The sequence below is a fragment of the Pleurodeles waltl genome, chromosome 9, assembly GCF_031143425.1.
Source record: "Pleurodeles waltl isolate 20211129_DDA chromosome 9, aPleWal1.hap1.20221129, whole genome shotgun sequence".
NCBI lineage: Eukaryota > Metazoa > Chordata > Amphibia > Caudata > Salamandridae > Pleurodeles > Pleurodeles waltl.
In genome coordinates this window covers 80,957,983-81,029,876 of record NC_090448.1, presented here as the reverse complement: position 1 = coordinate 81,029,876, position 71,894 = coordinate 80,957,983, and positions in this window count along the sequence as shown.

Here is a 71,894-nt window from a genome sequence, read left to right as displayed (position 1 = left end):
CTCTAGCTCAGCCGGCACCTAGGGAAACCTACCAAACCTGTGCATTTTTGAAAACTAGAGACCTAGGGGAATCCAAGATGGGGTGACTTGTGTGGATCTGACCAGGTTCTGTTACCCAGAATCCTTTGCAGACCTCAAAATTTGGCTAAAAAAAAACATGTTCCTCACATTTCTGTTTCAGAAAGTTCTGGAATCTGAGAAGAGCCACAAATTTCATTCCACCCAGCGTTCCCTCAAGTCTCCAGATAAAAATGATACCTCACTTGTATGGGTAGGCCTAGCGCCCGCGACAGGAAATGCCCCAAAGCGCAACGTGGACGCATCCAATTTTTTGAAAGAAAACAGCTGTTTTTTGCAAAGTGCCTACCTGTAGATTTTGGGCTCTAGCTCAGCCGGCACCTAGGGAAACCTACCAAACCTGTGCATTTTTGAAAACTAGAGACCTAGGGGAATCCAAGATGGGGTGACTTGTGTGGATCTGACCAGGTTCTGATTCCCAGAATCATTTGCAAACCTCAAAATTTGGCTAAAAAAAACCATGTTCCTCACATTTCTGTTTCAGAAAGTTCTGGAATCTGAGAAGAGCCACAAATTTCCTTCCACCCAGCGTTCCCTCAAGTCTCCAGATAAAAATGATACCTCACTTGTATGGGTAGGCCTAGCGCCCGCGACAGGAAATGCCCCAAAGCGCGAAGTGGACACATCCAATTTTTTGAAAGAAAACAGAGGGGTTTTTTGCAAAGTGCCTACCTGTAGATTTTGGCCTCTAGTTCAGCCGGCACCTAGGGAAACCTACCAAACCTGTGCATTTTTAAAAACTAGAGACCTAGGGGAATCCAAGATGGGGTGACTTGTGGGGCTCTGACCAGGTTCTGTTACCCAGAATCTGTTGCAAACCTCAAAATTTGGCTAAAAAACACATGTTCCTCACATTTCTGTGGCAGAAAGTTCTGGAATCTGAGAAGAGCCACAAATTTCCTTCCACTCAGCTTTCCTCCAAGTCTCCAGATAAAAATGATACCTCACTTGTGTGGGTAGGCCTAGCGCCCTGGACAGGAAATGCCCCAAAGCGCAATGTGGACGCATCCAATTTTTTGAAAGAAAACAGAGGTATTTTTTGCAAAGTGCCAACCTGTAGATTTTGGCCTCTAGCTCAGCCGGCACCTAGGGAAACCTACCAAACCTGTGCATTTTTTATAACTAGAGACGTAGGAGAATCCAAGATGGGGTGACTTGTGGGGCCCTGACCAAGTTCTGTCACCCAGAATCCTTTGCAAACCTCAACATTTTGCTAAAGAAACACATGTTCCTCACATTTCTGTGGCAGAAAGTTCTAGAATCTGAGAGGAGCCAAAAATGTCCTTCCACCCAGCGTTCCCCCAAGTCTCCCGATAAAAATGATACCTCACTTGTGTGGGTAGGCCAAGCGCCCGCGACAGGAAATGCCCCAAAGCGCAACGTGGACACATCCAATTTTTTGAAAGAAAACAGAGGTGTTTTTTGCAAAGTGCCTACCTGTAGATTGTGGCCTCTAGCTCAGCCGGCACCTAGGGAAACCTACCAAACCTGTGCATTTTTGAAAACTAGAGACCTAGGGGAATCCAAGATGGGGTGACTTGTGGGTCTCTGACCAGGTTCTGTTACCGAGAATCCTTTGCAGACCTCAAAATTTGGCTAAAAAACACATGTTCCTCCCATATCTGTGGCAGAAAGTTCTGGAATCTGAGAGGAGCCTCAAATTTCCTTGCACACAGCTGTCCCCCAAGTCTCCGATAAAAATGATACCTCACTTGTGTGGGTAGGACTAGCGCCCGCGACAGGAAATGCCCCAAAGCGCAACGTGGACACATCCAATTTTTTGAAAGAAAACAGAGGTGTTTTTTGCAAAGTGCCTACCTGTAGATTTTGGCCTCTAGCTCAGCCGGCACCTAGGGAAACCCACCAAACCTGTGCATTTTTGAAAACTAGAGACCTAGGGGAATCCAAGATGGGGTGACTTGTGGGGCTCTGACCAGGTTCTGTTACCCAGAATCCTTTGCAGACCTCAAAATTTGGCTAAAAAAACACATGTTCCTCACATTTCTGTGGCAGAAAGTTCTAGAATCTGAGAAGAGCCACAAATTTCCTTCCACCCAGCGTTCCCCCAAGTCTCCCGTAAAAATAATACCTCACTTGTGTGGGTAGGCCTAGCGCCCGCGACAGAAAATGCCCCAAAGCGCAACGTGGACACATCCAATTTTTTGAAAGAAAACAGAGGTGTTTTTTGCAAAGTGCCTACCTGTAGATTTTGGCCTCTAGCTCAGCCGGCACCTAGGGAAACCTACCAAACCTGTGCATTTTTAAAAACTAGAGACCTAGGGGAATCCAAGATGGGGTGACTTGTGGGGCTCTGACCAGGTTCTGTTACCCAGAATCCATTGCAAACCTCAAAATTTGGCTAAAAAAACACATGTTCCTCACATTTCTGTGGCAGAAAGTTCTGGAATCTGAGAGGAGCCACAAATTTCCTTCCACCCAGCTTTTCCCCAAGTCTCCAGATAAAAATGATACCTCACTTGCGTGGGTAGGCCTAGCGCCCGCGACAGGAAATGCCCCAAAGCGCAATGTGGACGCATCCAATTTTTTGAAAGAAAACAGAGGTATTTTTTGCAAAGTGCCAACCTGTAGATTTTGGCCTCTAGCTCAGCCGGCACCTAGGGAAACCTACCAAACCTGTGCATTTTTGAAAACTAGAGACGTAGGGGAATCCAAGATGGGGTGACTTATGGGGCTCTGACCAGGTTCTGTCACCCAGAATCCTTTGAAACCTCAAAATTTGGCTAAAGAAACACATGTTCCTCACATTTCTGTGGCAGAAAGTTCTAGAATCTGAGAGGAGCCACAAATTTCCTTCCACCCAGCGTTCCCCCAAGTCTCCCGTAAAAATAATACCTCACTTGTGTGGGTAGGCCTAGCGCCCGCGACAGAAAATGCCCCAAAGCGCAACGTGGACACATCCAATTTTTTGAAAGAAAACAGAGCTGTTTTTTGCAAAGTGCCTACCTGTAGATTTTGGGCTCTAGCTCAGCCGGCACCTAGGGAAACCTACCAAACCTGTGCATTTTTGAAAACTAGAGACCTAGGGGAATCCAAGATGGGGTGACTTGTGGGGCTCTGACCAGGTTCTGTTACCCAGAATCCTTTGCAAACCTCAAAATTTGGCTAAAAAAACACATGTTCCTCACATTTCTGTGGCAGAAACTACTGGAATCTGAGAGGAGCCACAAATTTCCTTCCACCCTGCGTTCCCCCAAGTCTCCCGATAAAAAATGATACCTCACTTGTGTGGGTAGGCCTAGCGCCCGCGACAGGAAATGCCCCAAAGCGCAACGTGGACACATCCAATTTTTTGAAAGAAAACAGAGGGGTTTTTTGCAAAGTGCCTACCTGTAGATTTTGGCCTCTAGCTCAGCCGGCACCTAGGGAAACCTACCAAACCTGTGCATTTTTTAAAACTAGAGACCTAGGGGAATCCAAGATGGGGTGACTTGTGTGGCTCTGACCAGGTTCTGTTACCCAGAATCCGTTGCAAACCTCAAAATTTGGCTAAAAAAACACATGTTCCTCACATTTCTGTGGCAGAAAGTTCTGGAATCTGAGAAGAGCCACAAATTTCCTTCCACCCAGCTTTCCTCCAAGTCTCCAGATAAAAATGATACCTCACTTGTGTGGGTAGGCCTAGCGCCCGGGACAGGAAATGCCCCAAAGCGCAATGTGGACGCATCCAATTTTTTGAAAGAAAACAGAGGTATTTTTTGCAAAGTGCCAACCTGTAGATTTTGGCCTCTAGCTCAGCCGGCACCTAGGGAAACCTACCAAACCTGTGCATTTTTGAAAACTAGAGACGTAGGAGAATCCAAGATGGGGTGACTTGTGGGGCTCTGACCAGGTTCTGTCACCCAGAATCCTTTGCAAACCTCAACATTTTGCTAAAGAAACACATGTTCCTCACATTTCTGTGGCAGAAAGTTCTAGAATCTGAGAGGAGCCAAAAATGTCCTTCCACCCAGCGTTCCCCCAAGTCTCCCGATAAAAATGATACCTCACTTGTGTGGGTAGGCCTAGCGCCCGCGACAGTAAATGCCCCAAAGCGCAACGTGGACACATCCAATTTTTTGAAAGAAAACAGAGGTGTTTTTTGCAAAGTGCCTACCTGTAGATTTTGGCCTCTAGCTCAGCCGGCACCTAGGGAAACCTACCAAACCTGTGCATTTTTGAAAACTAGAGACCTAGGGGAATCCAAGATGGGGTGACTTGTGTGGATCTGACCAGGTTCTGTTACCCAGAATCCTTTGCAGACCTCAAAATTTGGCTAAAAAAAAACATGTTCCTCACATTTCTGTTTCAGAAAGTTCTGGAATCTGAGAAGAGCCACACATTTCATTCCACCCAGCGTTCCCTCAAGTCTCCAGATAAAAATGATACCTCACTTGTATGGGTAGGCCTAGCGCCCGCGACAGGAAATGCCCCAAAGCGCAACGTGGACGCATCCAATTTTTTGAAAGAAAACAGCTGTTTTTTGCAAAGTGCCTACCTGTAGATTTTGGGCTCTAGCTCAGCCGGCACCTAGGGAAACCTACCAAACCTGTGCATTTTTGAAAACTAGAGACCTAGGGGAATCCAAGATGGGGTGACTTGTGTGGATCTGACCAGGTTCTGATTCCCAGAATCATTTGCAAACCTCAAAATTTGGCTAAAAAAAAACATGTTCCTCACATTTCTGTTTCAGAAAGTTCTGGAATCTGAGAAGAGCCACAAATTTCCTTCCACCCAGCGTTCCCTCAAGTCTCCAGATAAAAATGATACCTCACTTGTATGGGTAGGCCTAGCGCCCGCAACAGGAAATGCCCCAAAGCGCAACGTGGACACATCCAATTTTTTGAAAGAAAACAGAGCTGTTTTTTGCAAAGTGCCTACCTGTAGATTTTGGGCTCTAGCTCAGCCGGCACCTAGGGAAACCTACCAAACCTGTGCATTTTTGAAAACTAGAGACCTAGGGGAATCCAAGATGGGGTGACTTGTGGGTCTCTGACCAGGTTCTGTTACCGAGAATCCTTTGCAAACCTCAACATTTTGCTAAAGAAACACATGTTCCTCACATTTCTGTGGCAGAAAGTTCTAGAATCTGAGAGGAGCCAAAAATGTCCTTCCACCCAGCGTTCCCCCAAGTCTCCCGATAAAAATGATACCTCACTTGTGTGGGTAGGCCTAGCGCCCGCGACAGGAAATGCCCCAAAGCGCAACGTGGACACATCCAATTTTTTGAAAGAAAACAGAGGTGTTTTTTGCAAAGTGCCTACCTGTAGATTTTGGCCTCTAGCTCAGCCGGCACCTAGGGAAACCTACCAAACCTGTGCATTTTTGAAAACTAGAGACCTAGGGGAATCCAAAATGGGGTGACTTGTGGGTCTCTGACCAGGTTCTGTTACCGAGAATCCTTTGCAGACCTCAAAATTTGGCTAAAAAACACATGTTCCTCACATATCTGTGGCAGAAAGTTCTGGAATCTGAGAGGAGCCTCAAATTTCCTTGCACCCAGCTTTCCCCCAAGTCTCCGATAAAAATGATACCTCACTTGTGTGGGTAGGACTAGCGCCCGCGACAGGAAATGCCCCAAAGCGCAACGTGGACACATCCAATTTTTTGAAAGAAAACAGAGGTGTTTTTTGCAAAGTGCCTACCTGTAGATTTTGGCCTCTAGCTCAGCCGGCACTTAGGGAAACCCACCAAACCTGTGCATTTTTTAAAACTAGAGACCTAGGGGAATCCAAGATGGGGTGACTTGTGGGGCTCTGACCAGGTTCTGTTACCCAGAATCCTTTGCAGACCTCAAAATTTGGCTAAAAAAACACATGTTCCTCACATTTCTGTGGCAGAAAGTTCTAGAATCTGAGAAGAGCCACAAATTTCCTTCCACCCAGCGTTCCCCCAAGTCTCCCGTAAAAATAATACCTCACTTGTGTGGGTAGGCCTAGCGCCCGCGACAGAAAATGCCCCAAAGCGCAACGTGGACACATCCAATTTTTTGAAAGAAAACAGAGGTGTTTTTTGCAAAGTGCCTACCTGTAGATTTTGGCCTCTAGCTCAGCCGGCACCTAGGGAAACCTACCAAACCTGTGCATTTTTAAAAACTAGAGACCTAGGGGAATCCAAGATGGGGTGACTTGTGGGGCTCTGACCAGGTTCTGTTACCCAGAATCCATTGCAAACCTCAAAATTTGGCTAAAAAAACACATGTTCCTCACATTTCTGTGGCAGAAAGTTCTGAAATCTGAGAGGAGCCACAAATTTCCTTCCACCCAGCTTTCCCCCAAGTCTCCAGATAAAAATGATACCTCACTTGCGTGGGTAGGCCTAGCGCCCGCGACAGGAAATGCCCCAAAGCGCAATGTGGACGCATCCAATTTTTTGAAAGAAAACAGAGGTATTTTTTGCAAAGTGCCAACCTGTAGATTTTGGCATCTAGCTCAGCCGGCACCTAGGGAAACCTACCAAACCTGTGCATTTTTGAAAACTAGAGACGTAGGGGAATCCAAGATGGGGTGACTTATGGGGCTCTGACCAGGTTCTGTCACCCAGAATCCTTTGAAACCTCAAAATTTGGCTAAAGAAACACATGTTCCTCACATTTCTGTGGCAGAAAGTTCTAGAATCTGAGAGGAGCCACAAATTTCCTTCCACCCAGCGTTCCCCCAAGTCTCCCGTAAAAATAATACCTCACTTGTGTGGGTAGGCCTAGCGCCCGCGACAGAAAATGCCCCAAAGCGCAACGTGGACACATCCAATTTTTTGAAAGAAAACAGAGCTGTTTTTTGCAAAGTGCCTACCTGTAGATTTTGGGCTCTAGCTCAGCCGGCACCTAGGGAAACCTACCAAACCTGTGCATTTTTGAAAACTAGAGACCTAGGGGAATCCAAGATGGGGTGACTTGTGGGGCTCTGACCAGGTTCTGTTACCCAGAATCCTTTGCAAACCTCAAAATTTGGCTAAAAAAACACATGTTCCTCACATTTCTGTGGCAGAAACTACTGGAATCTGAGAGGAGCCACAAATTTCCTTCCACCCTGCGTTCCCCCAAGTCTCCCGATAAAAAATGATACCTCACTTGTGTGGGTAGGCCTAGCGCCCGCGACAGGAAATGCCCCAAAGCGCAACGTGGACACATCCAATTTTTTGAAAGAAAACAGAGGGGTTTTTTGCAAAGTGCCTACCTGTAGATTTTGGCCTCTAGCTCAGCCGGCACCTAGGGAAACCTACCAAACCTGTGCATTTTTTAAAACTAGAGACGTAGGAGAATCCAAGATGGGGTGACTTGTGGGGCTCTGACCAAGTTCTGTCACCCAGAATCCTTTGCAAACCTCAACATTTTGCTAAAGAAACACATGTTCCTCACATTTCTGTGGCAGAAAGTTCTAGAATCTGAGAGGAGCCAAAAATTTCCTTCCACCCAGCGTTCCCCCAAGTCTCCCGATAAAAATGATACCTCACTTGTGTGGGTAGGCCTAGCGCCCGCGACAGGAAATGCCCCAAAGCGCAACGTGGACACATCCAATTTTTTGAAAGAAAACAGAGGTGTTTTTTGCAAAGTGCCTACCTGTAGATTTTGGCCTCTAGCTCAGCCGGCACCTAGGGAAACCTACCAAACCTGTGAATTTTTGAAAACTAGAGACCTAGGGGAATCCAAGATGGGGTGACTTGTGGGTCTCTGACCAGGCTCTGTTACCGAGAATCCTTTGCAGACCTCAAAATTTGGCTAAAAAACACATGTTCCTCACATATCTGTGGCAGAAAGTTCTGGAATCTGAGAGGAGCCTCAAATTTCCTTGCACCCAGCTTTCCCCCAAGTCTCCCGATAAAAATGATACCTCACTTGTGTGGGTAGGCCTAGCGCCCGCGACAGGAAATGCCCCAAAGCGCAACGTGGACACATCCAATTTTTTGAAAGAAAACAGAGGTGTTTTTTGCAAAGTGCCTACCTGTAGATTTTGGCCTCTAGCTCAGCCGGCACCTAGGGAAACCCACCAAACCTGTGCATTTTTGAAAACTAGAGACCTAGGGGAATCCAAGATGGGGTGACTTGTGGGGCTCTGACCAGGTTCTGTTACCCAGAATCCTTTGCAGACCTCAAAATTTGGCTAAAAAAACACATGTTCCTCACATTTCTGTGGCAGAAAGTTCTAGAATCTGAGAAGAGCCACAAATTTCCTTCCAACCAGCGTTCCCCCAAGTCTCCCGTAAAAAAAATACCTCACTTGTGTGGGTAGGCCTAGCGCCCGCGACAGTAAATGCCCCAAAGCGCAACGTGGACACATCCAAGTTTTTGAAAGAAAACAGAGGTGTTTTTTGCAAAGTGCCTACCTGTAGATTTTGGCCTCTAGCTCAGCCGGCACCTAGGGAAACCTACCAAACCTGTGCATTTTTAAAAACTAGAGACCTAGGGGAATCCAAGATGGGGTGACTTGTGGGGCTCTGACCAGGTTCTGTTACCCAGAATCCATTGCAAACCTCAAAATTTGGCTAAAAAAACACATGTTCCTCACATTTCTGTAGCAGAAAGTTCTGGAATCTGAGAGGAGCCACAAATTTCCTTCCACCCAGCTTTCCCCCAAGTCTCCAGATAAAAATGATACCTCACTTGCGTGGGTAGGCCTAGCGCCCGCGACAGGAAATGCCCCAAAGCGCAATGTGGACGCATCCAATTTTTTGAAAGAAAACAGAGGTATTTTTTGCAAAGTGCCAACCTGTAGATTTTGGCCTCTAGCTCAGCCGGCACCTAGGGAAACCTACCAAACCTGTGCATTTTTGAAAACTAGAGACGTAGGGGAATCCAAGATGGGGTGACTTGTGGGGCTCTGACCAGGTTCTGTCACCCAGAATCCTTTGAAACCTCAAAATTTGGCTAAAGAAACACATGTTCCTCACATTTCTGTGGCAGAAAGTTCTAGAATCTGAGAGGAGCCACACATTTCCTTCCACCCAGCGTTCCCCCAAGTCTCCCGTAAAAATAATACCTCACTTGTGTGGGTAGGCCTAGCGCCCGCGACAGAAAATGCCCCAAAGCGCAACGTGGACACATCCAATTTTTTTAAAGAAAACAGAGGTGTTTTTTGCAAAGTACCTACCTGTAGATTTTGGCCTCTAGCTCAGCCGGCACCTAGGGAAACCTACCAAACCTGTGCATTTTTAAAAACTAGAGACCTAGGGGAATCCAAGATGGGGTGACTTGTGGGGCTTTGACCAGGTTCTGTTACCCAGAATCCATTTCAAACCTCAAAATTTGGCTAAAAAAACACATGTTCCTCACATTTCTGTGGCAGAAAGTTCTGGAATCTGAGAGGAGCCACAAATTTCCTTCCACCCAGCTTTCCCCCAAGTCTCCAGAGAAAAATGATACCTCACTTGCGTGGGTAGGCCTAGCGCCCGCGACAGGAAATGCCCCAAAGCGCAATGTGGACGCATCCAATTTTTTGAAAGAAAACAGAGGTATTTTTTGCAAAGTGCCAACCTGTAGATTTTGGCCTCTAGCTCAGCCGGCACCTAGGGAAACCTACCAAACCTGTGCATTTTTGAAAACTAGAGACGTAGGGGAATCCAAGATGGGGTGACTTGTGGGGCTCTGACCAGGTTCTGTCACCCAGAATCCTTTGAAACCTCAAAATTTGGCTAAAGAAACACATGTTCCTCACATTTCTGTGGCAGAAAGTTCTAGAATCTGAGAGGAGCCACAAATTTCCTTTCACCCAGCGTTCCCCCAACTCTCCCGATAAAAATGATACCTCACTTGTGTGGGTAGGCCTAGCGCCCGCGACAGGAAATGCCCCAAAGCGCAACGTGGACACATCCAATTTTTTGAAAGAAAACAGAGGTGTTTTTTGCAAAGTGCCTACCTGTAGATTTTGGCCTCTAGCTCAGCCGGCATCTAGGGAAACCTACCAAACCTGTGCATTTTTGAAAACTAGAGACCTAGGGGAATCCAAGATGGGGTGACTTGTGTGGATCTGACCAGGTTCTGATTCCCAGAATCATTTGCAGACCTCAAAATTTTGCTAAAAAAACACATGTTCCTCACATTTCTGTGGCAGAAAGTTCTGGAATCTGAGAAGAGCCACAAATTTCCTTGCACCCAGCGTTCCCCCAAGTCTCCCGATATAAATGATACCTCACTTGTGTGGGTAGGCCTAGCGCCCGCGACAGGAAACGCCCCAAAGCGCAACGTGGACACATCCAATTTTTTGAAAGAAAACAGAGGTGTTTTTTGCAAAGTGCCTACCTGTAGATTTTGGCCTCTAGCTCAGCCGGCACCTAGGGAAACCTACCAAACCTGTGCATTTTTAAAAACTAGAGACCTAGGGGAATCCAAGATGGGGTGACTTGTGGGGCTCTGACCAGGTTCTGTTACCCAGAATCCTTTGCAAACCTCAAAATTTGGCTAAAGAAACACATGTTCCTCACATTTCTGTGGCAGAAAGTTCTAGAATCTGAGGGGAGCCACAAATTTCCTTCCACCCAGCGTTCCCCCAAGTCTCCCGATAAAAATGATACCTCACTTGTGTGGGTAGGCCTAGCGCCCGCGACAGGAAATGCCCCAAAGCGCAACGTGGACACATCCAATTTTTTGAAAGAAAACAGAGGTATTTTTTGCAAAGTGCCAACCTGTAGATTTTGGCCTCTAGCTCAGCCGGCACCTTGGGAAACCTACCAAACCTGTGCATTTTTGAAAACTAGAGACGTAGGGGAATCCAAGATGGGGTGACTTGTGGGGCTCTGACCAGGTTCTGTCACCCAGAATCCTTTGAAACCTCAAAATTTGGCTAAAGAAACACATGTTCCTCACATTTCTGTGGCAGAAAGTTCTAGAATCTGAGAGGAGCCACAAATTTCCTTCCACCCAGCGTTCCCCCAAGTCTCCCGTAAAAATAATACCTCACTTGTGTGGGTAGGCCTAGCGCCCGCGACAGAAAATGCCCCAAAGCGCAACGTGGACACATCCAATTTTTTTAAAGAAAACAGAGGTGTTTTTTGCAAAGTACCTACCTGTAGATTTTGGCCTCTAGCTCAGCCGGCACCTAGGGAAACCTACCAAACCTGTGCATTTTTAAAAACTAGAGACCTAGGGGAATCCAAGATGGGGTGACTTGTGGGGCTCTGACCAGGTTCTGTTACCCAGAATCCATTTCAAACCTCAAAATTTGGCTAAAAAAACACATGTTCCTCACATTTCTGTGGCAGAAAGTTCTGGAATCTGAGAGGAGCCACAAATTTCCTTCCACCCAGCTTTCCCCCAAGTCTCCAGAGAAAAATGATACCTCACTTGTGTGGGTAGGCCTAGCGCCTGCGACAGGAAATGCCCCAAAGCGCAACGTGGACACATCCAATTTTTTGAAAGAAAACAGAGGTGTTTTTTGCAAAGTGCCTACCTGTAGATTTTGGCCTCTAGCTCAGCCGGCATCTAGGGAAACCTACCAAACCTGTGCATTTTTGAAAACTAGAGACCTAGGGGAATCCAAGATGGGGTGACTTGTGTGGATCTGACCAGGTTCTGATTCCCAGAATCATTTGCAGACCTCAAAATTTTGCTAAAAAAACACATGTTCCTCACATTTCTGTGGCAGAAAGTTCTGGAATCTGAGAAGAGCCACAAATTTCCTTGCACCCAGCGTTCCCCCAAGTCTCCCGATATAAATGATACCTCACTTGTGTGGGTAGGCCTAGCGCCCGCGACAGGAAACGCCCCAAAGCGCAACGTGGACACATCCAATTTTTTGAAAGAAAACAGAGGTGTTTTTTGCAAAGTGCCTACCTGTAGATTTTGGCCTCTAGCTCAGCCGGCACCTAGGGAAACCTACCAAACCTGTGCATTTTTAAAAACTAGAGACCTAGGGGAATCCAAGATGGGGTGACTTGTGGGGCTCTGACCAGGTTCTGTTACCCAGAATCCTTTGCAAACCTCAAAATTTGGCTAAAGAAACACATGTTCCTCACATTTCTGTGGCAGAAAGTTCTAGAATCTGAGGGGAGCCACAAATTTCCTTCCACCCAGCGTTCCCCCAAGTCTCCCGATAAAAATGATACCTCACTTGTGTGGGTAGGCCTAGCGCCCGCGACAGGAAATGCCCCAAAGCGCAACGTGGACACATCCAATTTTTTGAAAGAAAACAGAGGTGTTTTTTGCAAAGTGCCTACCTGTAGATTTTGGCCTCTAGCTCAGCCGGCACCTAGGGAAACCAACCAAACCTGTGCATTTTTAAAAACTAGAGACCTAGGGGAATCCAAGATGGGGTGACTTGTGGGGCTCTGACCAGGTTCTGTTACCCAGAATCCATTGCAAACCTCAAAATTTGGCTAAAAAAACACATGTTCCTCACATTTCTGTGGCAGAAAGTTCTGGAATCTGAGAGGAGCCACAAATTTCCTTCCACCCTGCGTTCCCCCAAGTCTCCCGATAAAAAATGATACCTCACTTGTGTGGGTAGGCCTAGCGCCCGCGACAGGAAATGCCCCAAAGCGCAACGTGGACACATCCAATTTTTTGAAAGAAAACAGAGGGTTTTTTTGCAAAGTGCCTACCTGTAGATTTTGGCCTCTAGTTCAGCCGGCACCTAGGGAAACCTACCAAACCTGTGCATTTTTAAAAACTAGAGACCTAGGGGAATCCAAGATGGGGTGACTTGTGGGGCTCTGACCAGGTTCTGTTACCCAGAATCCGTTGCAAACCTCAAAATTTGGCTAAAAAACACATGTTCCTCACATTTCTGTGGCAGAAAGTTCTGGAATCTGAGAAGAGCCACAAATTTCCTTCCACTCAGCTTTCCTTCAAGTCTCCAGATAAAAATGATACCTCACTTGTGTGGGTAGGCCTAGCGCCCTGGACAGGAAATGCCCCAAAGCGCAATGTGGACGCATCCAATTTTTTGAAAGAAAACAGAGGTATTTTTTGCAAAGTGCCAACCTGTAGATTTTGGCCTCTAGCTCAGCCAGCACCTAGGGAATCCTACCAAACCTGTGCATTTTTTATAACTAGAGACGTAGGAGAATCCAAGATGGGGTGACTTGTGGGTCTCTGACCAAGTTCTGTCACCCAGAATCCTTTGCAAACCTCAACATTTTGCTAAAGAAACACATGTTCCTCACATTTCTGTGGCAGAAAGTTCTAGAATCTGAGAGGAGCCAAAAATGTCCTTCCACCCAGCGTTCCCCCAAGTCTCCCGATAAAAATGATACCTCACTTGTGTGGGTAGGCCTAGCGCCCGCGACAGGAAATGCCCCAAAGCGCAACGTGGACACATCCAATTTTTTGAAAGAAAACAGAGGTGTTTTTTGCAAAGTGCCTACCTGTAGATTTTGGCCTCTAGCTCAGCCGGCACCTAGGGAAACCTACCAAACCTGTGCATTTTTGAAAACTAGAGACCTAGGGGAATCCAAAATGGGGTGACTTGTGGGTCTCTGACCAGGTTCTGTTACCGAGAATCCTTTGCAGACCTCAAAATTTGGCTAAAAAACACATGTTCCTCACATATCTGTGGCAGAAAGTTCTGGAATCTGAGAGGAGCCTCAAATTTCCTTGCACCCAGCTTTCCCCCAAGTCTCCGATAAAAATGATACCTCACTTGTGTGGGTAGGACTAGCGCCCGCGACAGGAAATGCCCCAAAGCGCAACGTGGACACATCCAATTTTTTGAAAGAAAACAGAGGTGTTTTTTGCAAAGTGCCTACCTGTAGATTTTGGCCTCTAGCTCAGCCGGCACTTAGGGAAACCCACCAAACCTGTGCATTTTTTAAAACTAGAGACCTAGGGGAATCCAAGATGGGGTGACTTGTGGGGCTCTGACCAGGTTCTGTTACCCAGAATCCTTTGCAGACCTCAAAATTTGGCTAAAAAAACACATGTTCCTCACATTTCTGTGGCAGAAAGTTCTAGAATCTGAGAAGAGCCACAAATTTCCTTCCACCCAGCGTTCCCCCAAGTCTCCCGTAAAAATAATACCTCACTTGTGTGGGTAGGCCTAGCGCCCGCGACAGAAAATGCCCCAAAGCGCAACGTGGACACATCCAATTTTTTGAAAGAAAACAGAGGTGTTTTTTGCAAAGTGCCTACCTGTAGATTTTGGCCTCTAGCTCAGCCGGCACCTAGGGAAACCTACCAAACCTGTGCATTTTTAAAAACTAGAGACCTAGGGGAATCCAAGATGGGGTGACTTGTGGGGCTCTGACCAGGTTCTGTTACCCAGAATCATTTGCAGACCTCAAAATTTTGCTAAAAAAACACATGTTCCTCACATTTCTGTGGCAGAAAGTTCTGAAATCTGAGAGGAGCCACAAATTTCCTTCCACCCAGCTTTCCCCCAAGTCTCCACATAAAAATGATACCTCACTTGCGTGGGTAGGCCTAGCGCCCGCGACAGGAAATGCCCCAAAGCGCAATGTGGACGCATCCAATTTTTTGAAAGAAAACAGAGGTATTTTTTGCAAAGTGCCAACCTGTAGATTTTGGCATCTAGCTCAGCCGGCACCTAGGGAAACCTACCAAACCTGTGCATTTTTGAAAACTAGAGACGTAGGGGAATCCAAGATGGGGTGACTTATGGGGCTCTGACCAGGTTCTGTCACCCAGAATCCTTTGAAACCTCAAAATTTGGCTAAAGAAACACATGTTCCTCACATTTCTGTGGCAGAAAGTTCTAGAATCTGAGAGGAGCCACAAATTTCCTTCCACCCAGCGTTCCCCCAAGTCTCCCGTAAAAATAATACCTCACTTGTGTGGGTAGGCCTAGCGCCCGCGACAGAAAATGCCCCAAAGCGCAACGTGGACACATCCAATTTTTTGAAAGAAAACAGAGCTGTTTTTTGCAAAGTGCCTACCTGTAGATTTTGGGCTCTAGCTCAGCCGGCACCTAGGGAAACCTACCAAACCTGTGCATTTTTGAAAACTAGAGACCTAGGGGAATCCAAGATGGGGTGACTTGTGGGGCTCTGACCAGGTTCTGTTACCCAGAATCCTTTGCAAACCTCAAAATTTGGCTAAAAAAACACATGTTCCTCACATTTCTGTGGCAGAAACTACTGGAATCTGAGAGGAGCCACAAATTTCCTTCCACCCTGCGTTCCCCCAAGTCTCCCGATAAAAAATGATACCTCACTTGTGTGGGTAGGCCTAGCGCCCGCGACAGGAAATGCCCCAAAGCGCAACGTGGACACATCCAATTTTTTGAAAGAAAACAGAGGGGTTTTTTGCAAAGTGCCTACCTGTAGATTTTGGCCTCTAGCTCAGCCGGCACCTAGGGAAACCTACCAAACCTGTGCATTTTTTAAAACTAGAGACGTAGGAGAATCCAAGATGGGGTGACTTGTGGGGCTCTGACCAAGTTCTGTCACCCAGAATCCTTTGCAAACCTCAACATTTTGCTAAAGAAACACATGTTCCTCACATTTCTGTGGCAGAAAGTTCTAGAATCTGAGAGGAGCCAAAAATTTCCTTCCACCCAGCGTTCCCCCAAGTCTCCCGATAAAAATGATACCTCACTTGTGTGGGTAGGCCTAGCGCCCGCGACAGGAAATGCCCCAAAGCGCAACGTGGACACATCCAATTTTTTGAAAGAAAACAGAGGTGTTTTTTGCAAAGTGCCTACCTGTAGATTTTGGCCTCTAGCTCAGCCGGCACCTAGGGAAACCTACCAAACCTGTGAATTTTTGAAAACTAGAGACCTAGGGGAATCCAAGATGGGGTGACTTGTGGGTCTCTGACCAGGCTCTGTTACCGAGAATCCTTTGCAGACCTCAAAATTTGGCTAAAAAACACATGTTCCTCACATATCTGTGGCAGAAAGTTCTGGAATCTGAGAGGAGCCTCAAATTTCCTTGCACCCAGCTTTCCCCCAAGTCTCCCGATAAAAATGATACCTCACTTGTGTGGGTAGGCCTAGCGCCCGCGACAGGAAATGCCCCAAAGCGCAACGTGGACACATCCAATTTTTTGAAAGAAAACAGAGGTGTTTTTTGCAAAGTGCCTACCTGTAGATTTTGGCCTCTAGCTCAGCCGGCACCTAGGGAAACCCACCAAACCTGTGCATTTTTGAAAACTAGAGACCTAGGGGAATCCAAGATGGGGTGACTTGTGGGGCTCTGACCAGGTTCTGTTACCCAGAATCCTTTGCAGACCTCAAAATTTGGCTAAAAAAACACATGTTCCTCACATTTCTGTGGCAGAAAGTTCTAGAATCTGAGAAGAGCCACAAATTTCCTTCCAACCAGCGTTCCCCCAAGTCTCCCGTAAAAATAATACCTCACTTGTGTGGGTAGGCCTAGCGCCCGCGACAGAAAATGCCCCAAAGCGCAACGTGGACACATCCAAGTTTTTGAAAGAAAACAGAGGTGTTTTTTGCAAAGTGCCTACCTGTAGATTTTGGCCTCTAGCTCAGCCGGCACCTAGGGAAACCTACCAAACCTGTGCATTTTTAAAAACTAGAGACCTAGGGGAATTCAAGATGGGGTGACTTGTGGGGCTCTGACCAGGTTCTGTTACCCAGAATCCATTGCAAACCTCAAAATTTGGCTAAAAAAACACATGTTCCTCACATTTCTGTAGCAGAAAGTTCTGGAATATGAGAGGAGCCACAAATTTCCTTCCACCCAGCTTTCCCCCAAGTCTCCAGATAAAAATGATACCTCACTTGCGTGGGTAGGCCTAGCGCCCGCGACAGGAAATGCCCCAAAGCGCAATGTGGACGCATCCAATTTTTTGAAAGAAAACAGAGGTATTTTTTGCAAAGTGCCAACCTGTAGATTTTGGCCTCTAGCTCAGCCGGCACCTAGGGAAACCTACCAAACCTGTGCATTTTTGAAAACTAGAGACGTAGGGGAATCCAAGATGGGGTGACTTGTGGGGCTCTGACCAGGTTCTGTCACCCAGAATCCTTTGAAACCTCAAAATTTGGCTAAAGAAACACATGTTCCTCACATTTCTGTGGCAGAAAGTTCTAGAATCTGAGAGGAGCCACAAATTTCCTTCCACCCAGCGTTCCCCCAAGTCTCCCGTAAAAATAATACCTCACTTGTGTGGGTAGGCCTAGCGCCCGCGACAGAAAATGCCCCAAAGCGCAACGTGGACACATCCAATTTTTTTAAAGAAAACAGAGGTGTTTTTTGCAAAGTACCTACCTGTAGATTTTGGCCTCTAGCTCAGCCGGCACCTAGGGAAACCTACCAAACCTGTGCATTTTTAAAAACTAGAGACCTAGGGGAATCCAAGATGGGGTGACTTGTGGGGCTTTGACCAGGTTCTGTTACCCAGAATCCATTTCAAACCTCAAAATTTGGCTAAAAAAACACATGTTCCTCACATTTCTGTGGCAGAAAGTTCTGGAATCTGAGAGGAGCCACAAATTTCCTTCCACCCAGCTTTCCCCCAAGTCTCCAGAGAAAAATGATACCTCACTTGCGTGGGTAGGCCTAGCGCCCGCGACAGGAAATGCCCCAAAGCGCAATGTGGACGCATCCAATTTTTTGAAAGAAAACAGAGGTATTTTTTGCAAAGTGCCAACCTGTAGATTTTGGCCTCTAGCTCAGCCGGCACCTAGGGAAACCTACCAAACCTGTGCATTTTTGAAAACTAGAGACGTAGGGGAATCCAAGATGGGGTGACTTGTGGGGCTCTGACCAGGTTCTGTCACCCAGAATCCTTTGAAACCTCAAAATTTGGCTAAAGAAACACATGTTCCTCACATTTCTGTGGCAGAAAGTTCTAGAATCTGAGAGGAGCCACAAATTTCCTTTCACCCAGCGTTCCCCCAACTCTCCCGATAAAAATGATACCTCACTTGTGTGGGTAGGCCTAGCGCCCGCGACAGGAAATGCCCCAAAGCGCAACGTGGACACATCCAATTTTTTGAAAGAAAACAGAGGTGTTTTTTGCAAAGTGCCTACCTGTAGATTTTGGCCTCTAGCTCAGCCGGCATCTAGGGAAACCTACCAAACCTGTGCATTTTTGAAAACTAGAGACCTAGGGGAATCCAAGATGGGGTGACTTGTGTGGATCTGACCAGGTTCTGATTCCCAGAATCATTTGCAGACCTCAAAATTTTGCTAAAAAAACACATGTTCCTCACATTTCTGTGGCAGAAAGTTCTGGAATCTGAGAAGAGCCACAAATTTCCTTGCACCCAGCGTTCCCCCAAGTCTCCCGATATAAATGATACCTCACTTGTGTGGGTAGGCCTAGCGCCCGCGACAGGAAACGCCCCAAAGCGCAACGTGGACACATCCAATTTTTTGAAAGAAAACAGAGGTGTTTTTTGCAAAGTGCCTACCTGTAGATTTTGGCCTCTAGCTCAGCCGGCACCTAGGGAAACCTACCAAACCTGTGCATTTTTAAAAACTAGAGACCTAGGGGAATCCAAGATGGGGTGACTTGTGGGGCTCTGACCAGGTTCTGTTACCCAGAATCCTTTGCAAACCTCAAAATTTGGCTAAAGAAACACATGTTCCTCACATTTCTGTGGCAGAAAGTTCTAGAATCTGAGGGGAGCCACAAATTTCCTTCCACCCAGCGTTCCCCCAAGTCTCCCGATAAAAATGATACCTCACTTGTGTGGGTAGGCCTAGCGCCCGCGACAGGAAATGCCCCAAAGCGCAACGTGGACACATCCAATTTTTTGAAAGAAAACAGAGGTATTTTTTGCAAAGTGCCAACCTGTAGATTTTGGCCTCTAGCTCAGCCGGCACCTTGGGAAACCTACCAAACCTGTGCATTTTTGAAAACTAGAGACGTAGGGGAATCCAAGATGGGGTGACTTGTGGGGCTCTGACCAGGTTCTGTCACCCAGAATCCTTTGAAACCTCAAAATTTGGCTAAAGAAACACATGTTCCTCACATTTCTGTGGCAGAAAGTTCTAGAATCTGAGAGGAGCCACAAATTTCCTTCCACCCAGCGTTCCCCCAAGTCTCCCGTAAAAATAATACCTCACTTGTGTGGGTAGGCCTAGCGCCCGCGACAGAAAATGCCCCAAAGCGCAACGTGGACACATCCAATTTTTTTAAAGAAAACAGAGGTGTTTTTTGCAAAGTACCTACCTGTAGATTTTGGCCTCTAGCTCAGCCGGCACCTAGGGAAACCTACCAAACCTGTGCATTTTTAAAAACTAGAGACCTAGGGGAATCCAAGATGGGGTGACTTGTGGGGCTCTGACCAGGTTCTGTTACCCAGAATCCATTTCAAACCTCAAAATTTGGCTAAAAAAACACATGTTCCTCACATTTCTGTGGCAGAAAGTTCTGGAATCTGAGAGGAGCCACAAATTTCCTTCCACCCAGCTTTCCCCCAAGTCTCCAGAGAAAAATGATACCTCACTTGTGTGGGTAGGCCTAGCGCCTGCGACAGGAAATGCCCCAAAGCGCAACGTGGACACATCCAATTTTTTGAAAGAAAACAGAGGTGTTTTTTGCAAAGTGCCTACCTGTAGATTTTGGCCTCTAGCTCAGCCGGCATCTAGGGAAACCTACCAAACCTGTGCATTTTTGAAAACTAGAGACCTAGGGGAATCCAAGATGGGGTGACTTGTGTGGATCTGACCAGGTTCTGATTCCCAGAATCATTTGCAGACCTCAAAATTTTGCTAAAAAAACACATGTTCCTCACATTTCTGTGGCAGAAAGTTCTGGAATCTGAGAAGAGCCACAAATTTCCTTGCACCCAGCGTTCCCCCAAGTCTCCCGATATAAATGATACCTCACTTGTGTGGGTAGGCCTAGCGCCCGCGACAGGAAACGCCCCAAAGCGCAACGTGGACACATCCAATTTTTTGAAAGAAAACAGAGGTGTTTTTTGCAAAGTGCCTACCTGTAGATTTTGGCCTCTAGCTCAGCCGGCACCTAGGGAAACCTACCAAACCTGTGCATTTTTAAAAACTAGAGACCTAGGGGAATCCAAGATGGGGTGACTTGTGGGGCTCTGACCAGGTTCTGTTACCCAGAATCCTTTGCAAACCTCAAAATTTGGCTAAAGAAACACATGTTCCTCACATTTCTGTGGCAGAAAGTTCTAGAATCTGAGGGGAGCCACAAATTTCCTTCCACCCAGCGTTCCCCCAAGTCTCCCGATAAAAATGATACCTCACTTGTGTGGGTAGGCCTAGCGCCCGCGACAGGAAATGCCCCAAAGCGCAACGTGGACACATCCAATTTTTTGAAAGAAAACAGAGGTGTTTTTTGCAAAGTGCCTACCTGTAGATTTTGGCCTCTAGCTCAGCCGGCACCTAGGGAAACCTACCAAACCTGTGCATTTTTAAAAACTAGAGACCTAGGGGAATCCAAGATGGGGTGACTTGTGGGGCTCTGACCAGGTTCTGTTACCCAGAATCCATTGCAAACCTCAAAATTTGGCTAAAAAAACACATGTTCCTCACATTTCTGTGGCAAAAAGTTCTGGAATCTGAGAGGAGCCACAAATTTCCTTCCACCCTGCGTTCCCCCAAGTCTCCCGATAAAAAATGATACCTCACTTGTGTGGGTAGGCCTAGCGCCCGCGACAGGAAATGCCCCAAAGCGCAACGTGGACACATCCAATTTTTTGAAAGAAAACAGAGGGTTTTTTTGCAAAGTGCCTACCTGTAGATTTTGGCCTCTAGTTCAGCCGGCACCTAGGGAAACCTACCAAACCTGTGCATTTTTAAAAACTAGAGACCTAGGGGAATCCAAGATGGGGTGACTTGTGGGGCTCTGACCAGGTTCTGTTACCCAGAATCCGTTGCAAACCTCAAAATTTGGCTAAAAAACACATGTTCCTCACATTTCTGTGGCAGAAAGTTCTGGAATCTGAGAAGAGCCACAAATTTCCTTCCACTCAGCTTTCCTTCAAGTCTCCAGATAAAAATGATACCTCACTTGTGTGGGTAGGCCTAGCGCCCTGGACAGGAAATGCCCCAAAGCGCAATGTGGACGCATCCAATTTTTTGAAAGAAAACAGAGGTATTTTTTGCAAAGTGCCAACCTGTAGATTTTGGCCTCTAGCTCAGCCAGCACCTAGGGAATCCTACCAAACCTGTGCATTTTTTATAACTAGAGACGTAGGAGAATCCAAGATGGGGTGACTTGTGGGTCTCTGACCAAGTTCTGTCACCCAGAATCCTTTGCAAACCTCAACATTTTGCTAAAGAAACACATGTTCCTCACATTTCTGTGGCAGAAAGTTCTAGAATCTGAGAGGAGCCAAAATTTTCCTTCCACCCAGCGTTCCCCCAAGTCTCCCGATAAAAATGATACCTCACTTGTGTGGGTAGGCCTAGCGCCCGCGACAGGAAATGCCCCAAAGCGCAACGTTGACACATCCAATTTTTTGAAAGAAAACAGAGGTGTTTTTTGCAAAGTGCCTACCTGTAGATTTTGGCCTCTAGCTCAGCCGGCACCTAGGGAAACCCACCAAACCTGTGCATTTTTGAAAACTAGAGACCTAGGGGAATCCAAGATGGGTTGACTTGTGGGGCTCTGACCAGGTTCTGTTACCCAGAATCCTTTGCAGACCTCAAAATTTGGCTAAAAAAACACATGTTCCTCACATTTCTGTGGCAGAAAGTTCTAGAATCTGAGAAGAGCCACAAATTTCCTTCCACCCAGCGTTCCCCCAAGTCTCCCGTAAAAATAATACCTCACTTGTGTGGGTAGGCCTAGCGCCCGCGACAGAAAATGCCCCAAAGCGCAACGTGGACACATCCAATTTTTTGAAAGAAAACAGAGGTGTTTTTTGCAAAGTGCCTACCTGTAGATTTTGGCCTCTAGCTCAGCCGGCACCTAGGGAAACCTACGAAACCTGTGCATTTTTAAAAACTAGAGACCTAGGGGAATCCAAGATGGGGTGACTTGTGGGGCTCTGACCAGGTTCTGTTACCCAGAATCCATTGCAAACCTCAAAATTTGGCTAAAAAAACACATGTTCCTCACATTTCTGTGGCAGAAAGTTCTGGAATCTGAGAGGAGCCACAAATTTCCTTCCACCCAGCTTTCCCCCAAGTCTCCAGATAAAAATGATACCTCACTTGCGTGGGTAGGCCTAGCGCCCGCGACAGGAAATGCCCCAAAGCGCAATGTGGACGCATCCAATTTTTTGAAAGAAAACAGAGGTATTTTTTGCAAAGTGCCAACCTGTAGATTTTGGCCTCTAGCTCAGCCGGCACCTAGGGAAACCTACCAAACCTGTGCATTTTTGAAAACTAGAGACGTAGGGGAATCCAAGATGGGGTGACTTGTGGGGCTCTGACGAGGTTCTGTCACCCAGAATCCTTTGAAACCTCAAAATTTGGCTAAAGAAACACATGTTCCTCACATTTCTGTGGCAGAAAGTTCTAGAATCTGAGAGGAGCCACAAATTTCCTTTCACCCAGCGTTCCCCCAAGTCTCCCGATAAAAATGATTCCTCACTTGTGTGGGTAGGCCTAGCGCCCGCGACAGGAAATGCCCCAAAGCGCAACGTGGACACATCCAATTTTTTGAAAGAAAACAGAGGTGTTTTTTGCAAAGTGCCTACCTGTAGATTTTGGCCTCTAGCTCAGCCGGCATCTAGGGAAACCTACCAAACCTGTGCATTTTTGAAAACTAGAGACCTAGGGGAATCCAAGATGGGGTGACTTGTGGGGCTCTGACCAGGTTCTGTTACCCAGAATCCTTTGCAGACCTCAAAATGTGGCTAAAAAAACACATGTTCCTCACATTTCTGTGGCAGAAAGTTCTGGAATCTGAGAAGAGCCACAAATTTCCTTCCACCCAGCGTTCCCCCAAGTCTCCCGATATAAATGATACCTCACTTGTGTGGGTAGGCCTAGCGCCCGCGACAGGAAACGCCCCAAAGCGCAACATGGACACATCCAATTTTTTGAAAGAAAACAGAGGTGTTTTTTGCAAAGTGCCTACCTGTAGATTTTGGCCTCTAGCTCAGCCGGCACCTAGGGAAACCTACCAAACCTGTGCATTTTTAAAAACTAGAGACCTAGGGGAATCCAAGATGGGGTGACTTGTGGGGCTCTGACCAGGTTCTGTTACCCAGAATCCTTTGCAAACCTCAAAATTTGGCTAAAGAAACACATGTTCCTCACATTTCTGTGGCAGAAAGTTCTAGAATCTGAGGGGAGCCACAAATTTCCTTCCACCCAGCGTTCCCCCAAGTCTCCCGATAAAAATGATACCTCACTTGTGTGGGTAGGCCTAGCGCCCGCGACAGGAAATGCCCCAAAGCGCAACGTGGACACATCCAATTTTTTTTAAGAAAACAGAGGCGTTTTTTGCAAAGTGCCTACCTGTAGATTTTGGCCTCTAGCTCAGCCGGCACCTAGGGAAACCAACCAAACCTGTGCATTTTTTAAAACTAGAGACCTAGGGGAATCCAAGATGGGGTGACTTGTGTGGCTCTGACCAGGTTCTGTTACCCAGAATCCGTTGCAAACCTCAAAATTTGGCTAAAAAAACACATGTTCCTCACATTTCTGTGGCAGAAAGTTCTGGAATCTGAGAAGAGCCACAAATTTCCTTCCATCCAGCTTTCCTCCAAGTCTCCAGATAAAAATGATACCTCACTTGTGTGGGTAGGCCTAGCGCCCGGGACAGGAAATGCCCCAAAGCGCAATGTGGACGCATCCAATTTTTTGAAAGAAAACAGAGGTATTTTTTGCAAAGTGCCAACCTGTAGATTTTGGCCTCTAGCTCAGCCGGCACCTAGGGAAACCTACCAAACCTGTGCATTTTTGAAAACTAGAGACGTAGGAGAATCCAAGATGGGGTGACTTGTGGGGCTCTGACCAGGTTCGGTCACCCAGAATCCTTTGCAAACCTCAAAATTTTGCTAAAGAAACACATGTTCCTCACATTTCTGTGGCAGAAAGTTCTAGAATCTGAGAGGAGCCAAAAATTTCCTTCCACCCAGCGTTCCCCCAAGTCTCCCGATAAAAATGATACCTCACTTGTGTGGGTAGGCCTAGCGCCCGCGACAGGAAATGCCCCAAAGCGCAACGTGGACACATCCAATTTTTTGAAAGAAAACAGAGGTGTTTTTTGCAAAGTGCCTACCTGTAGATTTTGGCCTCTAGCTCAGCCGGCACCTAGGGAAACCTACCAAACCTGTGCATTTTTGAAAACTAGAGACCTAGGGTAATCCAAGATGGGGTGACTTGTGGGTCTCTGACCAGGTTCTGTTACCGAGAATACTTTACAGACCTCAAAATTTGGCTAAAAAACACATGTTCCTCACATTTCTGTGGCAGAAAGTTCTGGAATCTGAGAGGAGCCTCAAATTTCCTTGCACCCAGCTTTCCCCCAAGTCTCCCGATAAAAATGATACCTCACTTGTGTGGGTAGGCCTAGCGCCCGCGACAGGAAATGCCCCAAAGCGCAACGTGGACACATCCAATTTTTTGAAAGAAAACAGAGGTGTTTTTTGCAAAGTGCCTACCTGTAGATTTTGGCCTCTAGCTCAGCCGGCACCTAGGGAAACCTACCAAACCTGTGCATTTTTAAAAACTAGAGACCTAGGGGAATCCAAGATGGTGTGACTTGTGGGGCTCTGACCAGGTTCTGTTACCCAGAATCCATTGCAAACCTCAAAATTTGGCTAAAAAAACACATGTTCCTCACATTTCTGTGGCAGAAAGTTCTAGAATCTGAGAAGAGCCACAAATTTCCTTCCACCCAGCGTTCCCCCAAGTCTCCCGTAAAAATAATACCTCACTTGTGTGGGTAGGCCTAGCGCCCGCGACACAAAATGCCCCAAAGCGCAACGTGGACACATCCAATTTTTTGAAAGAAAACAGAGGTGTTTTTTGCAAAGTGCCTACCTGTAGATTTTGGCCTCTAGCTCAGCCGGCACCTAGGGAAACCTACCAAACCTGTGCATTTTTAAAAACTAGAGACCTAGGGGAATCCAAGATGGGGTGACTTGTGGGGCTCTGACCAGGTTCTGTTACCCAGAATCCATTGCAAACCTCAAAATTTGGCTAAAAAAACACATGTTCCTCACATTTCTGTGGCAGAAAGTTCTGGAATCTGAGAGGAGCCACGAATTTCCTTCCACCCAGCTTTCCCCAAGTCTCCAGATAAAAATGATACCTCACTTGCGTGGGTAGGCCTAGCGCCCGCGACAGGAAATGCCCCAAAGCGCAATGTGGACGCATCCAATTTTTTGAAAGAAAACAGAGGTATTTTTTGCAAAGTGCCAACCTGTAGATTTTGGCCTCTAGCTCAGCCGGCACCTAGGGAAACCTACCAAACCTGTGCATTTTTTAAAACTAGAGACGTAGGGGAATCCAAGATGGGGTGACTTGTGGGGCTCTGACCAGGTTCTGTCACCCAGAATCCTTTGAAACCTCAAAATTTGGCTAAAGAAACACATGTTCCTCACATTTCTGTGGCAGAAAGTTCTAGAATCTGAGAGGAGCCACAAATTTCCTTTCACCCAGCGTTCCCCCAAGTCTCCCGATAAAAATGATACCTCACTTGTGTGGGTAGGCCTAGCGCCCGCGACAGGAAATGCCCCAAAGCGCAACGTGGACACATCCAATTTTTTGAAAGAAAACAGAGGTGTTTTTTGCAAAGTGCCTACCTGTAGATTTTGGCCTCTAGCTCAGCCGGCATCTAGGGAAACCTACCAAACCTGTGCATTTTTGAAAACTAGAGACCTAGGGGAATCCAAGATGGGGTGACTTGTGGGGCTCTGACCAGGTTCTGTTACCCAGAATCCTTTGCAGACCTCAAAATTTGGCTAAAAAAACACATGTTCCTCACATTTCTGTGGCAGAAAGTTCTGGAATCTGAGAAGAGCCACAAATTTCCTTCCACCCAGCGTTCCCCCAAGTCTCCCGATATAAATGATACCTCACTTGTGTGGGTAGGCCTAGCGCCCGCGACAGGAAACGCCCCAAAGCGCAACGTGGACACATCCAATTTTTTGAAAGAAAACAGAGGTGTTTTTTGCAAAGTGCCTACCTGTAGATTTTGGCCTCTAGCTCAGCCGGCACCTAGGGAAACCTACCAAACCTGTGCATTTTTAAAAACTAGAGACCTAGGGGAATCCAAGATGGGGTGACTTGTGGGGCTCTGACCAGGTTCTGTTACCCAGAATCCGTTGCAAACCTCAAAATTTGGCTAAAGAAACACATGTTCCTCACATTTCTGTGGCAGAAAGTTCTAGAATCTGATGGGAGCCACAAATTTCCTTCCACCCAGCTTTCCTCCAAGTCTCCAGATAAAAATGATACCTCACTTGTGTGGGTAGGCCTAGCGCCCGGGACAGGAAATGCCCCAAAGCGCAATGTGGACGCATCCAATTTTTTGAAAGAAAACAGAGGTATTTTTTGCAAAGTGCCAACCTGTAGATTTTGGCCTCTAGCTCAGCCGGCACCTAGGGAAACCTACCAAACCTGTGCATTTTTGAAAACTAGAGACGTAGGAGAATCCAAGATGGGGTGACTTGTGGGGCTCTGACCAGGTTCTGTCACCCAGAATCCTTTGCAAACCTCAAAATTTTGCTAAAGAAACACATGTTCCTCACATTTCTGTGGCAGAAAGTTCTAGAATCTGAGAGGAGCCAAAAATGTCCTTCCACCCAGCGTTCCCCCAAGTCTCCCGATAAAAATGATACCTCACTTGTGTGGGTAGGCCTAGCGCCCGCGACAGGAAATGCCCCAAAGCGCAACGTGGACACATCCAATTTTTTGAAAGAAAACAGAGGTGTTTTTTGCAAAGTGCCTACCTGTAGATTTTGGCCTCTAGCTCAGCCGGCACCTAGGGAAACCTACCAAACCTGTGCATTTTTGAAAACTAGAGACCCAGGGGAATCCAAGATAGGGTGACTTGTGTGGATCTGACCAGGTTCTGTTACCCAGAATCCTTTGCAGACCTCAAAATTTGGCTAAAAAAAAACATGTTCCTCACATTTCTGTTTCAGAAAGTTCTGGAATCTGAGAAGAGCCACAAATTTCCTTCCACCCAGCGTTCCCTCAAGTCTCCAGATAAAAATGATACCTCACTTGTATGGGTAGGCCTAGCGCCCGCGACAGGAAATGCCCCAAAGCGCAACGTGGACACATCCAATTTTTTGAAAGAAAACAGCTGTTTTTTGCAAAGTGCCTACCTGTAGATTTTGGGCTCTAGCTCAGCCGGCACCTAGGGAAACCTACCAAACCTGTGCATTTTTGAAAACTAGAGACCTAGGGGAATCCAAGATGGGGTGACTTGTGTGGATCTGACCAGGTTCTGATTCCCAGAATCATTTGCAAACCTCAAAATTTGGCTAAAAAAAAACATGTTCCTCACATTTCTGTTTCAGAAAGTTCTGGAATCTGAGAAGAGCCACAAATTTCCTTCCACCCAGCGTTCCCTCAAGTCTCCCGATAAAAATGATACCTCACTTGTATGGGTAGGCCTAGCGCCCGCAACAGGAAATCCCCCAAAGCGCAACGTGGACACATCCAATTTTTTGAAAGAAAACAGAGCTGTTTTTTGCAAAGTGCCTACCTGTAGATTTTGGGTTCTAGCTCAGCCGGCACCTAGGGAAACCTACCAAACCTGTGCATTTTTGAAAACTAGAGACCTAGGGGAATCCAAGATGGGGTGACTTGTGGGGCTCTGACCAGGTTCTGTTACCCAGAATCCGTTGCAAACCTCAAAATTTGGCAAAAAAAACACATGTTCCTCACATTTCTGTGGCAGAAAGTTCTGGAATCTGAGAAGAGCCACAAATTTCCTTCCACCCAGCTTTCCTCCAAGTCTCCAGATAAAAATGATACCTCACTTGTGTGGGTAGGCCTAGCGCCCGGGACAGGAAATGCCCCAAAGCGCAATGTGGACGCATCCAATTTTTTGAAAGCAAACAGAGGTATTTTTTGCAAAGTGCCAACCTGTAGATTTTGGCCTCTAGCTCAGCCGGCACCTAGGGAAACCTACCAAACCTGTGCATTTTTTAAAACTAGAGACGTAGGAGAATCCAAGATGGCGTGACTTGTGGGGCTCTGACCAGGTTCTGTCACCCAGAATCCTTTGCAAACCTCAAAATTTTGCTAAAGAAACACATGTTCCTCACATTTCTGTGGCAGAAAGTTCTAGAATCTGAGAGGAGCCAAAAATGTCCTTCCACCCAGCGTTCCCCCAAGTCTCCCGATAAAAATGATACCTCACTTGTGTGGGTAGGCCTAGCGCCCGCGACAGGAAATGCCCCAAAGCGCAACGTGGACACATCCAATTTTTTGAAAGAAAACAGAGGTGTTTTTTGCAAAGTGCCTACCTGTAGATTTTGGCCTCTAGCTCAGCCGGCACCTAGGGAAACCTACCAAACCTGTGCATTTTTGAAAACTAGAGACCTAGGGGAATCCAAGATAGGGTGACTTGTGTGGATCTGACCAGGTTCTGTTACCCAGAATCCTTTGCAGACCTCAAAATTTGGCTAAAAAAAAACATGTTCCTCACATTTCTGTTTCAGAAAGTTCTGGAATCTGAGAAGAGCCACAAATTTCCTTCCACCCAGCGTTCCCTCAAGTCTCCAGATAAAAATGATACCTCACTTGTATGGGTAGGCCTAGCGCCCGCGACAGGAAATGCCCCAAAGCGCAACGTGGACACATCCAATTTTTTGAAAGAAAACAGCTGTTTTTTGCAAAGTGCCTACCTGTAGATTTTGGGCTCTAGCTCAGCCGGCACCTAGGGAAACCTACCAAACCTGTGCATTTTTGAAAACTAGAGACCTAGGGGAATCCAAGATGGGGTGACTTGTGTGGATCTGACCAGGTTCTGATTCCCAGAATCATTTGCAAACCTCAAAATTTGGCTAAAAAAAAACATGTTCCTCACATTTCTGTTTCAGAAAGTTCTGGAATCTGAGAATAGCCACAAATTTCCTTCCACCCAGCGTTCCCTCAAGTCTCCCGATAAAAATGATACCTCACTTGTATGGGTAGGCCTAGCGCCCGCAACAGGAAATGCCCCAAAGCGCAACGTGGACACATCCAATTTTTTGAAAGAAAACAGAGCTGTTTTTTGCAAAGTGCCTACCTGTAGATTTTGGGTTCTAGCTCAGCCGGCACCTAGGGAAACCTACCAAACCTGTGCATTTTTGAAAACTAGAGACCTAGGGGAATCCAAAATGGGGTGACTTGTGGGGCTCTGACCAGGTTCTGTTACCCAGAATCCTTTGCAAACCTCAAAATTTGGCTAAAAAAACACATGTTCCTCACATTTCTGTGGCAGAAACTACTGGAATCTGAGAGGAGCCACAAATTTCCTTCCACCCTGCGTTCCCCCAAGTCTCCCGATAAAAAATGATACCTCACTTGTGTGGGTAGGCCTAGCGCCCGCGACAGGAAATGCCCCAAAGCGCAACGTGGACACATCCAATTTTTTGAAAGAAAACAGAGGGGTTTTTTGCAAAGTGCCTACCTGTAGATTTTGGCCTCTAGTTCAGCCGGCACCTAGGGAAACCTACCAAACCTGTGCATTTTTAAAAACTAGAGACCTAGGGGAATCCAAGATGGGGTGACTTGTGGGGCTCTGACCAGGTTCTGTTACCCAGAATCCTTTGCAAACCTCAAAATTTTGCTAAAGAAACACATGTTCCTCACATTTCTGTGGCAGAAAGTTCTAGAATCTGAGAGGAGCCAAAAATGTCCTTCCACCCAGCGTTCCCCCAAGTCTCCCGATAAAAATGATACCTCACTTGTGTGGGTAGGCCTAGCGCCCGCGACAGGAAATGCCCCAAAGCGCAACGTGGACACATCCAATTTTTTGAAAGAAAACAGAGGTGTTTTTTGCAAAGTGCCTACCTGTAGATTTTGGCCTCTAGCTCAGCCGGCACCTAGGGAAACCTACCAAACCTGTGCATTTTTGAAAACTAGAGACCTAGGGGAATCCAAGATAGGGTGACTTGTGTGGATCTGACCAGGTTCTGTTACCCAGAATCCTTTGCAGACCTCAAAATTTGGCTAAAAAAAAACATGTTCCTCACATTTCTGTTTCAGAAAGTTCTGGAATCTGAGAAGAGCCACAAATTTCCTTCCACCCAGCGTTCCCTCAAGTCTCCAGATAAAAATGATACCTCACTTGTATGGGTAGGCCTAGCGCCCGCGACAGGAAATGCCCCAAAGCGCAACGTGGACACATCCAATTTTTTGAAAGAAAACAGCTGTTTTTTGCAAAGTGCCTACCTGTAGATTTTGGGCTCTAGCTCAGCCGGCACCTAGGGAAACCTACCAAACCTGTGCATTTTTGAAAACTAGAGACCTAGGGGAATCCAAGATGGGGTGACTTGTGTGGATCTGACCAGGTTCTGATTCCCAGAATCATTTGCAAACCTCAAAATTTGGCTAAAAAAAAACATGTTCCTCACATTTCTGTTTCAGAAAGTTCTGGAATCTGAGAAGAGCCACAAATTTCCTTCCACCCAGCGTTCCCTCAAGTCTCCCGATAAAAATGATACCTCACTTGTATGGGTAGGCCTAGCGCCCGCAATAGGAAATGCCCCAAAGCGCAACGTGGACACATCCAATTTTTTGAAAGAAAACAGAGCTGTTTTTTGCAAAGTGCCTACCTGTAGATTTTGGGTTCTAGCTCAGCCGGCACCTAGGGAAACCTACCAAACCTGTGCATTTTTGAAAACTAGAGACCTAGGGGAATCCAAAATGGGGTGACTTGTGGGGCTCTGACCAGGTTCTGTTACCCAGAATCCTTTGCAAACCTCAAAATTTGGCTAAAAAAACACATGTTCCTCACATTTCTGTGGCAGAAACTACTGGAATCTGAGAGGAGCCACAAATTTCCTTCCACCCTGCGTTCCCCCAAGTCTCCCGATAAAAAATGATACCTCACTTGTGTGGGTAGGCCTAGCGCCCGCGACAGGAAATGCCCCAAAGCGCAACGTGGACACATCCAATTTTTTGAAAGAAAACAGAGGGGTTTTTTGCAAAGTGCCTACCTGTAGATTTTGGCCTCTAGTTCAGCCGGCACCTAGGGAAACCTACCAAACCTGTGCATTTTTAAAAACTAGAGACCTAGGGGAATCCAAGATGGGGTGACTTGTGGGGCTCTGACCAGGTTCTGTTACCCAGAATCCGTTGCAAACCTCAAAATTTGGCTAAAAAACACATGTTCCTCACATTTCTGTGGCAGAAAGTTCTGGAATCTGAGAAGAGCCACAAATTTCCTTCCACTCAGCTTTCCTTCAAGTCTCCAGATAAAAATGATACCTCACTTGTGTGGGTAGGCCTAGCGCCCGGGACAGGAAATGCCCCAAAGCGCAATGTGCACGCATCCAATTTTTTGAAAGAAAACAGAGGTATTTTTTGCAAAGTGCCAACCTGTAGATTTTGGCCTCTAGCTCAGCCAGCACCTGGGAATCCTACCAAACCTGTGCATTTTTTATAACTAGAGACGTAGGAGAATCCAAGATGGGGTGACTTGTGGGGCTCTGACCAAGTTCTGTCACCCAGAATCCTTTGCAAACCTCAACATTTTGCTAAAGAAACACATGTTCCTCACATTTCTGTGGCAGAAAGTTCTAGAATCTGAGAGGAGCCAAAATTTTCCTTCCACCCAGCGTTCCCCCAAGTCTCCCGATAAAAATGATACCTCACTTGTGTGGGTAGGCCTAGCGCCCGCGACAGGAAATGCCCCAAAGCGCAACGTGGACACATCCAATTTTTTGAAAGAAAACAGAGGTGTTTTTTGCAAAGTGCCTACCTGTAGATTTTGGCCTCTAGCTCAGCCGGCACCTAGGGAAACCTACCAAACCTGTGCATTTTTGAAAACTAGAGACCTAGGGGAATCCAAGATAGGGTGACTTGTGTGGATCTGACCAGGTTCTGTTACCCAGAATCCTTTGCAGACCTCAAAATTTGGCTAAAAAAAAACATGTTCCTCACATTTCTGTTTCAGAAAGTTCTGGAATCTGAGAAGAGCCACAAATTTCCTTCCACCCAGCGTTCCCTCAAGTCTCCAGATAAAAATGATACCTCACTTGTATGGGTAGGCCTAGCGCCCGCGACAGGAAATGCCCCAAAGCGCAACGTGGACACATCCAATTTTTTGAAAGAAAACAGCTGTTTTTTGCAAAGTGCCTACCTGTAGATTTTGGGCTCTAGCTCAGCCGGCACCTAGGGAAACCTACCAAACCTGTGCATTTTTTAAAACTAGAGACCTAGGGGAATCCAAGATGGGGTGACTTGTGTGGATCTGACCAGGTTCTGATTCCCAGAATCATTTGCAAACCTCAAAATTTGGCTAAAAAAAAACATGTTCCTCACATTTCTGTTTCAGAAAGTTCTGGAATCTGAGAAGAGCCACAAATTTCCTTCCACCCAGCGTTCCCTCAAGTCTCCCGATAAAAATGATACCTCACTTGTATGGGTAGGCCTAGCGCCCGCAACAGAAAATGCCCCAAAGCGCAACGTGGACACATCCAATTTTTTGAAAGAAAACAGAGCTGTTTTTTGCAAAGTGCCTACCTGTAGATTTTGGGTTCTAGCTCAGGCGGCACCTAGGGAAACCTACCAAACCTGTGCATTTTTGAAAACTAGAGACCTAGGGGAATCCAAAATGGGGTGACTTGTGGGGCTCTGACCAGGTTCTGTTACCCAGAATCCTTTGCAAACCTCAAAATTTGGCTAAAAAAACACATGTTCCTCACATTTCTGTGGCAGAAACTACTGGAATCTGAGAGGAGCCACAAATTTCCTTCCACCCTGCGTTCCCCCAAGTCTCCCGATAAAAAATGATACCTCACTTGTGTGGGTAGGCCTAGCGCCCGCGACAGGAAATGCCCCAAAGCGCAACGTGGACACATCCAATTTTTTTAAAGAAAACAGAGGGGTTTTTTGCAAAGTGCCTACCTGTAGATTTTGGCCTCTAGTTCAGCCGGCACCTAGGGAAACCTACCAAACCTGTGCATTTTTAAAAACTAGAGACCTAGGGGAATCCAAGATGGGGTGACTTGTGGGGCTCTGACCAGGTTCTGTTACCCAGAATCCTTTGCAAACCTCAAAATTTTGCTAAAGAAACACATGTTCCTCACATTTCTGTGGCAGAAAGTTCTAGAATCTGAGAGGAGCCAAAAATGTCCTTCCACCCAGCGTTCCCCCAAGTCTCCCGATAAAAATGATACCTCACTTGTGTGGGTAGGCCTAGCGCCCGCGACAGGAAATGCCCCAAAGCGCAACGTGGACACATCCAATTTTTTGAAAGAAAACAGAGGTGTTTTTTGCAAAGTGCCTACCTGTAGATTTTGGCCTCTAGCTCAGCCGGCACCTAGGGAAACCTACCAAACCTGTGCATTTTTGAAAACTAGAGACCTAGGGGAATCCAAGATAGGGTGACTTGTGTGGATCTGACCAGGTTCTGTTACCCAGAATCCTTTGCAGACCTCAAAATTTGGCTAAAAAAAAACATGTTCCTCACATTTCTGTTTCAGAAAGTTCTGGAATCTGAGAAGAGCCACAAATTTCCTTCCACCCAGCGTTCCCTCAAGTCTCCAGATAAAAATGATACCTCACTTGTATGGGTAGGCCTAGCGCCCGCGACAGGAAATGCCCCAAAGCGCAACGTGGACACATCCAATTTTTTGAAAGAAAACAGCTGTTTTTTGCAAAGTGCCTACCTGTAGATTTTGGGCTCTAGCTCAGCCGGCACCTAGGGAAACCTACCAAACCTGTGCATTTTTGAAAACTAGAGACCTAGGGGAATCCAAGATGGGGTGACTTGTGTGGATCTGACCAGGTTCTGATTCCCAGAATCATTTGCAAACCTCAAAATTTGGCTAAAAAAAAACATGTTCCTCACATTTCTGTTTCAGAAAGTTCTGGAATCTGAGAAGAGCCACAAATTTCCTTCCACCCAGCGTTCCCTCAAGTCTCCCGATAAAAATGATACCTCACTTGTATGGGTAGGCCTAGCGCCCGCAATAGGAAATGCCCCAAAGCGCAACGTGGACACATCCAATTTTTTGAAAGAAAACAGAGCTGTTTTTTGCAAAGTGCCTACCTGTAGATTTTGGGTTCTAGCTCAGCCGGCACCTAGGGAAACCTACCAAACCTGTGCATTTTTGAAAACTAGAGACCTAGGGGAATCCAAAATGGGGTGACTTGTGGGGCTCTGACCAGGTTCTGTTACCCAGAATCCTTTGCAAACCTCAAAATTTGGCTAAAAAAACACATGTTCCTCACATTTCTGTGGCAGAAACTACTGGAATCTGAGAGGAGCCACAAATTTCCTTCCACCCTGCGTTCCCCCAAGTCTCCCGATAAAAAATGATACCTCACTTGTGTGGGTAGGCCTAGCGCCCGCGACAGGAAATGCCCCAAAGCGCAACGTGGACACATCCAATTTTTTGAAAGAAAACAGAGGGGTTTTTTGCAAAGTGCCTACCTGTAGATTTTGGCCTCTAGTTCAGCCGGCACCTAGGGAAACCTACCAAACCTGTGCATTTTTAAAAACTAGAGACCTAGGGGAATCCAAGATGGGGTGACTTGTGGGGCTCTGACCAGGTTCTGTTACCCAGAATCCGTTGCAAACCTCAAAATTTGGCTAAAAAACACATGTTCCTCACATTTCTGTGGCAGAAAGTTCTGGAATCTGAGAAGAGCCACAAATTTCCTTCCACTCAGCTTTCCTTCAAGTCTCCAGATAAAAATGATACCTCACTTGTGTGGGTAGGCCTAGCGCCCGGGACAGGAAATGCCCCAAAGCGCAATGTGCACGCATCCAATTTTTTGAAAGAAAACAGAGGTATTTTTTGCAAAGTGCCAACCTGTAGATTTTGGCCTCTAGCTCAGCCAGCACCTGGGAATCCTACCAAACCTGTGCATTTTTTATAACTAGAGACGTAGGAGAATCCAAGATGGGGTGACTTGTGGGGCTCTGACCAAGTTCTGTCACCCAGAATCCTTTGCAAACCTCAACATTTTGCTAAAGAAACACATGTTCCTCACATTTCTGTGGCAGAAAGTTCTAGAATCTGAGAGGAGCCAAAATTTTCCTTCCACCCAGCGTTCCCCCAAGTCTCCCGATAAAAATGATACCTCACTTGTGTGGGTAGGCCTAGCGCCCGCGACAGGAAATGCCCCAAAGCGCAACGTGGACACATCCAATTTTTTGAAAGAAAACAGAGGTGTTTTTTGCAAAGTGCCTACCTGTAGATTTTGGCCTCTAGCTCAGCCGGCACCTAGGGAAACCTACCAAACCTGTGCATTTTTGAAAACTAGAGACCTAGGGGAATCCAAGATAGGGTGACTTGTGTGGATCTGACCAGGTTCTGTTACCCAGAATCCTTTGCAGACCTCAAAATTTGGCTAAAAAAAAACATGTTCCTCACATTTCTGTTTCAGAAAGTTCTGGAATCTGAGAAGAGCCACAAATTTCCTTCCACCCAGCGTTCCCTCAAGTCTCCAGATAAAAATGATACCTCACTTGTATGGGTAGGCCTAGCGCCCGCGACAGGAAATGCCCCAAAGCGCAACGTGGACACATCCAATTTTTTGAAAGAAAACAGCTGTTTTTTGCAAAGTGCCTACCTGTAGATTTTGGGCTCTAGCTCAGCCGGCACCTAGGGAAACCTACCAAACCTGTGCATTTTTGAAAACTAGAGACCTAGGGGAATCCAAGATGGGGTGACTTGTGTGGATCTGACCAGGTTCTGATTCCCAGAATCATTTGCAAACCTCAAAATTTGGCTAAAAAAAAACATGTTCCTCACATTTCTGTTTCAGAAAGTTCTGGAATCTGAGAAGAGCCACAAATTTCCTTCCACCCAGCGTTCCCTCAAGTCTCCCGATAAAAATGATACCTCACTTGTATGGGTAGGCCTAGCGCCCGCAACAGAAAATGCCCCAAAGCGCAACGTGGACACATCCAATTTTTTGAAAGAAAACAGAGCTGTTTTTTGCAAAGTGCCTACCTGTAGATTTTGGGTTCTAGCTCAGGCGGCACCTAGGGAAACCTACCAAACCTGTGCATTTTTGAAAACTAGAGACCTAGGGGAATCCAAAATGGGGTGACTTGTGGGGCTCTGACCAGGTTCTGTTACCCAGAATCCTTTGCAAACCTCAAAATTTGGCTAAAAAAACACATGTTCCTCACATTTCTGTGGCAGAAACTACTGGAATCTGAGAGGAGCCACAAATTTCCTTCCACCCTGCGTTCCCCCAAGTCTCCCGATAAAAAATGATACCTCACTTGTGTGGGTAGGCCTAGCGCCCGCGACAGGAAATGCCCCAAAGCGCAACGTGGACACATCCAATTTTTTTAAAGAAAACAGAGGGGTTTTTTGCAAAGTGCCTACCTGTAGATTTTGGCCTCTAGTTCAGCCGGCACCTAGGGAAACCTACCAAACCTGTGCATTTTTAAAAACTAGAGACCTAGGGGAATCCAAGATGGGGTGACTTGTGGGGCTCTGACCAGGTTCTGTTACCCAGAATCCGTTGCAAACCTCAAAATTTGGCTAAAAAACACATGTTCCTCACATTTCTGTGGCAGAAAGTTCTGGAATCTGAGAAGAGCCACAAATTTCCTTCCACCCAGCTTTCCTCCAAGTCTCCAGATAAAAATGATACCTCACTTGTGTGGGTAGGCCTAGCGCCCGGGACAGGAAATGCCCCAAAGCGCAATGTGGACGCATCCAATTTTTTGAAAGAAAACAGAGGTATTTTTTGCAAAGTGCCAACCTGTAGATTTTGGCCTCTAGCTCAGCCGGCACCTAGGGAAACCTACCAAACCTGTGCATTTTTTAAAACTAGAGACGTAGGAGAATCCAAGATGGGGTGACTTGTGGGGCTCTGACCAGGTTCTGTCACCCAGAATCCTTTGCAAACCTCAAAATTTTGCTAAAGAAACACATGTTCCTCACATTTCTGTGGCAGAAAGTTCTAGAATCTGAGAGGAGCCAAAAATTTCCTTCCACCCAGCGTTCCTCCAAGTCTCCCGATAAAAATGATACCTCACTTGTGTGGGTAGGCCTAGCGCCCGCGACAGGATATGCCCCAAAGCGCAACGTGGACACATCCAATTTTTGAAAGAAAACAGAGGTGTTTTTTGCAAAGTGCCTACCTGTAGATTTTGGCCTCTAGCTCAGCCGGCACCTAGGGAAACCTACCAAACCTGTGCATTTTTGAAAACTAGAGACGTAGGGGAATCCAAGATGGGGTGACTTGTGGGGCTCTGACCAGGTTCTGTCACCCAGAATCCTTTGAAACCTCAAAATTTGGCTAAAGAAACACATGTTCCTCACATTTCTGTGGCAGAAAGTTCTAGAATCTGAGAGGAGCCACAAATTTCCTTTCACCCAGCGTTCCCCCAAGTCTCCCGATAAAAATGATACCTCACTTGTGTGGGTAGGCCTAGCGCCCGCGACAGGAAATGCCCCAAAGCGCAACGTGGACACATCCAATTTTTTGAAAGAAAACAGAGGTGTTTTTTGCAAAGTGCCTACCTGTAGATTTTGGCCTCTAGCTCAGCCGGCATCTAGGGAAACCTACCAAACCTGTGCATTTTTGAAAACTAGAGACCTAGGGGAATCCAAGATGGGGTGACTTGTGGGGCTCTGACCAGGTTCTGTTACCCAGAATCCTTTGCAGACCTCAAAATTTGGCTAAAAAAACACATGTTCCTCACATTTCTGTGGCAGAAAGTTCTGGAATCTGAGAAGAGCCACAAATTTCCTTCCACCCAGCGTTCCCCCAAGTCTCCCGATATAAATGATACCTCACTTGTGTGGGTAGGCCTAGCGCCCGCGACAGGAAACGCCCCAAAGCGCAACGTGGACACATCCAATTTTTTTAAAGAAAACAGAGGTGTTTTTTGCAAAGTGCCTACCTGTAGATTTTGGCCTCTAGCTCAGCCGGCACCTAGGGAAACCTACCAAACCTGTGCATTTTTAAAAACTAGAGACCTAGGGGAATCCAAGATGGGGTGACTTGTGGGGCTCTGACCAGGTTCTGTTACCCAGAATCCTTTGCAAACCTCAAAATTTGGCTAAAGAAACACATGTTCCTCACATTTCTGTGGCAGAAAGTTCTAGAATCTGAGGGGAGCCACCAATTTCCTTCCACCCAGCGTTCCCCCAAGTCTCCCGATAAAAATGATACCTCACTTGTGTGGGTAGGCCTAGCGCCCGCGACAGGAAATGCCCCAAAGCGCAACGTGGACACATCCAATTTTTTTTAAGAAAACAGAGGCGTTTTTTGCAAAGTGCCTACCTGTAGATTTTGGCCTCTAGCTCAGCCGGCACCTAGGGAAACCTACCAAACCTGTGCATTTTTTAAAACTAGAGACCTAGGGGAATCCAAGATGGGGTGACTTGTGGGGCTCTGACCAGGTTCTGTTACCCAGAATCCTTTGCAGACCTCAAAATTTGGCTAAAAAAACACATGTTCCTCACATTTCTGTGGCAGAAAGTTCTGGAATCTGAGAAGAGCCACAAATTTCCTTCCACCCAGCGTTCCCCCAAGTCTCCCGATATAAATGATACCTCACTTGTGTGGGTAGGCCTAGCGCCCGCGACAGGAAACGCCCCAAAGCGCAACGTGGACACATCCAATTTTTTTAAAGAAAACAGAGGTGTTTTTTGCAAAGTGCCTACCTGTAGATTTTGGCCTCTAGCTCAGCCGGCACCTAGGGAAACCTACCAAACCTGTGCATTTTTAAAAACTAGAGACCTAGGGGAATCCAAGATGGGGTGACTTGTGGGGCTCTGACCAGGTTCTGTTACCCAGAATCCTTTGCAAACCTCAAAATTTGGCTAAAGAAACACATGTTCCTCACATTTCTGTGGCAGAAAGTTCTAGAATCTGAGGGGAGCCACCAATTTCCTTCCACCCAGCGTTCCCCCAAGTCTCCCGATAAAAATGATACCTCACTTGTGTGGGTAGGCCTAGCGCCCGCGACAGGAAATGCCCCAAAGCGCAACGTGGACACATCCAATTTTTTTTAAGAAAACAGAGGCGTTTTTTGCAAAGTGCCTACCTGTAGATTTTGGCCTCTAGCTCAGCCGGCACCTAGGGAAACCTACCAAACCTGTGCATTTTTTAAAACTAGAGACCTAGGGGAATCCAAGATGGGGTGACTTGTGGGGCTCTGACCAGGTTCTGTTACCCAGAATCCTTTGCAGACCTCAAAATTTGGCTAAAAAAACACATGTTCCTCACATTTCTGTGGCAGAAAGTTCTGGAATCTGAGAAGAGCCACAAATTTCCTTCCACCCAGCTTTCCTCCAAGTCTCCAGATAAAAATGATACCTCACTTGTGTGGGTAGGCCTAGCGCCCGGGACAGGAAATGCCCCAAAGCGCAATGTGGACGCATCCAATTTTTTGAAAGAAAACAGAGGTATTTTTTGCAAAGTGCCTACCTGTAGATTTTGGCCTCTAGCTCAGCCGGCACCTAGGGAAACCTACCAAACCTGTGCTTTTTTAAAAACTAGAGACCTAGGGGAATCCAAGATGGGGTGACTTGTGGGGCTCTGACCAGGTTCTGTTACCCAGAATCCTTTGCAAACCTCAAAATTTGGCTAAAGAAACACATGTTCCTCACATTTCTGTGGCAGAAAGTTCTAGAATCTGAGGGGAGCCACAAATTTCCTTCCACCCAGCGTTCCCCCAAGTCTCCCGATAAAAATGATACCTCACTTGTGTGGGTAGGCCTAGCGCCCGCGACAGGAAATGCCCCAAAGCGCAACGTGGACACATCCAATTTTTTTTAAGAAAACAGAGGCGTTTTTTGCAAAGTGCCTACCTGTAGATTTTGGCCTCTAGCTCAGCCGGCACCTAGGGAAACCTACCAAACCTGTGCATTTTTTAAAACTAGAGACCTAGGGGAATCCAAGATGGGGTGACTTGTGTGGCTCTGACCAGGTTCTGTTACCCAGAATCCGTTGCAAACCTCAAAATTTGGCTAAAAAAACACATGTTCCTCACATTTCTGTGGCAGAAAGTTCTGGAATCTGAGAAGAGCCACAAATTTCCTTCCACCCAGCTTTCCTCCAAGTCTCCAGATAAAAATGATACCTCACTTGTGTGGGTAGGCCTAGCGCCCGGGACAGGAAATGCCCCAAAGCGCAATGTGGACGCATCCAATTTTTTGAAAGAAAACAGAGGTATTTTTTGCAAAGTGCCAACCTGTAGATTTTGGCCTCTAGCTCAGCCGGCACCTAGGGAAACCTACCAAACCTGTGCATTTTTTAAAACTAGAGACGTAGGAGAATCCAAGATGGGGTGACTTGTGGGGCTCTGACCAGGTTCTGTCACCCAGAATCCTTTGCAAACCTCAAAATTTTGCTAAAGAAACACATGTTCCTCACATTTCTGTGGCAGAAAGTTCTAGAATCTGAGAGGAGCCAAAAATTTCCTTCCACCCAGCGTTCCTCCAAGTCTCCCGATAAAAATGATACCTCACTTGTGTGGGTAGGCCTAGCGCCCGCGACAGGATATGCCCCAAAGCGCAACGTGGACACATCCAATTTTTGAAAGAAAACAGAGGTGTTTTTTGCAAAGTGCCTACCTGTAGATTTTGGCCTCTAGCTCAGCCGGCACCTAGGGAAACCTACCAAACCTGTGCATTTTTGAAAACTAGAGACGTAGGGGAATCCAAGATGGGGTGACTTGTGGGGCTCTGACCAGGTTCTGTCACCCAGAATCCTTTGAAACCTCAAAATTTGGCTAAAGAAACACATGTTCCTCACATTTCTGTGGCAGAAAGTTCTAGAATCTGAGAGGAGCCACAAATTTCCTTTCACCCAGCGTTCCCCCAAGTCTCCCGATAAAAATGATACCTCACTTGTGTGGGTAGGCCTAGCGCCCGCGACAGGAAATGCCCCAAAGCGCAACGTGGACACATCCAATTTTTTGAAAGAAAACAGAGGTGTTTTTTGCAAAGTGCCTACCTGTAGATTTTGGCCTCTAGCTCAGCCGGCATCTAGGGAAACCTACCAAACCTGTGCATTTTTGAAAACTAGAGACCTAGGGGAATTTAAGATGGGGTGACTTGTGGGGCTCTGACCAGGTTCTGTTACCCAGAATCCTTTGCAGACCTCAAAATTTGGCTAAAAAAACACATGTTCCTCACATTTCTGTGGCAGAAAGTTCTGGAATCTGAGAAGAGCCACAAATTTCCTTCCACCCAGCGTTCCCCCAAGTCTCCCGATATAAATGATACCTCACTTGTGTGGGTAGGCCTAGCGCCCGCGACAGGAAACGCCCCAAAGCGCAACGTGGACACATCCAATTTTTTTAAAGAAAACAGAGGTGTTTTTTGCAAAGTGCCTACCTGTAGATTTTGGCCTCTAGCTCAGCCGGCACCTAGGGAAACCTACCAAACCTGTGCATTTTTAAAAACTAGAGACCTAGGGGAATCCAAGATGGGGTGACTTGTGGGGCTCTGACCAGGTTCTGTTACCCAGAATCCTTTGCAAACCTCAAAATTTGGCTAAAGAAACACATGTTCCTCACATTTCTGTGGCAGAAAGTTCTAGAATCTGAGGGGAGCCACCAATTTCCTTCCACCCAGCGTTCCCCCAAGTCTCCCGATAAAAATGATACCTCACTTGTGTGGGTAGGCCTAGCGCCCGCGACAGGAAATGCCCCAAAGCGCAACGTGGACACATCCAATTTTTTTTAAGAAAACAGAGGCGTTTTTTGCAAAGTGCCTACCTGTAGATTTTGGCCTCTAGCTCAGCCGGCACCTAGGGAAACCTACCAAACCTGTGCATTTTTTAAAACTAGAGACCTAGGGGAATCCAAGATGGGGTGACTTGTGGGGCTCTGACCAGGTTCTGTTACCCAGAATCCTTTGCAGACCTCAAAATTTGGCTAAAAAAACACATGTTCCTCACATTTCTGTGGCAGAAAGTTCTGGAATCTGAGAAGAGCCACAAATTTCCTTTCACCCAGCTTTCCTCCAAGTCTCCAGATAAAAATGATACCTCACTTGTGTGGGTAGGCCTAGCGCCCGGGACAGGAAATGCCCCAAAGCGCAATGTGGACGCATCCAATTTTTTGAAAGAAAACAGAGGTATTTTTTGCAAAGTGCCAACCTGTAGATTTTGGCCTCTAGCTCAGCCGGCACCTAGGGTAACCTACCAAACCTGTGCATTTTTGAAAACTAGAGACGTAGGAGAATCCAAGATGGGGTGACTTGTGGGGCTCTGACCAGGTTCTGTCACCCAGAATCCTTTGCAAACCTCAAAATTTTGCTAAAGAAACACATGTTCTTCACATTTCTGTGGCAGAAAGTTCTAGAATCTGAGAGGAGCCAAAAATTTCCTTCCACCCAGCATTCCCCCAAGTCTCCCGATAAAAATGATACCTCACTTGTGTGGGTAGGCCTAGCGCCCGCGACAGGAAATGCCCCAAAGCGCAACGTGGACACATCCAATTTTTTGAAAGAAAACAGAGGTGTTTTTTGCAAAGTGCCTACCTGTAGATTTTGGCCTCTAGCTCAGCCGGCATCTAGGGAAACCTACCAAACCTGTGCATTTTTGAAAACTAGAGACCTAGGGGAATCCAAGATGGGGTGACTTGTGGGGCTCTGACCAGGTTCTGTTACCCAGAATCCTTTGCAGACCTCAAAATTTGGCTAAAAAAACACATGTTCCTCACATTTCTGTGGCAGAAAGTTCTGGAATCTGAGAAGAGCCACAAATTTCCTTCCACCCAGCGTTCCCCCAAGTCTCCCGATATAAATGATACCTCACTTGTGTGGGTAGGCCTAGCGCCCGCGACAGGAAACGCCCCAAAGCGCAACGTGGACACATCCAATTTTTTTAAAGAAAACAGAGGTGTTTTTTGCAAAGTGCCTACCTGTAGATTTTGGCCTCTAGCTCAGCCGGCACCTAGGGAAACCTACCAAACCTGTGCATTTTTAAAAACTAGAGACCTAGGGGAATCCAAGATGGGGTGACTTGTGGGGCTCTGACCAGGTTCTGTTACCCAGAATCCTTTGCAAACCTCAAAATTTGGCTAAAGAAACACATGTTCCTCACATTTCTGTGGCAGAAAGTTCTAGAATCTGAGGGGAGCCACCAATTTCCTTCCACCCAGCGTTCCCCCAAGTCTCCCGATAAAAATGATACCTCACTTGTGTGGGTAGGCCTAGCGCCCGCAACAGGAAATGCCCCAAAGCGCAACGTGGACACATCCAATTTTTTTTAAGAAAACAGAGGCGTTTTTTGCAAAGTGCCTACCTGTAGATTTTGGCCTCTAGCTCAGCCGGCACCTAGGGAAACCTACCAAACCTGTGCATTTTTTAAAACTAGAGACCTAGGGGAATCCAAGATGGGGTGACTTGTGGGGCTCTGACCAGGTTCTGTTACCCAGAATCCTTTGCAGACCTCAAAATTTGGCTAAAAAAACACATGTTCCTCACATTTCTGTGGCAGAAAGTTCTGGAATCTGAGAAGAGCCACAAATTTCCTTCCACCCAGCTTTCCTCCAAGTCTCCAGATAAAAATGATACCTCACTTGTGTGGGTAGGCCTAGCGCCCGGGACAGGAAATGCCCCAAAGCGCAATGTGGACGCATCCAATTTTTTGAAAGAAAACAGAGGTATTTTTTGCAAAGTGCCAACCTGTAGATTTTGGCCTCTAGCTCAGCCGGCACCTAGGGTAACCTACCAAACCTGTGCATTTTTGAAAACTAGAGACGTAGGAGAATCCAAGATGGGGTGACTTGTGGGGCTCTGACCAGGTTCTGTCACCCAGAATCCTTTGCAAACCTCAAAATTTTGCTAAAGAAACACATGTTCCTCACATTTCTGTGGCAGAAAGTTCTAGAATCTGAGAGGAGCCAAAAATTTCCTTCCACCCAGCGTTCCCCCAAGTCTCCCGATAAAAATGATACCTCACTTGTGTGGGTAGGCCTAGCGCCCGCGACAGGAAATGCCCCAAAGCGCAACGTGGACACATCCAATTTTTTGAAAGAAAACAGAGGTGTTTTTTGCAAAGTGCCTACCTGTAGATTTTGGCCTCTAGCTCAGCCGGCACCTAGGGAAACCTACCAAACCTGTGCATTTTTGAAAACTAGAGACCTAGGGGAATCCAAGATGGGGTGACTTGTGTGGATCTGACCAGGTTCTGTTACCCAGAATCCTTTGCAGAACTCAAAATTTGGCTAAAAAAAAACATGTTCCTCACATTTCTGTTTCAGAAAGTTCTGGAATCTGAGAAGAGCCACAAATTTCCTTCCACCCAGCGTTCCCTCAAGTCTCCAGATAAAAATGATACCTCACTTGTATGGGTAGGCCTAGCGCCCGCGACAGGAAATGCCCCAAAGCGCAACGTGGACACATCCAATTTTTTGAAAGAAAACAGCTGTTTTTTGCAAAGTGCCTACCTGTAGATTTTGGGCTCTAGCTCAGCCGGCACCTAGGGAAACCTACCAAACCTGTGCATTTTTGAAAACTAGAGACCTAGGGGAATCCAAGATGGGGTGACTTGTGTGGATCTGACCAGGTTCTGATTCCCAGAATCATTTGCAAACCTCAAAATTTGGCTAAAAAAAAACATGTTCCTCACATTTCTGTTTCAGAAAGTTCTGGAATCTGAGAAGAGCCACAAATTTCCTTCCACCCAGCGTTCCCTCAAGTCTCCAGATAAAAATGATACCTCACTTGTATGGGTAGGCCTAGCGCCCACAACAGGAAATGCCCCAAAGCGCAACGTGGACACATCCAATTTTTTGAAAGAAAACAGAGGGGTTTTTTGCAAAGTGCCTACCTGTAGATTTTGGCCTCTAGCTCAGCCGGTACCTAGGGAAACCTACCAAACCTGTGCATTTTTAAAAACTAGAGACCTAGGGGAATCCAAGATGGGGTGACTTGTGGGGCTCTGACCAGGTTCTGTTACCCAGAATCCGTTGCAAACCTCAAAATTTGGCTAAAAAACACATGTTCCTCACATTTCTGTGGCAGAAAGTTCTGGAATCTGAGAAAAGCCACAAATTTCCTTCCACTCAGCTTTCCTTCAAGTCTCCAGATAAAAATGATACCTCACTTGTGTGGGTAGGCCTAGCGCCCTGGACAGGAAATGCCCCAAAGCGCAATGTGGACGCATCCAATTTTTTGAAAGAAAACAGAGGTATTTTTTGCAAAGTGCCAACCTGTAGATTTTGGCCTCTAGCTCAGCCAGCACCTAGGGAATCCTACCAAACCTGTGCATTTTTTATAACTAGAGACGTAGGAGAATCCAAGATGGGGTGACTTGTGGGGCTCTGACCAAGTTCTGTCACCCAGAATCCTTTGCAAACCTCAACATTTTGCTAAAGAAACACATGTTCCTCACATTTCTGTGGCAGAAAGTTCTAGAATCTCAGAGGAGCCAAAATTTTCCTTCCACCCAGCGTTCCCCCAAGTCTCCCGATAAAAATGATACCTCACTTGTGTGGGTAGGCCTGGCGCCCGCGACAGGAAATGCCCCAAAGCGCAACGTGGACACATCCAATTTTTTGAAAGAAAACAGAGGTGTTTTTTGCAAAGTGCCTATCTGTAGATTTTGGCCTCTAGCTCAGCCGGCACCTAGGGAAACCTACCAAACCTGTGCATTTTTGAAAACTAGAGACCTAGGGGAATCCAAGATGGGGTGACTTGTGGGTCTCTGACCAGGTTCTGTTACCGAGAATACTTTGCAGACCTCAAAATTTGGCTAAAAAACACATGTTCCTCACATTTCTGTGGCAGAAAGTTCTGGAATCTGAGAGGAGCCTCAAATTTCCTTCCACCCAGCTTTCCCCCAAGTCTCCCGATAAAAATGATACCTCACTTGTGTGGGTAGGCCTAGCGCCCGCGACAGGAAATGCCCCAAAGCGCAACGTGGACACATCCAATTTTTTGAAAGAAAACAGAGGTGTTTTTTGCAAAGTGCCTACCTGTAGATTTTGGCCTCTAGCTCAGCCGGCACCTAGGGAAACCCACCAAACCTGTGCATTTTTGAAAACTAGAGACCTAGGGGAATCCAAGATGGGGTGACTTGTGGGGCTCTGACCAGGTTCTGTTACCCAGAATCCTTTGCAGACCTCAAAATTTGGCTAAAAAAACACATGTTCCTCACATTTCTGTGGCAGAAAGTTCTAGAATCTGAGAAGAGCCACAAATTTCCTTCCACCCAGCGTTCCCCCAAGTCTCCCGTAAAAATAATACCTCACTTGTGTGGGTAGGCCTAGCGCCCGCGACAGAAAATGCCCCAAAGCGCAACGTGGACACATCCAATTTTTTGAAAGAAAACAGAGGTGTTTTTTGCAAAGTGCCTACCTGTAGATTTTGGCCTCTAGCTCAGCCGGCACCTAGGGAAACCTACCAAACCTGTGCATTTTTAAAAACTAGAGACCTAGGGGAATCCAAGATGGGGTGACTTGTGGGGCTCTGACCAGGTTCTGTTACCCAGAATCCATTGCAAACCTCAAAATTTGGCTAAAAAAACACATGTTCCTCACATTTCTGTGGCAGAAACTACTGGAATCTGAGAGGAGCCACAAATTTCCTTCCACCCAGCTTTCCCCCAAGTCTCCAGATAAAAATGATACCTCACTTGCGTGGGTAGGCCTAGCGCCCGCGACAGGAAATGCCCCAAAGCGCAATGTGGACGCATCCAATTTTTTGAAAGAAAACAGAGGTATTTTTTGCAAAGTGCCAACCTGTAGATTTTGGCCTCTAGCTCAGCCGGCACCTAGGGAAACCTACCAAACCTGTGCATTTTTTAAAACTAGAGACGAGTGGGAATCCAAGATGGGGTGACTTGTGGGGCTCTGACGAGGTTCTGTCACCCAGAATCCTTTGAAACCTCAAAATTTGGCTAAAAAAAAACATGTTCCTCACATTTCTGTTTCAGAAAGTTCTGGAATCTGAGAAGAGCCACAAATTTCCTTCCACCCAGCGTTCCCTCAAGTCTCCAGATAAAAATGATACCTCACTTGTATGGGTAGGCCTAGCGCCCGCAACAGGAAATACCCCAAAGCGCAACGTGGACACATCCAATTTTTTGAAAGAAAACAGAGCTGTTTTTTGCAAAGTGCCTACCTGTAGATTTTGGGTTCTAGCTCAGCCGGCACCTAGGGAAACCTACCAAACCTGTGCATTTATGAAAACTAGAGACCTAGGGGAATCCAAGATGGGGTGACTTGTGGGGCTCTGACCAGGTTCTGTTACCCAGAATCCTTTGCAAACCTCAAAATTTGGCTAAAAAAACACATGTTCCTCACATTTCTGTGGCAGAAACTACTGGAATCTGAGAGGAGCCACAAATTTCCTTCCACCCTGCGTTCCCCCAAGTCTCCCGATAAAAAATGATACCTCACTTGTGTGGGTAGGCCTAGCGCCCGCGACAGGAAATGCCCCAAAGCGCAACGTGGACACATCCAATTTTTTTAAAGAAAACAGAGGGGTTTTTTGCAAAGTGCCTACCTGTAGATTTTGGCCTCTAGCTCAGCCGGCACCTAGGGAAACCCACCAAACCTGTGCATTTTTGAAAACTAGAGACCTAGGGGAATCCAAGATGGGGTGACTTGTGGGGCTCTGACCAGGTTCTGTTACCCAGAATCCTTTGCAGACCTCAAAATTTGGCTAAAAAAACACATGTTCCTCACATTTCTGTGGCAGAAAGTTCTAGAATCTGAGAAGAGCCACAAATTTCCTTCCACCCAGCGTTCCCCCAAGTCTCCCGTAAAAATAATACCTCACTTGTGTGGGTAGGCCTAGCGCCCGCGACAGAAAATGCCCCAAAGCGCAACGTGGACACATCCAATTTTTTGAAAGAAAACAGAGGTGTTTTTTGCAAAGTGCCTACCTGTAGATTTTGGCCTCTAGCTCAGCCGGCACCTAGGGAAACCTACCAAACCTGTGCATTTTTAAAAACTAGAGACCTAGGGGAATCCAAGATGGGGTGACTTGTGGGGCTCTGACCAGGTTCTGTTACCCAGAATCCATTGCAAACCTCAAAATTTGGCTAAAAAAACACATGTTCCTCACATTTCTGTGGCAGAAACTACTGGAATCTGAGAGGAGCCACAAATTTCCTTCCACCCAGCTTTCCCCCAAGTCTCCAGATAAAAATGATACCTCACTTGCGTGGGTAGGCCTAGCGCCCGCGACAGGAAATGCCCCAAAGCGCAATGTGGACGCATCCAATTTTTTGAAAGAAAACAGAGGTATTTTTTGCAAAGTGCCAACCTGTAGATTTTGGCCTCTAGCTCAGCCGGCACCTAGGGAAACCTACCAAACCTGTGCATTTTTTAAAACTAGAGACGAGTGGGAATCCAAGATGGGGTGACTTGTGGGGCTCTGACGAGGTTCTGTCACCCAGAATCCTTTGAAACCTCAAAATTTGGCTAAAAAAAAACATGTTCCTCACATTTCTGTTTCAGAAAGTTCTGGAATCTGAGAAGAGCCACAAATTTCCTTCCACCCAGCGTTCCCTCAAGTCTCCAGATAAAAATGATACCTCACTTGTATGGGTAGGCCTAGCGCCCGCAACAGGAAATACCCCAAAGCGCAACGTGGACACATCCAATTTTTTGAAAGAAAACAGAGCTGTTTTTTGCAAAGTGCCTACCTGTAGATTTTGGGTTCTAGCTCAGCCGGCACCTAGGGAAACCTACCAAACCTGTGCATTTATGAAAACTAGAGACCTAGGGGAATCCAAGATGGGGTGACTTGTGGGGCTCTGACCAGGTTCTGTTACCCAGAATCCTTTGCAAACCTCAAAATTTGGCTAAAAAAACACATGTTCCTCACATTTCTGTGGCAGAAACTACTGGAATCTGAGAGGAGCCACAAATTTCCTTCCACCCTGCGTTCCCCCAAGTCTCCCGATAAAAAATGATACCTCACTTGTGTGGGTAGGCCTAGCGCCCGCGACAGGAAATGCCCCAAAGCGCAACGTGGACACATCCAATTTTTTTAAAGAAAACAGAGGGGTTTTTTGCAAAGTGCCTACCTGTAGATTTTGGCCTCTAGCTCAGCCGGCACCTAGGGAAACCTACCAAACCTGTGCATTTTTAAAAACTAGAGACCTAGGGGAATCCAAGATGGGGTGACTTGTGGGTCTCTGACCAGGTTCTGTTACCGAGAATCCTTTGCAGACCTCAAAATTTGGCTAAAAAACACATGTTCCTCACATTTCTGTGGCAGAAAGTTCTGGAATCTGAGAGGAGCCTCAAATTTCCTTGCACCCAGCTTTCCCCCAAGTCTCCCGATAAAAATGATACCTCACTTGTGTGGGTAGGCCTAGCGCCCGCGACAGGAAATGCCCCAAAGCGCAACGTGGACACATCCAATTTTTTTAAAGAAAACAGAGGTGTTTTTTGCAAAGTGCCTACCTGTAGATTTTGGCCTCTAGCTCAGCCGGCACCTAGGGAAACCCACCAAACCTGTGCATTTTTGAAAACTAGAGACCTAGGGGAATCCAAGATGGGGTGACTTGTGGGGCTCTGACCAGGTTCTGTTACCCAGAATCCTTTGCAGACCTCAAAATTTGGCTAAAAAAACACATGTTCCTCACATTTCTGTGGCAGAAAGTTCTAGAATCTGAGAAGAGCCACAAATTTCCTTCCACCCAGCGTTCCCCCAAGTCTCCCGTAAAAATAATACCTCACTTGTGTGGGTAGGCCTAGCGCCCGCGACAGAAAATGCCCCAAAGCGCAACGTGGACACATCCAATTTTTTGAAAGAAAACAGAGGTGTTTTTTGCAAAGTGCCTACCTGTAGATTTTGGCCTCTAGCTCAGCCGGCACCTAGGGAAACCTACCAAACCTGTGCATTTTTAAAAACTAGAGACCTAGGGGAATCCAAGATGGGGTGACTTGTGGGGCTCTGACCAGGTTCTGTTACCCAGAATCCATTGCAAACCTCAAAATTTGGCTAAAAAAACACATGTTCCTCACATTTCTGTGGCAGAAAGTTCTGGAATCTGAGAGGAGCCACAAATTTCCTTCCACCCAGCTTTCCCCCAAGTCTCCAGATAAAAATGATACCTCACTTGCGTGGGTAGGCCTAGCGCCCGCGACAGGAAATGCCCCAAAGCGCAATGTGGACGCATCCAATTTTTTGAAAGAAAACCGAGGTATTTTTTGCAAAGTGCCTACCTGTAGATTTTGGCCTCTAGCTCAGCCGGCATCTAGGGAAACCTACCAAACCTGTGCATTTTTGAAAACTAGAGACCTAGGGGAATCCAAGATGGGGTGACTTGTGGGGCTCTGACCAGGTTCTGTTACCCAGAATCCTTTGCAGACCTCAAAATTTGGCTAAAAAAACACATGTTCCTCACATTTCTGTGGCAGAAAGTTCTGGAATCTGAGAAGAGCCACAAATTTCCTTCCACCCAGCGTTCCCCCAAGTCTCCCGATATAAATGATACCTCACTTGTGTGGGTAGGCCTAGCGCCCGCGACAGGAAACGCCCCAAAGCGCAACGTGGACACATCCAATTTTTTGAAAGAAAACAGAGGTGTTTTTTGCAAAGTGCCTACCTGTAGATTTTGGCCTCTAGCTCAGCCGGCACCTAGGGAAACCTACCAAACCTGTGCATTTTTAAAAACTAGAGACCTAGGGGAATCCAAGATGGGGTGACTTGTGGGGCTCTGACCAGGTTCTGTTACCCAGAATCCTTTGCAAACCTCAAAATTTGGCTAAAGAAACACATGTTCCTCACATTTCTGTGGCAGAAAGTTCTAGAATCTGAGGGGAGCCACAAATTTCCTTCCACCCAGCGTTCCCCCAAGTCTCCCGATAAAAATGATACCTCACTTGTGTGGGTAGGCCTAGCGCCCGCGACAGGAAATGCCCCAAAGCGCAACGTGGACACATCCAATTTTTTTTAAGAAAACAGAGGCGTTTTTTGCAAAGTGCCTACCTGTAGATTTTGGCCTCTAGCTCAGCCGGCACCTAGGGAAACCTGCCAAACCTGTGCATTTTTTGAAACTAGAGACCTAGGGGAATCCAAGATGGGGTGACTTGTGTGGCTCTGACCAGGTTCTGTTACCCAGAATCCGTTGCAAACCTCAAAATTTGGCTAATAAAACACATGTTCCTCACATTTCTGTGGCAGAAAGTTCTGGAATCTGAGAAGAGCCACAAATTTCCTTCCACCCAGCTTTCCTCCAAGTCTCCAGATAAAAATGATACCTCACTTGTGTGGGTAGGCCTAGCGCCCGGGACAGGAAATGCCCCAAAGCGCAATGTGGACGCATCCAATTTTTTGAAAGAAAACAGAGGTATTTTTTGCAAAGTGCCAACCTGTAGATTTTGGCCTCTAGCTCAGCCGGCACCTAGGGAAACCTACCAAACCTGTGCATTTTTGAAAACTAGAGACGTAGGAGAATCCAAGATGGGGTGACTTGTGGGGCTCTGACCAGGTTCTGTCACCCAGAATCCTTTGCAAACCTCAAAATTTTGCTAAAGAAACACATGTTCCTCACATTTCTGTGGCAGAAAGTTCTAGAATCTGAGAGGAGCCAAAAATTTCCTTCCACCCAGCGTTCCCCCAAGTCTCCCGATAAAAATGATACCTCACTTGTGTGGGTAGGCCTAGCGCCCGCGACAGGAAATGCCCCAAAGCGCAACGTGGACACATCCAATTTTTTGAAAGAAAACAGAGGTGTTTTTTGCAAAGTGCCTACCTGTAGATTTTGGCCTCTAGCTCAGCCGGCACCTAGGGAAACCTACCAAACCTGTGCATTTTTGAAAACTAGAGACCTAGGGTAATCCAAGATGGGGTGACTTGTGGGTCTCTGACCAGGTTCTGTTACTGAGAATACTTTGCAGACCTCAAAATTTGGCTAAAAAACACATGTTCCTCACATTTCTGTGGCAGAAAGTTCTGGAATCTGAGAGGAGCCTCAAATTTCCTTGCACCCAGCTTTCCCCCAAGTCTCCCGATAAAAATGATACCTCACTTGTGTGGGTAGGCCTAGCGCCCGCGACAGGAAATGCCCCAAAGCGCAACGTGGACACATCCAATTTTTTGAAAGAAAACAGAGGTGTTTTTTGCAAAGTGCCTACCTGTAGATTTTGGCCTCTAGCTCAGCCGGCACCTAGGGAAACCTACCAAACCTGTGCATTTTTAAAAACTAGAGACCTAGGGGAATCCAAGATGGGGTGACTTGTGGGGCTCTGACCAGGTTCTGTTACCCAGAATCCATTGCAAACCTCAAAATTTGGCTAAAAAAACACATGTTCCTCACATTTCTGTGGCAGAAAGTTCTAGAATCTCAGAAGAGCCACAAATTTCCTTCCACCCAGCGTTCCCCCAAGTCTCCCGTAAAAATAATACCTCACTTGTGTGGGTAGGCCTAGCGCCCGCGACAGAAAATGCCCCAAAGCGCAACGTGGACACATCCAATTTTTTGAAAGAAAACAGAGGGGTTTTTTGCAAAGTGCCTACCTGTAGATTTTGGCCTCTAGCTCAGCCGGCACCTAGGGAAACCTACAAAACCTGTGCATTTTTAAAAACTAGAGACCTAGGGGAATCCAAGATGGGGTGACTTGTGGGCCGCTGACCAGGTTCTGTTACCCAGAATCCATTGCAAACCTCAAAATTTGGCTAAAAAAACACATGTTCCTCACATTTCTGTGGCAGAAAGTTCTGGAATCTGAGAGGAGCCACAAATTTCCTTCCACCCAGCTTTCCCCCAAGTCTCCAGATAAAAATGATACCTCACTTGCGTGGGTAGGCCTAGCGCCCTGGACAGGAAATGCCCCAAAGCGCAATGTGGACGCATCCAATTTTTTGAAAGAAAACAGAGGTATTTTTTGCAAAGTGCCAACCTGTAGATTTTGGCCTCTAGCTCAGCCAGCACCTAGGGAATCCTACCAAACCTGTGCATTTTTTATAACTAGAGACGTAGGAGAATCCAAGATGGGGTGACTTGTGGGGCTCTGACCAAGTTCTGTCACCCAGAATCCTTTGCAAACCTCAACATTTTGCTAAAGAAACACATGTTCCTCACATTTCTGTGGCAGAAAGTTCTAGAATCTGAGAGGAGCCAAAATTTTCCTTCCACCCAGCGTTCCCCCAAGTCTCCCGATAAAAATGATACCTCACTTGTGTGGGTAGGCCTAGCGCCCGCGACAGGAAATGCCCCAAAGCGCAACGTGGACACATCCAATTTTTTGAAAGAAAACAGAGGTGTTTTTTGCAAAGTGCCTACCTGTAGATTTTGGCCTCTAGCTCAGCCGGCACCTAGGGAAACCTACCAAACCTGTGCATTTTTGAAAACTAGAGACCTAGGGGAATCCAAGATGGGGTGACTTGTGGGTCTCTGACCAGGTTCTGTTACCGAGAATACTTTGCAGACCTCAAAATTTGGCTAAAAAACACATGTTCCTCACATTTCTGTGGAAGAAAGTTCTGGAATCTGAGAGGAGCCTCAAATTTCCTTGCACCCAGCTTTCCCCCAAGTCTCCCGATAAAAATGATACCTCACTTGTGTGGGTAGGCCTAGCGCCCGCGACAGGAAATGCCCCAAAGCGCAACGTGGACACATCCAATTTTTTTAAAGAAAACAGAGGTGTTTTTTGCAAAGTGCCTACCTGTAGATTTTGGCCTCTAGCTCAGCCGGCACCTAGGGAAACCCACCAAACCTGTGCATTTTTGAAAACTAGAGACCTAGGGGAATCCAAGATGGGGTGACTTGTGGGGCTCTGACCAGGTTCTGTTACCCAGAATCCTTTGCAGACCTCAAAATTTGGCTAAAAAAACACATGTTCCTCACATTTCTGTGGCAGAAAGTTCTAGAATCTGAGAAGAGCCACAAATTTCCTTCCACCCAGCGTTCCCCCAAGTCTCCCGTAAAAATAATACCTCACTTGTGTGGGTAGGCCTAGCGCCCGCGACAGAAAATGCCCCAAAGCGCAACGTGGACACATCCAATTTTTTGAAAGAAAACAGAGGTGTTTTTTGCAAAGTGCCTACCTGTAGATTTTGGCCTCTAGCTCAGCCGGCACCTAGGGAAACCTACCAAACCTGTGCATTTTTAAAAACTAGAGACCTAGGGGAATCCAAGATGGGGTGACTTGTGGGGCTCTGACCAGGTTCTGTTACCCAGAATCCATTGCAAACCTCAAAATTTGGCTAAAAAAACACATGTTCCTCACATTTCTGTGGCAGAAACTACTGGAATCTGAGAGGAGCCACAAATTTCCTTCCACCCAGCTTTCCCCCAAGTCTCCAGATAAAAATGATACCTCACTTGCGTGGGTAGGCCTAGCGCCCGCAACAGGAAATGCCCCAAAGCGCAATGTGGACGCATCCAATTTTTTGAAAGAAAACAGAGGTATTTTTTGCAAAGTGCCAACCTGTAGATTTTGGCCTCTAGCTCAGCCGGCACCTAGGGAAACCTACCAAACCTGTGCATTTTTTAAAACTAGAGACGTAGGGGAATCCAAGATGGGGTGACTTGTGGGGCTCTGACGAGGTTCTGTCACCCAGAATCCTTTGAAACCTCAAAATTTGGCTAAAAAAAAACATGTTCCTCACATTTCTGTTTCAGAAAGTTCTGGAATCTGAGAAGAGCCACAAATTTCCTTCCACCCAGCGTTCCCTCAAGTCTCCAGATAAAAATGATACCTCACTTGTATGGGTAGGCCTAGCGTCCGCAACAGGAAATGCCCCAAAGCGCAACGTGGACACATCCAATTTTTTGAAAGAAAACAGAGCTGTTTTTTGCAAAGTGCCTACCTGTAGATTTTGGGTTCTAGCTCAGCCGGCACCTAGGGAAACCTACCAAACCTGTGCATTTATGAAAACTAGAGACCTAGGGGAATCCAAGATGGGGTGACTTGTGGGGCTCTGACCAGGTTCTGTTACCCAGAATCCTTTGCAAACCTCAAAATTTGGCTAAAAAAACACATGTTCCTCACATTTCTGTGGCAGAAACTACTGGAATCTGAGAGGAGCCACAAATTTCCTTCCACCCTGCGTTCCCCCAAGTCTCCCGATAAAAAATGATACCTCACTTGTGTGGGTAGGCCTAGCGCCCGCGACAGGAAATGCCCCAAAGCGCAACGTGGACACATCCAATTTTTTGAAAGAAAACAGAGGGGTTTTTTGCAAAGTGCCTACCTGTAGATTTTGGCCTCTAGCTCAGCCGGCACCTAGGGAAACCTACCAAACCTGTGCATTTTTAAAAACTAGAGACCTAGGGGAATCCAAGATGGGGTGACTTGTGGGTCTCTGACCAGGTTCTGTTACCGAGAATCCTTTGCAGACCTCAAAATTTGGCTAAAAAACACATGTTCCTCACATTTCTGTGGCAGAAAGTTCTGGAATCTGAGAGGAGCCTCAAATTTCCTTGCACCCAGCTTTCCCCCAAGTCTCCCGATAAAAATGATACCTCACTTGTGTGGGTAGGCCTAGCGCCCGCGACAGGAAATGCCCCAAAGCGCAACGTGGACACATCCAATTTTTTGAAAGAAAACAGAGGTGTTTTTTGCAAAGTGCCTACCTGTAGATTTTGGCCTCTAGCTCAGCCGGCACCTAGGGAAACCCACCAAACCTGTGCATTTTTGAAAACTAGAGACCTAGGGGAATCCAAGATGGGGTGACTTGTGGGGCTCTGACCAGGTTCTGTTACCCAGAATCCTTTGCAGACCTCAAAATTTGGCTAAAAAAACACATGTTCCTCACATTTCTGTGGCAGAAAGTTCTAGAATCTGAGAAGAGCCACAAATTTCCTTCCACCCAGCGTTCCCCCAAGTCTCCCGTAAAAATAATACCTCACTTGTGTGGGTAGGCCTAGCGCCCGCGACAGAAAATGCCCCAAAGCGCAACGTGGACACATCCAATTTTTTGAAAGAAAACAGAGGTGTTTTTAGCAAAGTGCCTACCTGTAGATTTTGGCCTCTAGCTCAGCCGGCACCTAGGGAAACCTACCAAACCTGTGCATTTTTAAAAACTAGAGACCTAGGGGAATCCAAGATGGGGTGACTTGTGGGGCTCTGACCAGGTTCTGTTACCCAGAATCCATTGCAAACCTCAAAATTTGGCTAAAAAAACACATGTTCCTCACATTTCTGTGGCAGAAAGTTCTGGAATCTGAGAGGAGCCACAAATTTCCTTCCACCCAGCTTTCCCCCAAGTCTCCAGATAAAAATGATACCTCACTTGCGTGGGTAGGCCTAGCGCCCGCGACAGGAAATGCCCCAAAGCGCAATGTGGACGCATCCAATTTTTTGAAAGAAAACAGAGGTATTTTTTGCAAAGTGCCTACCTGTAGATTTTGGCCTCTAGCTCAGCCGGCATCTAGGGAAACCTACCAAACCTGTGCATTTTTGAAAACTAGAGACCTAGGGGAATCCAAGATGGGGTGACTTGTGGGGCTCTGACCAGGTTCTGTTACCCAGAATCCTTTGCAGACCTCAAAATTTGGCTAAAAAAACACATGTTCCTCACATTTCTGTGGCAGAAAGTTCTGGAATCTGAGAAGAGCCACAAATTTCCTTCCACCCAGCGTTCCCCCAAGTCTCCCGATATAAATGATACCTCACTTGTGTGGGTAGGCCTAGCGCCCGCGACAGGAAACGCCCCAAAGCGCAACGTGGACACATCCAATTTTTTGAAAGAAAACAGAGGTGTTTTTTGCAAAGTGCCTACCTGTAGATTTTGGCCTCTAGCTCAGCCGGCACCTAGGGAAACCTACCAAACCTGTGCATTTTTAAAAACTAGAGACCTAGGGGAATCCAAGATGGGGTGACTTGTGGGGCTCTGACCAGGTTCTGTTACCCAGAATCCTTTGCAAACCTCAAAATTTGGCTAAAGAAACACATGTTCCTCACATTTCTGTGGCAGAAAGTTCTAGAATCTGAGGGGAGCCACAAATTTCCTTCCACCCAGCGTTCCCCCAAGTCTCCCGATAAAAATGATACCTCACTTGTGTGGGTAGGCCTAGCGCCCGCGACAGGAAATGCCCCAAAGCGCAACGTGGACACATCCAATTTTTTTTAAGAAAACAGAGGCGTTTTTTGCAAAGTGCCTACCTGTAGATTTTGGCCTCTAGCTCAGCCGGCACCTAGGGAAACCTACCAAACCTGTGCATTTTTTAAAACTAGAGACCTAGGGGAATCCAAGATGGGGTGACTTGTGTGGCTCTGACCAGGTTCTGTTACCCAGAATCCGTTGCAAACCTCAAAATTTGGCTAATAAAACACATGTTCCTCACATTTCTGTGGCAGAAAGTTCTGGAATCTGAGAAGAGCCACAAATTTCCTTCCACCCAGCTTTCCTCCAAGTCTCCAGATAAAAATGATACCTCACTTGTGTGGGTAGGCCTAGCGCCCGGGACAGGAAATGCCCCAAAGCGCAATGTGGACGCATCTAATTTTTTGAAAGAAAACAGAGGTATTTTTTGCAAAGTGCCAACCTGTAGATTTTGGCCTCTAGCTCAGCCGGCACCTAGGGAAACCTACCAAACCTGTGCATTTTTTAAAACTAGAGACGTAGGAGAATCCAAGATGGGGTGACTTGTGGGGCTCTGACCAGGTTCTGTCACCCAGAATCCTTTGCAAACCTCAAAATTTTGCTAAAGAAACACATGTTCCTCACATTTCTGTGGCAGAAAGTTCTAGAATCTGAGAGGAGCCAAAAATTTCCTTCCACCCAGCGTTCCCCCAAGTCTCCCGATAAAAATGATACCTCACTTGTGTGGGTAGGCCTAGCGCCCGCGACAGGAAATGCCCCAAAGCGCAACGTGGACACATCCAATTTTTTGAAAGAAAACAGAGGTGTTTTTTGCAAAGTGCCTACCTGTAGATTTTGGCCTCTAGCTCAGCCGGCACCTAGGGAAACCTACCAAACCTGTGTATTTTTGAAAACTAGAGACCTAGGGTAATCCAAGATGGGGTGACTTGTGGGTCTCTGACCAGGTTCTGTTACCGAGAATACTTTGCAGACCTCAAAATTTGGCTAAAAAACACATGTTCCTCACATTTCTGTGGCAGAAAGTTCTGGAATCTGAGAGGAGCCTCAAATTTCCTTGCACCCAGCTTTCCCCCAAGTCTCCCGATAAAAATGATACCTCACTTGTGTGGGTAGGCCTAGCGCCCGCGACAGGAAATGCCCCAAAGCGCAACGTGGACACATCCAATTTTTTGAAAGAAAACAGAGGTGTTTTTTGCAAAGTGCCTACCTGTAGATTTTGGCCTCTAGCTCAGCCGGCACCTAGGGAAACCTACCAAACCTGTGCATTTTTAAAAACTAGAGACCTAGGGGAATCCAAGATGGGGTGACTTGTGGGGCTCTGACCAGGTTCTGTTACCCAGAATCCATTGCAAACCTCAAAATTTGGCTAAAAAAACACATGTTCCTCACATTTCTGTGGCAGAAAGTTCTAGAATCTGAGAAGAGCCACAAATTTCCTTCCACCCAGCGTTCCCCCAAGTCTCCCGTAAAAATAATACCTCACTTGTGTGGGTAGGCCTAGCGCCCGCGACAGAAAATGCCCCAAAGCGCAACGTGGACACATCCAATTTTTTGAAAGAAAACAGAGGGGTTTTTTGCAAAGTGCCTACCTGTAGATTTTGGCCTCTAGCTCAGCCGGCACCTAGGGAAACCTACCAAACCTGTGCATTTTAAAAAACTAGAGACCTAGGGGAATCCAAGATGGGGTGACTTGTGGGGCTCTGACCAGGTTCTGTTACCCAGAATCCTTTGCAAACCTCAAAATTTGGCTAAAGAAACACATGTTCCTCACATTTCTGTGGCAGAAAGTTCTAGAATCTGAGGGGAGCCACAAATTTCCTTCCACCCAGCGTTCCCCCAAGTCTCCCGATAAAAATGATACCTCACTTGTGTGGGTAGGCCTAGCGCCCGCGACAGGAAATGCCCCAAAGCGCAACGTGGACACATCCAATTTTTTGAAAGAAAACAGAGGTGTTTTTTGCAAAGTGCCTACCTGTAGATTTTGGCCTCTAGCTCAGCCGGCACCTAGGGAAACCTACCAAACCTGTGTATTTTTGAAAACTAGAGACCTAGGGTAATCCAAGATGGGGTGACTTGTGGGTCTCTGACCAGGTTCTGTTACCGAGAATACTTTGCAGACCTCAAAATTTGGCTAAAAAACACATGTTCCTCACATTTCTGTGGCAGAAAGTTCTGGAATCTGAGAGGAGCCTCAAATTTCCTTGCACCCAGCTTTCCCCCAAGTCTCCCGATAAAAATGATACCTCACTTGTGTGGGTAGGCCTAGCGCCCGCGACAGGAAATGCCCCAAAGCGCAACGTGGACACATCCAATTTTTTGAAAGAAAACAGAGGTGTTTTTTGCAAAGTGCCTACCTGTAGATTTTGGCCTCTAGCTCAGCCGGCACCTAGGGAAACCTACCAAACCTGTGCATTTTTAAAAACTAGAGACCTAGGGGAATCCAAGATGGGGTGACTTGTGGGGCTCTGACCAGGTTCTGTTACCCAGAATCCATTGCAAACCTCAAAATTTGGCTAAAAAAACACATGTTCCTCACATTTCTGTGGCAGAAAGTTCTAGAATCTGAGAAGAGCCACAAATTTCCTTCCACCCAGCGTTCCCCCAAGTCTCCCGTAAAAATAATACCTCACTTGTGTGGGTAGGCCTAGCGCCCGCGACAGAAAATGCCCCAAAGCGCAACGTGGACACATCCAATTTTTTGAAAGAAAACAGAGGGGTTTTTTGCAAAGTGCCTACCTGTAGATTTTGGCCTCTAGCTCAGCCGGCACCTAGGGAAACCTACCAAACCTGTGCATTTTTAAAAACTAGAGACCTAGGGGAATCCAAGATGGGGTGACTTGTGGGCCGCTGACCAGGTTCTGTTACCCAGAATCCATTGCAAACCTCAAAATTTGGCTAAAAAAACACATGTTCCTCACATTTCTGTGGCAGAAAGTTCTGGAATCTGAGAGGAGCCACAAATTTCCTTCCACCCAGCTTTCCCCCAAGTCTTCAGATAAAAATGATACCTCACTTGCGTGGGTAGGCCTAGCGCCCGCGACAGGAAATGCCCCAAAGCGCAATGTGGAGGCATCCAATTTTTTGAAAGAAAACAGAGGTATTTTTTGCAAAGTGCCAACCTGTAGATTTTGGCCTCTAGCTCAGCCGGCACCTAGGGAAACCTACCAAACCTGTGCATTTTTGAAAACTAGAGACGTAGGGGAATCCAAGATGGGGTGACTTGTGGGGCTCTGACCAAGTTCTGTCACCCAGAATCCTTTGAAACCTCAAAATTTGGCTAAAGAAACACATGTTCCTCACATTTCTGTGGCAGAAAGTTCTAGAATCTGAGAGGAGCCACAAATTTCCTTTCACCCAGCGTTCCCCCAAGTCTCCCGATAAAAATGATACCTCACTTGTGTGGGTAGGCCTAGCGCCCGCGACAGGAAATGCCCCAAAGCGCAACGTGGACACATCCAATTTTTTTAAAGAAAACAGAGGTGTTTTTTGCAAAGTGCCTACCTGTAGATTTTGGCCTCTAGCTCAGCCGGCATCTAGGGAAACCTACCAAACCTGTGCATTTTTGAAAACTAGAGACCTAGGGGAATCCAGGATGGGGTGACTTGTGGGGCTCTGACCAGGTTCTGTTACCCAGAATCCTTTGCAGACCTAAACATTTGGCTAAAAAAACACATGTTCCTCACATTTCTGTGGCAGAAAGTTCTGGAATCTGAGAAGAGCCACAAATTTCCTTCCACCCAGCGTTCCCCCAAGTCTCCCGATATAAATGATACCTCACTTGTGTGGGTAGGCCTAGCGCCCGCGACAGGAAACGCCCCAAAGCGCAACGTGGACACATCCAATTTTTTGAAAGAAAACAGAGGTGTTTTTTGCAAAGTGCCTACCTGTAGATTTTGGCCTCTAGCTCAGCCGGCACCTAGGGAAACCTACCAAACCTGTGCATTTTTAAAAACTAGAGACCTAGGGGAATCCAAGATGGGGTGACTTGTGGGGCTCTGACCAGGTTCTGTTACCCAGAATCCTTTGCAAACCTCAAAATGTGGCTAAAGAAACACATGTTCCTCACATTTCTGTGGCAGAAAGTTCTAGAATCTGAGGGGAGCCACAAATGTCCTTGCACCCAGCGTTCCCCCAAGTCTCCCGATAAAAATGATACCTCACTTGTGTGGGTAGGCCTAGCGCCCGCGACAGGAAATGCCCCAAAGCGTAACGTGGACACATCCAATTTTTTTTAAGAAAACAGAGGCGTTTTTTGCAAAGTGCCTACCTGTAGATTTTGGCCTCTAGCTCAGCCGGCACCTAGGCAAACCTACCAAACCTGTGCATTTTTTAAAACTAGAGACCTAGGGGAATCCAAGATGGGGTGACTTGTGTGGCTCTGACCAGGTTCTGTTACCCAGAATCCGTTGCAAACCTCAAAATTTGGCTAAAAAAACACATGTTCCTCACATTTCTGTGGCAGAAAGTTCTGGAATCTGAGAAGAGCCACAAATTTCCTTCCACCCAGCTTTCCTCCAAGTCTCCAGATAAAAATGATACCTCACTTGTGTGGGTAGGCCTAGCGCCCGGGACAGGAAATGCCCCAAAGCGCAATGTGGACGCATCCAATTTTTTGAAAGAAAACAGAGGTATTTTTTGCAAAGTGCCAACCTGTAGATTTTGGCCTCTAGCTCAGCCGGCACCTAGGGAAACCTACCAAACCTGTGCATTTTTGAAAACTAGAGACGTAGGAGAATCCAAGATGGGGTGACTTGTGGGGCTCTGACCAGGTTCTGTCACCCAGAATCCTTTGCAAACCTCAAAATTTTGCTAAAGAAACACATGTTCCTCACATTTCTGTGGCAGAAAGTTCTAGAATCTGAGAGGAGCCAAAAATGTCCTTCCACCCAGCGTTCCCCCAAGTCTCCCGATAAAAATGATACCTCACTTGTGTGGGTAGGCCTAGCGCCCGCGACAGGAAATGCCCCAAAGCGCAACGTGGACACATCCAATTTTTTGAAAGAAAACAGAGGTGTTTTTTGCAAAGTGCCTACCTGTAGATTTTGGCCTCTAGCTCAGCCGGCACCTAGGGAAACCTACCAAACCTGTGCATTTTTGAAAACTAGAGACCTAAGGGAATCCAAGATGGGGTGACTTGCGTGGATCTGACCAGGTTCTGTTACCCAGAATCCTTTGCAGACCTCAAAATTTGGCAAAAAAAAAACATGTTCCTCACATTTCTGTTTCAGAAAGTTCTGGAATCTGAGAAGAGCCACAAATTTCCTTCCACCCAGCGTTCCCTCAAGTCTCCAGATAAAAATGATACCTCACTTGTATGGGTAGGCCTAGCGCCCGCGACAGGAAATGCCCCAAAGCGCAACGTGGACACATCCAATTTTTTGAAAGAAAACAGAGCTGTTTTTTGCAAAGTGCCTACCTGTAGATTTTGGGCTCTAGCTCAGCCGGCGCCTAGGGAAACCTACCAAACCTGTGCATTTTTGAAAACTAGAGACCTAGGGGAATCCAAGATGGGGTGACTTGTGGGGCTCTGACCAGGTTCTGTTACCCAGAATCCTTTGCAAACCTCAAAATTTGGCTAAAAAAACACATGTTCCTCACATTTCTGTGGCAGAAACTACTGGAATCTGAGAGGAGCCACAAATTTCCTTCCACCCTGCGTTCCCCCAAGTCTCCCGATAAAAAATGATACCTCACTTGTGTGGGTAGGCCTAGCGCCCGCGACAGGAAATGCCCCAAAGCGCAACGTGGACACATCCAATTTTTTGAAAGAAAACAGAGGGTTTTTTTGCAAAGTGCCTACCTGTAGATTTTGGCCTCTAGTTCAGCCGGCACCTAGGGAATCCTACCAAACCTGTGCATTTTTAAAAACTAGAGACCTAGGGGAATCCAAGATGGGGTGACTTGTGGGGCTCTGACCAGGTTCTGTTACCCAGAATCCGTTGCAAACCTCAAAATTTGGCTAAAAAACACATGTTCCTCACATTTCTGTGGCAGAAAGTTCTGGAATCTGAGAAGAGCCACAAATTTCCTTCCACTCAGCTTTCCTCCAAGTCTCCAGATAAAAATGATACCTCACTTGTGTGGGTAGGCCTAGCGCCCTGGACAGGAAATGCCCCAAAGCGCAATGTGGACGCATCCAATTTTTTGAAAGAAAACAGAGGTATTTTTTGCAAAGTGCCACCCTGTAGATTTTGGCCTCTAGCTCAGCCAGCACCTAGGGAAACCTACCAAACCTGTGCATTTTTTATAACTAGAGACGTAGGAGAATCCAAGATGGGGTGACTTCTGGGGCTCTGACCAAGTTCTGTCACCCAGAATCCTTTGCAAACCTCAACATTTTGCTAAAGAAACACATGTTCCTCACATTTCTGTGGCAGAAAGTTCTAGAATCTGAGAGGAGCCAAAAATTTCCTTCCACCCAGCCTTCCCCCAAGTCTCCCGATAAAAATGATACCTCACTTGTGTGGGTAGGCCTAGCGCCCGCGACAGGAAATGCCCCAAAGCGCAAGGTGGACACATCCAATTTTTTGAAAGAAAACAGAGGTGTTTTTTGCAAAGTGCCTACCTGTAGATTTTGGCCTCTAGCTCAGCCGGCACCTAGGGAAACCTACCAAACCTGTGCATTTTTTAAAACTAGAGACCTAGGGGAATCCAAGATGGGGTGACTTGTGGGTCTCTGACCAGGTTCTGTTACCGAGAATCCTTTGCAGACCTCAAAATTTGGCTAAAAAACACATGTTCCTCACATTTCTGTGGCAGAAAGTTCTGGAATCTGAGAGGAGCCTCAAATTTCCTTGCACCCAGCGTTCCCCCAAGTCTCCCGTAAAAATAATACGTCACTTGTGTGGGTAGGCCTAGCGCCCGCGACAGAAAATGCCCCAAAGCGCAACGTGGACACATCCAATTTTTTGAAAGAAAACAGAGGTGTTTTTTGCAAAGTGCCTACCTGTAGATTTTGGCCTCTAGCTCAGCCGGCACCTAGGGAAACCCACCAAACCTGTGCATTTTTAAAAACTAGAGACCTAGGGGAATCCAAGATGGGGTGACTTGTGGGGCTCTGACCAGGTTCTGTTACCCAGAATCCATTACAAACCTCAAAATTTGGCTAAAAAAACACATGTTCCTCACATTTCTGTGGCAGAAAGTTCTGGAATCTGAGAGGAGCCACAAATTTCCTTCCACCCAGCTTTCCCCCAAGTCTCCAGATAAAAATGATACCTCACTTGCGTGGGTAGGCCTAGCGCCCGCGACAGGAAATGCCCCAAAGCGCAATGTGGACGCATCCAATTTTTTTAAAGAAAACAGAGGTATTTTTTGCAAAGTGCCAACCTGTAGATTTTGGCCTCTAGCTCAGCCGGCACCTAGGGAAACCTACCAAACCTGTGCATTTTTGAAAACTAGAGACGTAGGGGAATCCAAGATGGGGTGACTTGTGGGGCTCTGACCAGGTTCTGTCACCCAGAATCCTTTGAAACCTCAAAATTTGGCTAAAGAAACACATGTTCCTCACATTTCTGTGGCAGAAAGTTCTAGAATCTGAGAGGAGCCACAAATTTCCTTTCACCCAGCGTTCCCCCAAGTCTCCCGATACAAATGATACCTCACTTGTGTGGGTAGGCCTAGCGCCCGCGACAGGAAATGCCCCAAAGCGCAACGTGGACACATCCAATTTTTTTAAAGAAAACAGAGGTGTTTTTTGCAAAGTGCCTACCTGTAGATTTTGGCCTCTAGCTCAGCCGGCATCTAGGGAAACCTACCAAACCAGTGCATTTTTGAAAACTAGAGACCTAGGGGAATCCAAGATGGGGTGACTTGTGGGGCTCTGACCAGGTTCTGTTACCCAGAATCCTTTGCAGACCTCAAAATTTGGCTAAAAAAACACATGTTCCTCACATTTCTGTGGCAGAAAGTTCTGGAATCTGAGAAGAGCCACAAATTTCCTTCCACCCAGCGTTCCCCCAAGTCTCCCGATATAAATGATACCTCACTTGTGTGGGTAGGCCTAGCGCCCGCGACAGGAAACGCCCCAAAGCGCAACGTGGACACATCCAATTTTTTGAAAGAAAACAGAGTTGTTTTTTGCAGAGTGCCTACCTGTAGATTTTGGCCTCTAGCTCAGCCGGCACCTAGGGAAACCTACCAAACCTGTGCATTTTTAAAAACTAGAGACCTAGGGGAATCCAAGATGGGGTGACTTGTGGGGCTCTGACCAGGTTCTGTTACCCAGAATCCTTTGCAAACCTCAAAATTTGGCTAAAGAAACACATGTTCCTCACATTTCTGTGGCAGAAAGTTCTAGAATCTGAGGGGAGCCACAAATTTCCTTCCACCCAGCGTTCCCCCAAGTCTCCCGATAAAAATGATACCTCACTTGTGTGGGTAGGCCTAGCGCCCGCGACAGGAAATGCCCCAAAGCGCAACGTGGACACATCCAATTTTTTTTTTTTTAGAAAACAGAGGCGTTTTTTGCAAAGTGCCTACCTGTAGATTTTGGCCTCTAGCTCAGCCGGCACCTAGGGAAACCTACCAAACCTGTGCATTTTTTAAAACTAGAGACCTAGGGGAATCCAAGATGGGGTGACTTGTGTGGCTCTGACCAGGTTCTGTTACCCAGAATCCGTTGCAAACCTCAAAATTTGGCTAAAAAAACACATGTTCCTCACATTTCTGTGGCAGAAAGTTCTGGAATCTGAGAAGAGCCACAAATTTCCTTCCACCCAGCTTTCCTCCGAATCTCCAGATAAAAATGATACCTCACTTGTGTGGGTAGGCCTAGCGCCCGGACAGGAAATGCCCCAAAGCGCAATGTGGACGCATCCAATTTTTTGAAAGAAAACAGAGGTATTTTTTGCAAAGTGCCAACCTGTAGATTTTGGGCACTAGCTCAGCCGGCACCTAGGGAAACCTACCAAACCTGTGCATTTTTGAAAACTAGAGACCTAGGGGAATCAAAGATGGGGTGACTTGTGTGGATCTGACCAGGTTCTGATTCCCAGAATCATTTGCAAACCTCAAAATGTGGCTAAAAAAAAACATGTTCCTCACATTTCTGTTTCAGAAAGTTCTGGAATCTGAGAAGAGCCACAAATTTCCTTCCACCCAGCGTTCCCTCAGATCTCCAGATAAAAATTATACCTCAATTGTATGGGTAGGCCTAGCGCCCGCGACAGGAAATGCCCCAAAGCGCAACGTGGACACATCCAATTTTTTGAAAGAAAACAGAGCTGTTTTTTGCAAAGTGCCTACCTGTAGATTTTGGGCTCTAGCTCAGCCGGCACCTAGGGAAACCTACCAAACCTGTGCATTTTTGAAAACTAGAGACCTAGGGGAATCCAAGATGGGGTGACTTGTGGGGCTCTGACCAGGTTCTGTTACCCAGAATCCTTTGCAAACCTCAAAATTTGGCTAAAAAAACACATGTTCCTCACATTTCTGTGGCAGAAACTACTGGAATCTGAGAGGAGCCACAAATTTCCTTCCACCCTGCGTTCCCCCAAGTCTCCCGATAAAAAATGATACCTCACTTGTGTGGGTAGGCCTAGCGCCCGCGACAGGAAATGCCCCAAAGCGCAACGTGGACACATCCAATTTTTTGAAAGAAAACAGAGGGGTTTTTTGCAAAGTGCCTACCTGTAGATTTTGGCCTCTAGTTCAGCCGGCACCTAGGGAAACCTACCAAACCTGTGCATTTTTAAAAACTAGAGACCTAGGGGAATCCAAGATGGGGTGACTTGTGTGGATCTGACCAGGTTCTGTTACCCAGAATCCGTTGCAAACCTCAAAATTTGGCTAAAAAACACATGTTCCTCACATTTCTGTGGCAGAAAGTTCTGGAATCTGAGAAGAGCCACAAATTTCCTTCCACTCAGCTTTCCTCCAAGTCTCCAGATAAAAATGATACCTCACTTGTGTGGGTAGGCCTAGCGCCCTGGACAGGAAATGCCCCAAAGCGCAATGTGGACGCATCCAATTTTTTGAAAGAAAACAGAGGTATTTTTTGCAAAGTGCCAACCTGTAGATTTTGGCCTCTAGCTCAGCCGGCACCTAGGGAAACCTACCAAACCTGTGCATTTTTTATAACTAGAGACGTAGGAGAATCCAAGATGGGGTGACTTGTGGGGCTCTGACCAAGTTCTGTCACCCAGAATCCTTTGCAAACCTCAACATTTTGCTAAAGAAACACATGTTCCTCACATTTCTGTGGCAGAAAGTTCTAGAATCTGAGAGGAGCCAAAAATTTCCTTCCACCCTGCGTTCCCCCAAGTCTCCCGATAAAAAATGATACCTCACTTGTGTGGGTAGGCCTAGCGCCCGTGACAGCAAATGCCCCAAAGCGCAACGTGGACACATCCAATTTTTGGAAAGAAAACAGAGCTGTTTTTTGCAAAGTGCCTACCTGTAGATTTTGGGCTCTAGCTCAGCCGGCACCTAGGGAAACCTACCAAACCTGTGCATTTTTGAAAACTAGAGACCTAGGGGAATCCAAGATGGGGTGACTTGTGGGGCTCTGACCAGGTTCTGTTACCCAGAATCCTTTGCAAACCTCAAAATTTGGCTAAAAAAACACATGTTCCTCACATTTCTGTGGCAGAAACTACTGGAATCTGAGAGGAGCCACAAATTTCCTTCCACCCTGCGTTCCCCCAAGTCTCCCGATAAAAAATGATACCTCACTTGTGTGGGTAGGCCTAGCGCCCGCGACAGGAAATGCCCCAAAGCGCAACGTGGACACATCCAATTTTTTGAAAGAAAACAGAGGGGTTTTTTGCAAAGTGCCTACCTGTAGATTTTGGCCTCTAGTTCAGCCGGCACCTAGGGAAACCTACCAAACCTGTGCATTTTTAAAAACTAGAGACCTAGGGGAATCCAAGATGGGGTGACTTGTGTGGATCTGACCAGGTTCTGTTACCCAGAATCCGTTGCAAACCTCAAAATTTGGCTAAAAAACACATGTTCCTCACATTTCTGTGGCAGAAAGTTCTGGAATCTGAGAAGAGCCACAAATTTCCTTCCACTCAGCTTTCCTCCAAGTCTCCAGATAAAAATGATACCTCACTTGTGTGGGTAGGCCTAGCGCCCTGGACAGGAAATGCCCCAAAGCGCAATGTGGACGCATCCAATTTTTTGAAAGAAAACAGAGGTATTTTTTGCAAAGTGCCAACCTGTAGATTTTGGCCTCTAGCTCAGCCGGCACCTAGGGAAACCTACCAAACCTGTGCATTTTTTATAACTAGAGACGTAGGAGAATCCAAGATGGGGTGACTTGTGGGGCTCTGACCAAGTTCTGTCACCCAGAATCCTTTGCAAACCTCAACATTTTGCTAAAGAAACACATGTTCCTCACATTTCTGTGGCAGAAAGTTCTAGAATCTGAGAGGAGCCAAAAATTTCCTTCCACCCAGCGTCCCCCCAAGTCTCCCGATAAAAATGATACCTCACTTGTGTGGGTAGGCCTAGCGCCCGCGACAGGAAATGCCCCAAAGCGCAACGTGGACACATCCAATTTTTTGAAAGAAAACAGAGGTGTTTTTTGCAAAGTGCCTACCTGTAGATTTTGGCCTCTAGCTCAGCCGGCACCTAAGGAAACCTACCAAACCTGTGCATTTTTTAAAACTAGAGACCTAGGGGAATCCAAGATGGGGTGACTTGTGGGTCTCTGACCAGGCTCTGTTACCCAGAATCCTTCGCAAACCTCAAAATTTGGCTAAAAAACACATGTTCCTCACATTTCTGTGGCAGAAAGTTCTGGAATCTGAGAGGAGCCTCAAATTTCCTTGCACCCAGCTTTCCCCCAAGTCTCCCGATAAAAATGATACCTCACTTGTGTGGGTAGGCCTAGCGCCCGCGACAGGAAATGCCCCAAAGCGCAACGTGGACACATCCAATTTTTTGAAAGAAAACAGAGGTTTTTTTTGCAAATTGCCTACCTGTAGATTTTGGCCTCTAGTTTAGCCGGCACCTAGGGAAACCTACCAAACCTGTGCATTTTTGAAAACTAGAGACCTAGGGGAATCCAAGATGGGGTGACTTGTGGGTCTCTGACCAGGCTCTGTTACCCAGAATCCTTTGCAAACCTCAAGATTTGGCTAAAAAACACATGTTCCTCACATTTCTGTGGCAGAAAGTTCTGGAATCTGAGAGGAGCCTCAAATTTCCTTCCACTCAGCTTTCCTCCAAGTCTCCAGATAAAAATGATACCTCACTTGTGTGGGTAGGCCTAGCGCCCTGGACAGGAAATGCCCCAAAGCGCAATGTGGACGCATCCAATTTTTTGAAAGAAAACAGAGGTATTTTTTGCAAAGTGCCAACCTGTAGATTTTGGCCTCTAGCTCAGCCGGCACCTAGGGAAACCTACCAAACCTGTGCATTTTTTATAACTAGAGACGTAGGAGAATCCAAGATGGGGTGACTTGTGGGGCTCTGACCAAGTTCTGTCACCCAGAATCCTTTGCAAACCTCAACATTTTGCTAAAGAAACACATGTTCCTCACATTTCTGTGGCAGAAAGTTCTAGAATCTGAGAGGAGCCAAAAATTTCCTTCCACCCAGCGTCCCCCCAAGTCTCCCGATAAAAATGATACCTCACTTGTGTGGGTAGGCCTAGCGCCCGCGACAGGAAATGCCCCAAAGCGCAACGTGGACACATCCAATTTTTTGAAAGAAAACAGAGGTGTTTTTTGCAAAGTGCCTACCTGTAGATTTTGGCCTCTAGCTCAGCCGGCACCTAAGGAAACCTACCAAACCTGTGCATTTTTTAAAACTAGAGACCTAGGGGAATCCAAGATGGGGTGACTTGTGGGTCTCTGACCAGGCTCTGTTACCCAGAATCCTTCGCAAACCTCAAAATTTGGCTAAAAAACACATGTTCCTCACATTTCTGTGGCAGAAAGTTCTGGAATCTGAGAGGAGCCTCAAATTTCCTTGCACCCAGCTTTCCCCCAAGTCTCCCGATAAAAATGATACCTCACTTGTGTGGGTAGGCCTAGCGCCCGCGACAGGAAATGCCCCAAAGCGCAACGTGGACACATCCAATTTTTTGAAAGAAAACAGAGGTGTTTTTTGCAAAGTGCCTACCTGTAGATTTTGGCCTCTAGCTCAGCCGGCACCTAGGGAAACCTACCAAACCTGTGCATTTTTAAAAACTAGAGACCTAGGGGAATCCAAGATGGGGTGACTTGTGGGGCTCTGACCAGGTTCTGTTACCCAGAATCCTTTGCAGACCTCAAAATTTGGCTAAAAAAACACACGTTCCTCACATTTCTGTGGCAGAAAGTTCTGGAATCTGAGAAGAGCCACAAATTTCCTTCCACCCAGCGTTCCCCCAAGTCTCCCGTAAAAATAATACCTCACTTGTGTGGGTAGGCCTAGCGCCCGCGACAGGAAATGCCCCAAAGCGCAACGTGGACAAATCCAATTTTTTGAAAGAAAACAGAGGTGTTTTTTGCAAAGTGCCTACCTGTAGATTTTGGCCTCTAGCTCAGCCGGCACCTAAGGAAACCTACCAAACCTGTGCATTTTTTAAAACTAGAGACCTAGGGGAATCCAAGATGGGGTGACTTGTGGGGTTCTGACCAGGTTCTGTTACCCAGAATCCTTTGCAAACCTCAAAATTTGGCTAAAAAAACACATGTTCCTCACATTTCTGTGGCAGAAAGTTCTGGAATCTGAGAGGAGCCACAAATTTCCTTCCACCCAGCGTTCCCCCAAGTCTCCCGATATAAATGATACCTCACTTGTGTGGATAGGCCTAGCGCCCGCGACAGGAAATGCCCCAAAGCGCAACGTGGACGCATCCAATTTTTTGAAAGAAAACAGAGGTGTTTTTTGCAAAGTGCCTACCTGTAGATTTTGGCCTCTAGCTCAGCCGGCACCTAGGGAAACCTACCAAACCTGTGCATTTTTTAAAGCTAGAGACCTAGGGGAATCCAAGATGGGGTGACTTGTGGGGCTCTGACCAGGTTCTGTTACCCAGAATCCTTTGCAAACCTCTAAATTTGGCTAAAAAAACACATGTTCCTCACATTTCTGTGGCAGAAACTTCTGGAATCTGAGAGGAGCCACAAATTTCCTTCCACCCTGCGTTTCCCCAAGTCTCCCGATAAAAAATGATACCTCACTTGTGTGGGTAGGCCTAGCGCCCGCGACAGGAAATGCCCCAAAGCGCAACGTGGACACATCCAATTTTTTGAAAGAAAACAGAGGGGTTTTTTGCAAAGTGCCTACCTGTAGATTTTGGCCTCTAGTTCAGCCGGCACCTAGGGAAACCTACCAAACCTGTGCATTTTTTGAAAACTAGAGACCTAGGGGAATCCAAGATGGGGTGACTTGTGGGGCTCTCATCAGGTTCTGTTACCCAGAATCCTTTGCAAACCTCAAAATTTGGCTAAAAAACACATGTTCCTCACATTTCTGTGGCAGAAAGTTCTGGAATCTGAGAAGAGCCACAAATTTCCTTCCACCCAGCGTTCCCTCAAGTCTCCAGATAAAAATGATACCTCACTTGTATGGGTAGGCCTAGCGCCCGTGACAGCAAATGCCCCAAAGCGCAACGTGGACACATCCAATTTTTGGAAAGAAAACAGAGCTGTTTTTTGCAAAGTGCCTACCTGTAGATTTTGGCCTCTAGCTCAGCCGGCACCTAGGGAAACCTACCAAACCTGTGCATTTTTAAAAACTAGAGACCTAGGGGAATCCAAGATGGGGTGACTTGTGGGGCTCTGACCAGGTTCTGTTACCCAGAATCCTTTGCAAACCTCAAAATGTGGCTAAAGAAACACATGTTCCTCACATTTCTGTGGCAGAAAGTTCTAGAATCTGAGGGGAGCCACAAATTTCCTTGCACCCAGCGTTCCCCCAAGTCTCCCGATAAAAATGATACCTCACTTGTGTGGGTAGGCCTAGCGCCCGCGACAGGAAATGCCCCAAAGCGTAACTTGGACACATCCAATTTTTTTTAAGAAAACAGAG